At 48.2% G+C, this 69,602-nt stretch overlaps 2 protein-coding genes across 6 annotated transcripts; both read left to right on the forward strand.

Moving 5' to 3' along the window:
- Positions 1-378: 378 nt before the first annotated feature.
- Positions 379-36,276, forward strand: MFHAS1 (multifunctional ROCO family signaling regulator 1). 5 transcript variants are annotated; one of them, XR_010388786.1, is made up of 4 exons: positions 379-3,732; positions 30,586-30,875; positions 32,213-32,633; positions 33,890-36,276. XR_010388786.1 is itself a non-coding variant. In XM_064510208.1 (3 exons), exons 1-3 carry the CDS (start codon positions 528-530, stop codon positions 32,214-32,216), a joined length of 3,336 nt encoding a protein of 1,111 aa, XP_064366278.1. In that variant the 5' UTR covers positions 379-527; the 3' UTR covers positions 32,217-32,634. The 5 variants fall into 5 exon arrangements, 1 of the variants encoding a protein (XP_064366278.1); XR_010388785.1 differs by having other exon boundaries at positions 30,586-30,712; XR_010388787.1 differs by having other exon boundaries at positions 379-3,512.
- A 2,989-nt stretch (positions 36,277-39,265) lies between these two features.
- Positions 39,266-51,617, forward strand: ERI1 (exoribonuclease 1). Its single transcript, XM_064510209.1, has 7 exons — positions 39,266-39,425; positions 40,157-40,332; positions 42,701-42,911; positions 44,422-44,505; positions 45,285-45,394; positions 48,099-48,213; positions 50,129-51,617. Exons 1-7 carry the CDS (start codon positions 39,342-39,344, stop codon positions 50,369-50,371), a joined length of 1,023 nt encoding a protein of 340 aa, XP_064366279.1. The 5' UTR covers positions 39,266-39,341; the 3' UTR covers positions 50,372-51,617.
- Positions 51,618-69,602: the final 17,985 nt, after the last annotated feature.

Consider the following 69,602-nt stretch of genomic DNA (forward strand, 5'->3'; position numbering starts at 1 on the left):
AAGGGACACGGGAAAAGGGGGAAGAAGAGGAAAAAAGGAGAAAAGAAAAAAGGAAAAAATGGAAAAAGAGGAAAAGAGAAAAAAGAAAAAATGAAAGAAGAGAGAATGAAAGAAGGGAAAATGAAAAAAGGAAAGAAGGAAAAGGACAGAAAGGAAAAGGGAAAAGGGGAAAAATGGGAAAATAAGGAAAATAAAGGGGAAAAAGGGCCTTTTCCTGGCGCAGGAATCGCACGGGGAGCCGCACTGGAGGCGCTGCCGAGGGGAGCCGCGGGGCGCGGGGGCGCTGCGGGACCCCCCGAGAGGGGCCGGGGCGTCGCGGGGCGGCAGCGAGGGGCGGTGCGAGGCGGAGCGGAGCGGAGCGGAGCGGGCGGCGCCGCGGCGGGTCCCGCCCCCGGCGGCGGCTACGTGCGCGGCGGGCAGCGGCGCGGCGCGGCGGGAGCCCTCAGCCCGCCGCGGCGGCGGCGGCGGCGGCGCGCCCATGGCGAGCGGCGGCGGCGGCGGCAGGTAGGGGAGGGCGCGGCGCGGCCATGGCGCAGACGGAGCCGGCGCGGCCGTTGCGCCCCGCCGGCGCGGCCGCCCTGCGCGCGCGGAAGCTGCGCGGCGTCCCCGGCGAGCCGGAGCCCGAGCCGGAGCCCGAGCCGGAGCCGGACGCGGGGCCGCCGGGGGGGCCGCCGCCGCCTGCCGCCGTCCCCGTCCCCGTCCCCGCCCCCGCCCCCGCGGCGGCGGCGCTGGGCGAGCTGGAGGCGCTGAACCTGAGCGGGCGCGGGCTGGAGGAGCTGCCCGAGGAGGTGGGCGCCGCCCTGGGCGGGCTGCGGGCGCTGAGCCTGCGGCGCAACCGGCTGCGCCGCCTGCCCGCCGCCGCCCTGCGCCACCTGGGCCGCCTGGCCGAGCTCGACCTCAGCCACAACCGGCTGCGGGGCCTGGGCGACGGCGCGGCGCTGGCGGGGCTGCGCGGCCTGCGCAAGCTCAGCCTCAGCCACAACGAGCTGGGCGCCGAGGGGCCCGGCCTGCCGCCGCGCCTGGCCGAGCTGGGCCGCCTCGAGGAGCTGGACCTCAGCTTCAACCGCCTGCGCCGCCTGCCCGAGGGCCTGGGCCGCCTGCGGCAGCTCCGCACCCTCGACGTGGACCACAACCTGCTGCCCGCCTTCCCCGCCCCGCTCCTGGAGCTGGCCGCCCTCGAGGAGCTCGACTGCTCCGGCAACCGCCACCTCGGGGCCCTGCCCGAGGGCATCGCCGCCCTCCGCCGCCTCAAGATCCTCTGGCTGAGCGGCACCGGGCTGGCGGCCCTGCCCGAGGGCCTCTGCCAGCTGGGCGCCCTCGAGAGCCTCATGCTGGACGGCAACCGGCTGCGGGCCCTGCCCGCCGGCTTCGGCGGCCTGCAGCGCCTCAAGATGCTGAACCTCTCCTCCAACCTGCTCGGGGAGTTCCCCGCCGCCATCCTGGCCCTGCCCGGCCTGGAGGAGCTCTACCTGAGCCGCAACCAGCTCACCCTGCTGCCCCCGCGCCTCTGCCAGCTCCGCCAGCTCCGCACCCTCTGGCTGGACAACAACCGCATCCGCTACCTGCCCGACTCCGTCGTGCTCCTCCGCAGCCTGGAGGAGCTGGTGCTGCAAGGCAACCAGATCGCCATCCTGCCCGAGGGCTTCGGACAGCTGTCCCGCATCACCCTGTGGAAGATCAAGGACAACCCCCTCATCCAGCCCCCGTACGAGGTGTGCATGAAGGGCATCCCCTACATCGCGGCCTACCAGCAGGAGCTGGCCCACTCCCAGCCTGCCCTCAAGCCCCGCCTCAAGCTGGTCCTCCTGGGCCTAAAGGATGCGGGCAAGACCTTGCTGAGACGGTGCCTCATGGAGGAGGACGGGCAGAGGGAGGATGCGGGAGGTCTGGAGGCAGGGAGTGCCCAGCCCAGAGGGCGCCCTGGCCGGCAGCAAGGCGCTGGGAGAGCGCAGGCTGGGTGCTGCCCCTTCCTGGAGCCTCAGGACGCTTCCTTGACGTGGGTACCTGCCGCACGGCCGCTGGAACGTCTCCCTGCTGAGCGGCAGGACGTCCCCCACGTGGCTTCTCACAGAGCGAAGGGGGAAGCACCGTGCCCTGCGCCGTCACTGCCGCCAGACGCCTTCCAAGCGCCGTCAGGCGTGGGACCGCCCGGAGCCAGCAAGGGCATCGAGGTGATGGACTGGACAGCAGATGCGGAGAGGGGCCTGACATTCATTGTGTTCGAGCTAGCGGGCGACCCGAGCTACGATGTGATCCAGTCTTTCTTCCTCTCCCCCGGAGCCTTGTACGTGCTGGTAGTGAATTTGAGTGCCTACGTCCCTCAGCACTTCTACCGCTCTGTGGGCTATTTCTTGCACTGGCTTGGTTCCAAGGTGCCCCATGCTGTGGTGTGCATGGTGGGAACCCACGCCGACCTCTGCGCGGAGCGGGAGCTGGAGGAGAAGTGCCTGGACATCCATCACCAGATCGCTCTGCAGGAGAAGCGGGATGCTGAGGGGCTCCAGAGCTTGGTCCAGCAGGTGGATGAGGCTCTGGGACAGGACTTTGACCTGCGCTGCTCCAGCCCGCACGCCGCCTTTTACGGGGTCTCGGACAAGAACTTGCGGCGGAAGAAAGCCCAGTTCCAGTATCTTTTAAACAACCGCCCACAGATCCTCTCCCCGGTGCTGCCCTTCAGCTGCCGGGACCGTTGCCAGGTGCGTCGCCTGCGGGACAAACTCCTCTCGGTGGCGGAGCACCGAGACATCTTCCCAAACCTGCACCGAGTGTTGCCCAAATCCTGGCAAGTGCTGGAGGAGCTGCACTTCCAGCCGCAGGCTCAGCAGCTGTGGCTCAGCTGGTGGGACTCTGCCCGCTTGGGCTTGCAGGCGGGCCTGACGGAGGATCGGCTCCAGAGCGCCCTGTCCTACCTGCACGAGAGCGGGAAGCTGCTCTACTTTGAGGAGCACCTCACGCTGCGGGAGTACGTGTTCCACAACCTGCCGCGGCTCATCGACATCCTCAATGTCTTCTGCCAGCGGGATGCCACTGTGCTGCTCCAGAAACTGCTCAGCGACACCCGCATTGATGAGCTGAGGGCCACCCAGCTCCATCACTACGTGGAGGGCTTCTTGCTGCACGGCCTCCTCCCTGCCCACATTATCCGCCTGCTTCTCAAGCCCCACATCCAGAGCCGGGAGGACCTGCAGCTCATCCTGGAGCTGCTGGAGAAGATGGGGCTCTGCTACTGCGTCAACAAACCCAAATGCAAGCCCCTCAACGGGGCGGCTGCGTGGTACAAGTTCCCCTGCTACGTGAAGAACGAGGTGCCCCACGCCGAGGCGTGGATTAACGGCGCCAATCTGAGCGGACAGTCCTTTGTGGCTGAGCAACTGCAGATCGAATATAGCTTCCCGTTCATTTTCCCACCCGGCTTGTTCGCGCGCTACAGCGTCCAGATCAACAGCCACGTGGTTCAGCGGTCGGATGGCAAATACCAGATCTACGCCTACCGGGGGAAGGTGCCTGTGGTGGTGAGTTACCGGCCTGCCAGGGGAGCTCTGCAGCCAGACACTCTGTCTATTGCTAGTCACGCATCCCTACCAAATATCTGGACAGCCTGGCAAGCCATAACCCCTTTAGTGGAAGAACTGAATGTCCTGCTCCAAGAGTGGCCGGGCCTGTACTACACTGTGCACGTCCTCTGTTCTAAGTGCCTTAAAAGAGGGTCACCCAACCCGCACACTTTCCCAGGTAAGGCACGACCCGGCTGGCCTTTCGTCCCTTCCAGGGCTTCTCCCCTTCTTGGAGGGAGGTTTGCGGTGTTAATCTCGGATCCGTCTTGGTTTTCCCTCTGCTGTAGCTCTCTTCCCTCATGACTTGGGTCGTGAGAGAAAATATTAGGGTAGCTCCAAGGAGACAGGCTTAAAATAACCCTATTCTGGGATGGAGGCCGGGGGCAGGAGGGGGAGGAAGTAACATCCACTTCTGTGGGTGCCTTTTTTCCTCTGCTTTCTGGATTTTTGGCCCCAAGGATTGGCCATGCTGCTGTTGGAAAGGCCCAGCTCTGTCCTTGTTTTGATTCCTGTGCATAGTTCTGTGGGTTTTTTTTCCTTATTCCCTTTAGCTTGCAGCCTCCCTTTCTCTTGGGGCTGTTTGTAATCACAAATGGAGACTGCTAAAAGACTTCTGGGTCCCCCAAAAAACCTGACCTGTGATGTAGCTGCTGAGAACGCAGGAAAGCTCCCCGTAGCAGACGCTGGGTGTTTTGGCCTTCGTAGCCCTATATAAAAAGCTCTCTCTTGCGTACGAGGTCCTGTCTCTAACAGGAAGCATTCCTCCTTGAAGAGAGAAAGATGCTCCATCGTCTTTGTTTCAGTGGCTCACCTAGAAGCGATTCCCAGCCTGCAGGTTTGGGAGCTATTGTTCTTTTTTTTAAAAAAAAAAAAAGCCACCACAGTTCTTTTCCTTTCATCCCCTGCCGTCCCAGTTTTTCAAAAGAAAAAAAAGAAAAAAGCATCATCTCTCTGCTCTGGAATGTAGCTAGTTGCGGTGCTTTTTAAAGCTGTCACATAGTCGTGATCACACTGGTATTTTCCAGCGGTGTCTGTTTTACTTTGTATGTGTGCAGGTGCTGCCTTCTGACCCATCTCCTCCCTGCCCTGCTGTGCAGCTCTGGGGTTTGCTGGGGCTGTGGGAAAGGTGTTTTAGCACGCAAATCTGTGAGAAATCAAAATCCCCTCTGAACTGTAAGCAGCACTCTAGAAACACCGTTTCCTCCCCCACCGTGTTGGAAGTATCTTTAAACCTTGTTCTTTTATAGGTAGTCTGAAATAGTGAAGGAGCAGGAGTGTGACTTGAGTTGGAGCAAGCAGCGGTGCCAAATTGGTTCATAGGAGAACGTGGATAATAGTGTTTTGGTTTTGTTTTTCTTTCTCTGGGCCTGAAAATAAGGAGATGCTTTTTGCTCCTCAGCTTATGTCCTGGCTCCATTGATCACGTCTTCCTCTAAATGCATTAGCTTACGTAAGGACCGTTGTATGTGTGTGTGGGGAGGGACGGGCATGTGAACCCGTGCTGCGCAAATTGCAAAGTAGCAGCAGCCTGATCCGTTTCTCTTGCTGCTGACACGGTGCTCTGAGCAATGCATTCAAAAAAATAAAATAGGAATCTAAAAACAATGACCAGGTGTTAAGTGGCAAGTCCTGAAGGTTCAGCTTGTGATTAGACGAGACCTGCAGCCACGTGTATTTTTTATGAATGTTTCACGGCTGATCCTTTCTGTAAACAGATGATGTTTTAAAGGTGAAATGTGAAGGAGATCCAAATGGCATTCGCAAAGATGGTTGGCATCTTTGCTAACCAGTGAAAAATCTGAGCAGGCCCAGAAGAATAAGGAGAGAGTTGAAGCCAAATGGCTTTTCCCTTTGGGTTTGGCTGGATCATGTTTCCTGAGGAATAAGAAAAGATTACCTCCATCAGGCAGCCAAGCCTGGTGTGCTGGGAAGTTGGGGTGCCGGTAGGCAGCACATCATTTGGCGTGGGTACCAAAAGAGGTTATTTAAATCTAGCTCAGCCGTGAACTCCATGGATTATATGAGACAGGTGAACAAGCATTTGGCTTGGGGAGGGTGCAGCCTATGTGTTTCATCTAAAATACTCTTCCCTGTTCACAGAGCAGATACATAAAAGTCTGTTCAGAAGTTTTAAATGGGAATTGTGAAGCTGAGGAGTTTTTTTTTTCCCCCCTTGGTTTTGTTGATTGGGAGGTCTGCATGTTTAAGTCATGTTGCCAAGCTTGCTCTTGTGCAAACGAATTGTGGTTGGAGTCATTTGGGACAGGGTGTAGGGCAAGAGCGGGTCTCGTGTTATGAAAATGTGTGGTGAGGGAGATGTCTGTTCCTTTCCGAGCTATTCCGATGGAAATTCCAGGCAATTACAGCACCGCTAATTCTTAAATAGGGCTGTGGTCTTTTTAGGACTGTGTTGAAGAACCGCTTTGCAGCCTGTTGACCTTAATAAGGGAAATATTTCTGTGGAGACACTGCCAAATTTGTGCTCAAAAATGGAAGTGCAGCTTGGCTGTGTGTTTGGTTGTGCAATCTGTGTTGTCGTTAGTGAAACCGATGGTGTATTCTTTGGTCATCCAAAATTTTCATTGGAATCCCCTTCAAAGAGGGGACTTGGATGTTCGCGAGTTGAGGATTCGGCCACGAATATTCAATCCTAGCTTTTAACCCCCCTTCCTTCCCACTTGGCCCTTCATGTGCAGGCTGCAAAACTTCAGTTGTTTTAATACATGCAGAAATTTTCTTGGAACAAGCCAGTGGGCTCAGAAACAGTTAATAAGAATTGGGATTCTGGGTTCATTCTTTTGAGGGTTTATTGCAAACAACAAAGAAAAAAAAATGCCTTGGCAGGGTCCTTTTAAGGAAGTTTTTATGTCTGAAGCATAGTTTTGTAGCTGGGTGAAATAGTAACTGAATTGGAATCTGAGCTGGAATCTCAGTGCGCTTTGATGCTTCAGTCATCAGCTTGTCTGATAAGCGATGTGCTGAAAAAATTTTAGTTCTTTTACATTTACTCTGTATCTAAACAAAAAGACCCCTTCCAGACTAAGAAAGGCATATCCCTGCTTGGACTGACTGACACGAATCGGTTTCCACTGCAAGCCGATGAGATCTCAGTTGGATTGTCACAGGCACTGTGAAATGCTGTGATTTTGTATGTGACGGCTTTTTGGCTCCTGGATGGAAGGGCTTTTAGGTTGTTCACGTCCTATAAGCTATAAAGCGGCTAGAGGATGGGGGGGCCGCCGCTGCTGCCGTCTGCCTGGTAGACACGTGTGCTTTGTTTGGATGGACAAAGTAGCGTGACTGGATTTCCCAAGCTTTCCTTGTTTGCACCTGCTCACCACCCTGCCGCTGTCCCCTCTTCTGCAAAAACGCAGGGATTTCTAAAGGGGCTGCAAAGTTGTGGATTTCCAGCTTGTCTATAAAGTTAGACAAAACACACGTGTGCACGTACTCTTTTCTTACTGCAGGGCGGAAAGAGCCTGGAGAGCAACGTTATGCCTGGCTGTTTGGGAGTTAGTTTGTCTGTGGTGGCGAGGAGGGGTGAGGGGGGTTTCTACTAACCTTTGCCAGACCTCAGAATTACAAAAGCCCGTCTGTTTCCTGGAGAGGTCCCTCAGGAATTTGTGAGGAGGAGGTGGAACAACACTGGATGAAAAGTAAGAGGGTACATCGAAACAGTCAAACCTTGCTCTGAGCCAGCCTGGGTCCCGGCCAGCTCAGGCTCATCTGAGCTGCGTTCTGCACAAGGTATCTGATGTTATCCTTTCAGTATTGGGGGTTTTGTGTTTGACCAGTGGTTTTCTTTCTTGCTTGCTTGTGAAGTTGGCTGTGGGAACACAGACATGAGAAGGCCAAGGGCTTGAGCCAGCTGCAGAGATCTGACCAAACGCTGTCAGAACCAAGACAAGATGATCTGAATTTTTCATAGATTAAAAATGTGCCAATGCGCACACAGCTACGGGCAAAGATTCTGTGTGCAAACTCAGCAGCCCCTCTCCAAAAGGATGCTACAAAGCTATGGGGAGCGTGGAGAGAGGCTGCAGGACTGCCGAGAGCTGCATAGGCCTCCTGCGGAGAGAAAGCACGATTCTTCCGTCTGCCTTGCTCCCTCCTTGCTGCCCCCTTCCTAAGGTATCGAAACGGAGGGGAGATCATGAGCTTCCACTCTGCCTGTCTCCTATATCAAAGATAAGCAGAAGGCAGGAGTACACGTCAGTCACCTTTGGGGTGTGGAAGAAGGTATTTTCTTTCTATAATAGCGTAGTTCCCTTATGAAACCCTCTGCCGTGGCCAAAGCAGGCCTAATTCTCGGTCACCTTATTGTGCATGTGATTCAAGGTGAACCATGCTCACCTTCCCCACATCAGAGTCAGAAATGAGCGTGAACTCCCGCAGGAGCTGGGATGGAGTCACAAGGTGGGGAGGTAGAAGATCCCATGCTGCGTCATGCTAGCAAGCCCCACACCAGGTAAGGAGGGAGCAGGTGGGACCGGTTTGGTCAGAAGGTCTCAAAAATTGAAGTTGGCTCCAAAAATTTGAGCTGTCTTTGAAAGAAAGGCTGGCGTCAGGTGTCTGGTTGTTCTTTGTAATTAAATTACAGGTGGCTGGGGGTTTTTGCACAGACGATTGCTGTTGGAGCAACGCCTGCTTGTAGTAGAGCCTGATGCCAGCATTTGACAGCCTTAAAAGGCAAGTTTGAGAACTGGGTCTTTTTGGCCTTATTTTCAAGGTAGATGCTCTAGCTGTTGGGGGCTGTCACCATGCTCTCCTGAAAGATGTGGCTTTGGTGGAGTGCTGTGGCTGGAGGGGCAAGACTTCAGCGCAGCGTAAGCACCAGACATTGATGGTCTGGGTGGCAGGAGGGTAAAGCTGAACGAGGCCCAATGAACTGGGAGGAAAACAGATCAGTTGCTAAGCTTGAGGAAACTAGTGTGATTTGGGAAGAGAGTGCTAGAGCACTGTTTATTTAGCTTACCAACTGAGGACTGATTTGTGTGCTGCTGAAGCATTGATCTTGGGTGATGTGGCTTGCAGTATGTAATGGTGTAGAAACCCAGGCTTTGTGCTAAGCAGTATGTTGCTTGGTGAGCGCTTGAGGTCTTCTCGCTTGGTGGCTGTGGTGGGGCATCCTCTGATTTAACCAGTATATTGGGAGAAGAGAGAACCAAGCTCCAGCTTTGATCTCGGAGGAGGCAGGAAAGCTGCAGAGTGCAGCACGGCTGGTGGAGCGTAGGGTGTGGGGACCAGCCCTTGGGAAGAAACTGGAGCAGCCGGCTCAGGGCTGGAGCTCGTTCCCGTCAAAGCTACGGAGCGGGTCGGTCAGGACGCCTGCCCGCCGTGCTCACGGCGGCTGGTGTCGGGGTAGCTTGCCGTCAGACTGACTCAGGAAACGGAAACAGAAGGGACAAACTCACTGTGGATGCCGGAAGAGAGCCTTGGGCTTTGAACTGCCTTTTTGAAGTGCTGCCCTTGTTGGTTATCATGTACTGTGTGCATCCTTTTGTGCATGTGTGTGTGTATATGTATATATGTACATATCTATTTTAATGTTCTTAGTATGGAACTTGCCAAAATTACTTGAAGTTAGGATTGCAGCATGCATTATTTCAAACTGTTTGGAGGAATTCCCTTCCATATGTGAAAATTTGCTATACGCTCCTGCTAGAGGAAAGGTTTCCTGGTGTGTCGGCAGTGGTATGAGAAAAGTCTGCTGCTTCCTGGATGGTTGTTAGGCTCGCAACAGAGGCTGCCTCTCCTGCTGAGTATCTGCAAGATCTCTCTGGGCAAGGAGCTCTTGATTTTACTTCTAAATATAAACATTGTAAAGCCCTGCAAACATGCTGGCAATCTTCCAGTGAGATACCTGATAATGAAGAAAACCGGCTTGGAAGCTCCTGTTGGGGGGAAATGCTATCGTAATAACAATGCACGTGTATGGCACGATCTTCTAATTTATACCCGCTACCCAACAAAGCCTAGGAAAAAAGGTGATGGTTCAAATGGGCTTCTTGCTTAGCAAAATTTCCCTGAGCCGTCCCTTAATGGCTTGTCTAGCCCTGCCTCATTCCACGCAGAGAGTCGTCTCCAGGCCTTGGGCCCTCCAGACGTCGCACTGCCATCACTGAATTGGGGAAACGCTAGATTCAGTTGAGTAGATCTTTTTGGTTTGGTTAGTGAAGCAAGGCAGAGTTCTTGCCCTTTATTCCATAATTTTTTTAGAGTTGCTGAGATTTGTCTTTGCAGGAAACAACCTATAAAAGAGCCGCTCATCCCAAATGATTCTTTGTTTCATTGCACAAGAACGACTTAAAAACTACCCACTGTGGGGGTAAGCGGCTGTTCAGATAAAATCTTGATGTAGGTTTTCTCCTCTCCACATTCAGCTGATCGTGTGAGGACTGATTCGTGCTCTGCTTCATCATGCTGGGGATGCAGATGTCCTGTAACCTGCTTTGTTTCCTACTGTGCACACCAATTTTTTGTGCTGCCCTGCCTTGTTTGTTAAAAACACCTGAAAGCGTGCTAGGTTTTTCCCTTTAAGGTTGGTTGGGGCATATCATGCGTGTCATCCAAGTGTTTGCTATGGAAGGTTTAAAAAGAAAAAAACAAAAACAACCTACAGAGCATAATTGATTTACGAAGGACGCTATCTTCTGTCTCCTGTGACAGGAATCCTCGTGCTGATGCAAGCTTTCCATATTTAAGATGCTACGGGGTGCATATGTCTTTGAGAGGAAGGCTCCAAGGTGCAAATATATTGCTAGATCCTATTCCTCCTTTTGTGCCTCGGGAGAGGATGGTGGGAAATCATCTTCGCTGTCTTTTGGGAGTATTGTGACCATGTTACTTGACATTGGGACAGGGCTCTGAAAAAATGAGCATCTGTTTAAAAGCGCAATATGAATATGTCTATCAGATAATTCTCCTGTATGCTGTGATGTCTTGTTGCTATTGCAGCATTAAGCAGGTAACTGTAGTAGCCTAGCATGTTCTCTAATGATCCACTAATGATAGTGCAGGCTAATTGGTTGGCTCTTGAAAGCAATTTGCCAGTGGAGAGGGAAAAAAATTGCATTTAATGAAAAGTTTGTGTTGTGTTTAAAATCTTGAAAATCACCAAAGTAGATTTTTTTTCTCTTTCTCTTTTTTTTTTTTGGGGGGGGGGGGGAAGGTTGGGTGGGAGAGACTTACTTTTTCTCCAAAGTAGAGGAGGAATAACCTTTGCAAATGAGTGAGGAAAATAATGGTCTGGGGGTGAACAGAAGATGATCGGTTCCTCCTTGTACCCTTAAATCCACCTCTCTGTGGCTGTAGCGCGTGCCCTTTTCCTACAGATACAGGCAAATGTTGTGAGAATAAGCAGAGCTGGCTGGAGCCAAATAAGGTCACCTCTCTTCAGGTGAGCTTATGGGATGCCAGTTAAAGGCTGTGCTATTTTTGGATTGTTTTCATCCTTTTGGTAGTCAGATAGGAAAGGGAGCGCCTTGTAGGGACGGCAGGGGGGAAGACAGTCCTTAAAGTACAGTCTCGGTTGTAACAGTCGAGCTCCTCCCGCTGCAGACAAAATCTGTTGACGCTTTTGGCTAGTGGAGAACATACCGGGGTATGAAGAAAGCGATGTATCTGGGCTATATGAATCTCAGCCTGCCTGTTTGATCTGTTGTACACTGATCGCCTTATCTATAGTGGGCGTGCTCTTGGGCTCCTGGGACCGCAGTGTGGAAGAGCTGTGTCTGGTGCAGAGGATGAGGAGGCTGCCTTGGAGTTTTTAGAAGCTGTTGAGCGTACAGGACACAAGTAACCTACCTCCTGGAGTGGGAAGGTCACCTGTGTGGATGTGGCCTTCTTCCACATGAGTGGTTTGCAGAGATTTGTCGCAGGATGCAGCATCTGGGGATGTCTCTGCTGGGAGACGGCTATGAGAACTGGGATAATTTCTGTGGGGAAGGAAAGACCAGGGAAACACCTGTGGGCTGATTGGTGTTGGGAGAATCCAGGAGAAGATGGAGTTGGATTTCACTTGAGGTGTTGAGGTGGACCATCTCTGAGGGTTTATGTTTCTGCCTCACCAGGCTGCTGGAGGCTGGCAGGCCGAAATCGTATTGTACCCGTGGTGTTTTCCTGGCTAAATCTTGGTCCTGAATGTGCCGTTTGGGTTGCTGAAGTGGTCAGGGGCAATGTGCTTTAGGACTCATGCAGTCTCGCAGGCTTTGCGGTTAGGGATGACTTGCTTGTGGCCAGTGGATGGAGGCTGGTCTCCATCCATTTCTGCTTCTTGCTCTATGCTGCTTGGACCAGGCTTGGTGATCTCATTGAGCTGTGACTGCCGGAGCACTTGCGTGCTTGAGCTGGCTGTGGTTTAAAGCCTAACCTTAATTTCAGACTTGTGCTTTTTTTCCAGTGGTCGTTTTCCAGAGCTCTGTGCTTCTCTCAAAGATGTACTTAGTAGTCCAAGTTGGACTTGGTGGGGGGGATGGACCAAGCTAGGAGCTACAGACTGTGCAAGATAACGTTAATTTTGAATCGACAGTTTGGCTTGGCAAATTCAGTGTGAACCAGACAACGGCTTCGGGGTGAGGGAGACGCTTCTGTTAGGTGCAGTGATTTGTGAGGATCAGACAAGACTGAGCCGTGGAGGCAGGTAACCGAATCCTGTTTCAACTTGCTGGGTTTTGTCACCGCGTGGTGACTCAGAGGTGATGCGCGAATACTCCAGGGAGGAGCCGTATCATCCTAGGTTACGCTGAATCGTTCCACTGAGACAACGGGAGACTTCTGCTGGGCTTCTGTTAGCTTCGTTTCACAAGCGTGACTGAATACAGTTCCGTAAAACCCCTTATAAAAAACGATACCAGGATATCTTCTCCTTTACCCATTTGCAGGATGATGTTTGCCAAGTGTCCAGTTCAGATAAGCCTTTTAGTTTGTTTTGTAGGAGAGGACACCCGGATCTCTCCCTGTCCGTTCTGTTTCCTCCTCCTTCCCCTCGTACCCCCGCTTTCTGGAGGCTCTCCTTGTTGCAGCATAACAGGAAGGAAACAAGTCAGCAACAATGCTAGGAGAGGGATTTGTGGACCTCGGGCTGTGATGGTAAAGTTAATATTGTAGGTGTTTGTTCTAACAGAGCCCAGGATCCTGCTATGCTTCACTCGAGGATTGTGCCACTTGAATGATCTGATGCAGTGACCCTTCAGGTTCTGTGTCAGATTCCTCTGGAGGCACATTCCCTGCATTTTTAGCAGGTACTTTCATCTCCTGCCCTACAGAGTGAGTGCTGGCCTGTGATAAAGGACAGATCCTGCCCCTGCGGCAGGGCCAGGTTGTTGAGGAGCTTCCTGAAAAATGAATTAGCCATAATTTCCACGGTACCACAGTCTACAGAGGCTGGTTGTCCCAGATGCTTGGTCTAGTTTACATCCCATTTATCCAGTTGCTGTTTCTGCTGTGTGAAACCACACAGTGTGAAAATGTGGAAGGTGAACATGGCCACTGGGTCTTGCTTGGCCTTCAAGACATGCACAATGCATTTGTTGCCCACGTGTCAATGCAGGGCTGGAAGCAGAGGACTGCTGGAGAGGCTAATCCGTCCCAAACTTACCCTGAAACAAGTGTCCTCACGGCTAGCAAGCTCCCTTGCTGCACGAGCAGCAAACGGAGGGTGAGCCTCCTGCAATGGCAGAAACCTGCATGTCTTGTGGCCTCTAAAACATTACAGCGGGTGCAGCAGAATTGTCCTGCCACGTGGACTGCAAGCGTTGCATGGCGCAGTGGCACCCTGCTGCATCTCTAGCTGTTGTTGTGGAGCTCTGTTGCTGACCGTATAATAACCCACTGCACTCACCTTTGCCTGTTTTGTAGATAATGCAGTCAAATATGGACAGCAGAGCGATTTTTTCCCTGAGCAGTGAATGTTACAAAGCGGGGATGTGTGTAAGGACTTAGAAACGTGCAGAGCCGAAATGCAAAGGCACAGAACGTACAGTGTGGAGGATTGGAAGGCAGGGACCTCTATCTGAGACCGTTGCCTGACATCAGTCTTTTATTGCCTCTTCCTGAACAGCTGCATTTTCATCGCCATCATTAATGTTCTCAGATGAATCAAGGTCGATCAAGAGTGAAGGTGGAAATATGGGGCAATGGCCGGGAATGATGATCCATTCTGAAAAGCTTGTATCTCCTTCTGTTGACTCTCCTGATGCTCCCATCCCTATCTCCCTGTCCTCCACACTGTCTCTGTGTATTTTCGCTGTATATATTTCACTAGTCCCTGCACGCATCCTCCCTCTACTCTGTTAATTATAGGGAAAAATAGCTTCTCTGCCTGTCAAATTGCTAACCATTGCATTTTTCAGGATTACATCCTCAACAGATAGCACGATGCAGCTGTGTTTGTGACAGTGCATGATGGGGAATGTTTCAAGGTGTTGGTCTGCAATGCATTTGTTTTTTACTTAAAAAGGGCTGGACAGTTGGGGCTTCACGTATGTGGGAGCAAAGGGGACCTGGAGCAGCTGCAAAAGTTAGCAGTCCCCTTCCTTGGGTAATTCCTTATTTCTATCTGTGAAGTGGAGAGCTGCTCACAGGAACAGTGCCCTTCCTTGCAAGGGGGCTTTAGTCATGATGGGGCTGATAGGAGTGGAAGAGACGGTGAGGAGACATTTGAGCTGCTCGGCACGTATCAGGAGATCTGCAGGGTTGAAGGGGTCTTGCAAATTGCCGACTCTTCCCCATGCCCTTGGGGAACCCATGGATACTGTAAATCCAGACAAACTGGCGTCCGACTGAGCAAAAGCTGTGTGACGCCAAACTGCCCCATAATGGGGAGCTGTGCCTGGACCTGGTTTTAAAGAGTGCTGTAGGTTGGTGGTAGAGCTGCTGGCTTGGCCCCCGCTGCCTTAATTGCATGCTCTGCTGATGAGCCGGCCTCTGTCACGCCGTTGCCTCCTGTGAGCAAGTCCATCCTGGGCCACCACGTCACTGAGCAGACTGGCCGGGAGAATCAGGGTGCTCAGTGCTGGCTCAAAGAAAGTTGGCTTTCCCGGGGACGTCTTGCCTAGGCTGTGTCTTCACTGAGCCAGTGCTCTGTACTCGGAGAGGAGCAACCAGGACAGCCTGCCCATGCACCAGCCAGGACATCCGCGCCGCGATAGTTTCCTGTTGATAAGTTTGTGCCACAGCAAGGAGCGGAAGGGACAGAGGGTTTTGTGTGTGTTCCCTCTCCCTGGCAGCGTGGTGCTCCTCACCCGCTCGCTACACGTGCTTTTATTTTAGAGGCAGAGCTGTTGGTCGGGGTTGAGTGTGCTGAAGCAGAGGGTGTTCGGTGGCAGGTTTCCAAACCAGGGAGTCTGCAGCGAGCACCAGGCCTAGTTAGACACGTTATGTAACAGGATAAGTTTTCAGATCCCTGTGCGTTTCTGTAATTCTTCCTTTTGAACAAACTCCTTTGTCTGAGCGAGACTTTGACGCTCTTATTTCAGATAACAGCACTCACCGGACATGGAAAATTGTCCTGTCCGAATGGCTCAGTTTTATCCAAGTGGCTAAATTTCGGAAATTTATCAAAAAAGAGCTTCCTCTTCCTGTGATCTGACATAACGCGTCTTGTCTGCTTGCACCGTGCTTGTCCTGGCTTTGCGTGGGGCCCCATGGCAATCCCGCTCTGCGCTCCAGAGTCCTGTCCCCTTGGCAGAGGTCCTCTCCACCGCGCTCCTTGCTCTGGGGCTCAGAGCTCTGTTAAAATGTTAGGAACAAGCCCTTCCCTCTAGTAGCAGGGTTTTTTGTTTCTCCCTAGCAGCCTGGCTGTGTAGTGAGTGCCGGTGGCTCTGGATTTTACCTCCTCGTTCAAATCCTAGGAGGGCAGCACGGGGAGGCTGTGGTGTTTTGTCCCCACCAAGGTATGGAGACAGCTGCGTATGTAATGGGAGTACATGCAGAAATCGGTGTTGGCTCTGGTTTCACAGATCTCTGATCCACAGACTTCCTTTCGTTGTACCCGCTGTTACAGACCATGGCTGAGCCATCCCAGGCTTGAAAATGTTCTGCTCGAGTCATGCCCAGCTGGAGCTACTTGGCTTCTTAGTGTCATGACAATTGTAATAATCCAAGCTTTCAAACTTTCTCTTTACCCCCTTTTTTTTTTTTTTTATCCTTGAAACTTCACGCTTGTAGTTAGTGTAGTTGACAGCTCTGCTTCAGCTGGTTTCTGGCTTCTTTCTGAACATCCCGTGCCTGATCTCACGCTGAGAAGGAAGCAAAGACGGACAAGTGGGATGCTGGGAAGAGCTGCCAGTCCTTGCTGGCTGTGGTGTCCCCAGAGATCTGCTGAGCAGGAACTTAGCACTGCTTTTTTAAGCTTCTAGTGGACTGTCGTGCAGAATCATTCAGCGGGTGATAACAGGCCAGTGAAGATGGAGCTGATATGAGCCTCACTCTGGACCTTCAGTTGCTTCCAGATACTTTTGCCCAACTGCCTGACAGTGCCAGAGGATTGCATGGGGAAGAAGGCTTGTGTGTGCTCTGTCCTCTCTAAAAGCTCTGGCTGTATCTCTCCGGTGAACCTCTGCTGTCAGGGGTTTTGGGTACTCACGGCGTTGGAGGAGAAGCCTGTGGTCTTGCTTTGGTGATGTTTTCGTGCCAGCCTTAGTAGCAAGAAGTTTATAGTATCTCAGAGGCATGTGCATGTGCCTGGAGGGAGTCCCTATGGCTCTTAGGTGATCGTCGTTGGATCTTGTCAAGATCTTAGTTGTTGCTTGTGTGGGTAAATAATTCAGCCCAGCAAGCGACTGCTGTGGTCAGCTTAGAGTTTTGCTAGGATAAGACGCTGAAACAAATGATGAAGAGTTGGGCCTTATATGGCTCTTTTCCCAAGCAGTATGTTTGTATCTCAATGGCTGAAAGTAAAGACTGTTTTTTTGTTTTTGTTTTTTTCGATGAAGGAAAATTTTGGGAATTTTTGGGAGGGATCAGAAAGAATAGCTATATCTGTCATCTTTTGTAGCAGAAAGCTACCAAGAAGCTTTTAAAGCTGCCTGTTATTTTAAATTTGTTCCTTGTCCTTCTTTAAAATAAACCACTGGTTTCTCCTACAGCAAAAGGGAGCCTAGCACACTTTGTTTAGCTTCACTGCAGACACTCCAAAGTGCATATGTGTATATGCATAATGTTAAGAAAATGTTGCCAAACAAGGCAAGACCTGCGTGTGTTAGTGATTCACACAGGGATCTGATGAAAAAATCCTTTGGGCTGAAGAGGCTGCAATGAGAGCAGACGTTTGCTGCGTTGGTTTGGTTAGCAGAGCAGGCTGGCTCTGGGTGGATAACTTGGGTTTTTGGCACAGTGCCTCGCAGATGCCAAAATGTGCACCCATCTAAAAGGTGGCACTGGCAAGCACGGCTGGGTGTCTTTGGTCAGAGAAAGCTGAGCAGGGTTGCTGCTCACTTATTCTGTGGCTGCTCCCTCCCCCAGGGAGCAGGTTGGACACGGGCAAGGTGGCTCTTGCCGGCAGCTTGGGCAGCCTGAGCTCAGCCATTGCCTGGCCTCGGATCCATTGCCGATATGGCAGGACATGTTGTGCTCCTGTGGAAAACCCACAGGCAGGCTCTGGCTCGGAGGCTCGTCTCTCTTCCCTGTGTTTGCTGCAGTGTTTAACTATCGTCCCTCCGGGGCAGCACCTCCGTTTGAGAGCTGTGTCATTAAACAGCCTCTTCTCGGCAGCTGCCCTGCAATGCAGGAGTCTCGCGTGTAATCCTGCTTCTTTGGGACGTGCTAAGTGTGCCCAGCCCCATCCAAGCTTTGCCGGTGAACGTTGGGACAGGCAGTGCTTGCAAAGTGGTGGCTGTGCTGGAGAGAGCATTTCTGCTTCTTGCTCTGTGCTGCTTTATCCCCAGTTGCGTAATGCAGCGTGATGTGGTTAATCTGATCGTTGTTACAAAAGGATTTAAAACTCTTCTTAATCAGAAGTCATTTTTAATAAAGCTTTGCCTTGCTTGGAAGGCTGCTCTCTTGGCTTGCATGTTCAAGAGAAATGCAGGATGCCAAGAGGGATGGGAGGGAAACAAGAGCGTGGGGAAGGGGCACGGGTGCCTCTGGTAGTTGGGCAGGTGCTAGTGAAATCCAAAAAAATGCAGGACACGTTTCAGCTGGCACCAAGCACACACAATCCTTACATGTGCAGATAAGAGCAGCTGATGTGTCTGTGCCGTCTCTGCATTTTTTCCTCAGGGGGCAAACTTTTGCAGGTGGTGGAGGGAGAGAAAGGCTCTTTCTAATCCAGTCTGGCTCACGCTCCCCCTTTAAACTCTCTCTTTCCAAATTACTGGTGGTCTTCCTGAACCTCATGCATCTTTCGGAGCAAACCGTGGTTCTGGGTGAAGTGCAGGAGAAGAGGGGATGCTCTTTGCTTGTCTCTAATGACGTTTTGTGTGAGTTTGTGTGGGGTTGCCTGTGGCTTCTTTGGCTGTTGCTGTGCTTTTGTATTGCGGAAAGTGCCCTGGCTCTCGTTAATAACACATGGTCTCTGAAACACATGGTCTCTCTCTCTTCCTCCTGTGTGCCAGTCTTTTGTCCACTTTTCCTATGGAAACCATCTCAAGCTGCCCTATCTACTTCAGCTACCCTTTGGAGAAAGTCTGGTTCCAGGAGCCTGAACTCCAGCTCCGAGTGGTGCTTCATCCTGCCAATTCCTGCTCTTCCAGTCCTGATAGTCCTCATGCTCGGGGTCTCTTGACAGATGCTTAAGGTTCCCCTGGGTCTCATCTCTTTGATCAGTACAAATAAAGACATGGGGATTGTTAAGGTTATTTTTTCTGAGGGACTCCCTGGGAGGAGTGGTGCGGGCCGTGTCCAGAGGAGAGCCAGCTGGCTTGCGGTTCAGGCGGGATGATGAAACACGTGGAGGAGAGGGGCCAGGACTGTGTTACAGTGACATTGGGGAAGGAGCATGTCAGAATCATCCTCCTGATGGAAAGCTACCTGGAGGAAAAGCTGGAAGTAACACAAGTTTACAGAACAAATGGTCCAAGAAGGAGCTCGGCTCTGTTGCTGAGCCCTGTGGCAGAGCACGCAGCTGCTGAGCGTGAGGGTTGATGCAGGCTGGTGGAGAAGATGGTGGAAGAATGAAGAATGAAGCATTTCCTTGGCAAGGTTGTTGCCTCCCTGGGAGGCTGATGAGTTCTTTACAGCCTTGCTCCTTGCTGTTTCAGTGGCGAACACGACTGCTGTGGGAGAAGGAGTTTGTAACATCAAAGAAAGATGCTGCAATTTATTGTTGTTTTGGGCACCAAGAATCTCAAACCAGATGGCATTTATCAGGCAATGAACTCTGCAGGCGTTAAGTAGCAAAGCTGCTGTTTCTAAACTTGCATACTGTACCATTTTGGAAGGCATTCCAATGACAGAATAAAAAACCAGTCAGAGCTGCTTTCATCTGAGGTAGTAAAACAATTTACAAAATTAAGTCCATAAATTCCCCGTTTTCCATGGGGAATATGTGTGTATAAGCAAAGGCTGGTTATTTCCCTGATAAAGGCTGTTAGTTGTAGTCACCCATCTAGGGAACGAGAGGGTTCGGAAGAGAACGATTAAATGATTGGAAATGTTGGGGATTCACTGTAAAAAAAAGATTTAAAAGATTAGTCCTCATCCCCTCTGGAAAAGGGGACAAGCAGAAAGAGATTTTGCAGAGCTCTTAATAGTAAGAGGACAAACAGGGCTTTGTTCTTGACCATTCAGCGGGGCAAAGCCAGCAACTCACTCAGACTTCAAGGACAACAATTTTGGTACTTACAGAAATATTTTAAACCAAAGGGCTGGAGAGGATTTAAAACAGTCTGTTCTCCACCTCTGCTGGCATAACCCGGGTTCTGATCTCTTTGGAGGGTGCTGTTTGGGCACTGCCATGTGCCCCAGCAATGCTTTTGCTGAAGATACGAGTCTTACAGGTGAGACCGGGAGGAGGGTTGGCCGCTGGCTTTAGTGCTCTGCTCCTCTGATTTCTGCTGTATCGCTTGGGCTGTACGTCCAAGTCAATACCACGCTCTGTCTGACAAGAAAAACACTTGACCTAAGACCAAGCTCGTGAAGCTTTGGTGTAAGGGGAAAAAAACAGATGCAGAGAAGCAAATTAGATCTGATCTCCTTGTAATTAAGTAAACTTCTGACTGTGCAGGTTCCTGCTCTGCTGTAGTTGTACCTCTTGTCAGTGTGTAGTTATTAACTAGCAGAAAGTGGGTAACTTTGTAGGAGAAGCAGCAAGGAGGCATTTTATTTTGTTCAAATTAAGCATGACTCTAGAATAAATTCTGTGATGAACAAGCACTGATGAAATCCCACAGTGAAGTGGCTTCAAGAGAACATTGCATTAATACATTAAAATGGGGCTTTTGTCTCTTACCTTTAACTTGAGGGTGAGTTTAAACTGCTGCAATTAGCAGATAAAACACTTATTTTGCCAAATATTTGAGCACAAATGGAACTCGGAGCAATCAGACTTTGTTTCTTAGAGTAGTGTGATTATGGAGGAAAAGAACATGAATTTCTGCCTTTGCTTAAGTGGGCTCCCTGGTTGCCTTGCTGAACACTACAGGGAGAGCTGCGAGTACAGCTTTAGAGGGACTGAAATTGCTTTAAGGTGAGATGCGTGCACAGTGTACCTCTGTAAATAATCTGGAAGAGAATACTTACCATGCCAGTTAGAAAAACAGCTTCCTCCATTCAATTCAGAGTTTGCTGAACATGTTTATTTAAGCCTTGGAATGGCCCTAAGGCAAGAGCAATTCGTGGAGCCCGAGTTACGTTTACCCAGGGAGAAGCTTAGTTAATCGCAGGAAAAACTGTTGGACAGTGCGGGTGTGTATGTGTCTTTCACGTGTGTTTTGATTTGTTTGTCTTTTTCTTGGCTGGCAAAAGGCAGGTAATTAAAAAATGAAGGCTGTTGCAGCAGAAGGAGAAAGGCTGCTGCAAGGGAAATTGCAGGTCCGTCGCTTCTCAGCTGGACTTTGCCGAACCCTTGTTGCAGACAGAGGGACTGGGTAGCCTGGATCCTGCCTCCAGCCGTCGTGACCATGTGTGCCCTACCCACGGGGAGGGGTGAGAAGAAGCCTAGTGCATGAGACGCTCGTTCATAATGTTCTCCCAGCCTTTTTGGTGTTTTCAGCTCAGGGGATTTGTCTCTTTAGTAATGCTTAGACTCCCTCTTCCAGTTACCAGTCTGGTCTCCTCTTGAACCCCTGGGAACTTACTGAATCTGTTGTATAACACAGCAAGGAGTTCCACAGATCGTACCCATCAAACGTTGACTCTGCTGATTTGCTTTGAGGGAGCTGGCTTTAGCGTTTGATGCTTCCTAGTCCCTGTGTTGGAGCAGACAGAAAGCGATCGGCCAGTTCTGGTGGCAGCAGCCAAGCTACTGCGAGAAAAACCTCTTGCAGGCTTGCCTAACCACCTTCTAAATTTACCAGAAGCTCAGACTGGGCCGGTTGCGGTTCCAGACTTACGCTTGCGTAAGGCTGGAAGTCCCCAGGACTGAATCTTTTGGGCTCCCTGCCACCCCGGTCTCCTCTTGCGGTTGGCCCTTCGCCCTGCTAGCTACTAACGTGTTGAGACCCGAGCGCGGAGAGCCAGAGCTAGCAGGACGCAGACCAGTCCTGCTGGCTCCCTGCAGAACTGGGGGAACCCACCCTGCCTTTTAGCTTTTTGGGATATGCACCACAGTAATGGCTTTAAGAGAGCTCTTTCAGGCCCCTTTGCCCCCTCTAAGGGGTGGCCTGCAGCATGAGAACCGTCTGTTTGGAAGAGAAGGCTCAGCATCTCCTCTGAGAGGAGGGTGTAAGAGCATTGGGATTGCCGTTTGCAAAGCGGGGCCCAGGGCTGTCGCTTGGACCCACTGCAGCTGGCTGTCTGGCATTTGGGTGGGCTCTGCATGTGCAGTTGTGTCTCGCTGTTAGCCGGTCGGAGCAGACAGGTTGGGGCTCTCTGCAGCTTTCTCTCCAGCTGGTCCCTTGTGCTGGCAGAATGAGAAAGCGCTCGTGGCTCTGTGCCAATGGGGGTGGCATTAAAAATAACCAAAAGGTAGATTTGGGGCTTGGTTACTGAGTGCCAGGCCTGTTTCTATTCTGGGATGAAGATGACTTGCTGTGAGCTCATTACGCTGTGACTCTTCCTTAAAATGCCTTGACAGTTGATTTCGTTCCAGCTAATAAGGTCCTAAAATGTTAATGAAGCAAATCAATTTTTCATGGTTTGTGTTGCCGTTGTCTGAAAGTGCTGTGTTGCAATCTGCTGATTCCAGGAAGCTTTTTAGGGCATAAAGTAGAAGGGCAGCAAAATATTCAGCAGTTTGGAGGATTCCTTGGTTCCTTTTTCAGCTTTCTGCCGTCCCCCCGTGTGGCCCTACCCCTGCCTCTGTTCAGGATCAAAAATCGCAGCACCCTCTCCTTAGGGCAGTTCTCTTACCAAGACGATAGTGTCACTTGGTGTAAATGCTCTCTGTGCTCAATATTTCATGAGATGTGGAAAGGGGAGAGGTGTTACATGCTTTGTGTGCACACAAAGCTCAGCTACTTACACTGGCTTGGGAATTAGGTAGGTGCCGTCCTTTATTTCTCCGAGTGCTTGTTTCATACTATCAGAAGGTGTCAGAGGCTTCAAACCTTCCCGGCTGCTCCTGGAGTTATTTTGATGGAGTTATTTTGATTTGTTATTGCTCTCTTTACTCTTGCTTTGTGAGTATGATGGGAGGAAGTATTGAAATGTGTGGCTTGGGAAATGTGTTTTTAAAAAAAAAAAAATTTGGATTCCATTTTAAACTGTAATTAATTCACATGCACTTGAGAAACAGATAATTAATGTTTAGGGACAAGCAAAGAGTTTTCCGAGTTTCATAAAGTTGCCTTTTATACTGCAGCACTGCTGAGAGGTGATCTCAAATGACTCATTTCATGGGAATTAGTGGGTGAGATGTAAATCAGCTTTTTAAATGGTTGCCGTCCTGTAGCTGCTGAGTTGAGCATAAGAAGCGCCATCTGCCCAACTTCTGCACCTGAAAGCATGCTCAGTCTGGTGCCAAAGGTCTCCCCGGAGCTTTTGCAACCTGCAGGTGTGTCGGTGTCCTCTTTTGCTGTTACATCCCCCCCGTCTGGGGAAAAACTGCTTGGGCTCTAGCTAAGCGGAGCGCCCAGCTTCAGCAGCAAGCCTGGTGCTCCCTGCCCTGGAGCCCTCTGTCTCCAGGTCCTGACATGTCACAGGGCTCCGGGCTGGTGGTAGCAGAGGAATGGCTCTTAAGCGCGTGAAGTGCCTTGCAATTATTTGGGATGGAAAGCCTTGTGCACGTAAAGACGGTCTGCAATGGGAGCGGTGGCCAGAAGAAATATGGGCCAAGGCAGCTGTGCTAAGAAACTAGCTGTACATCTGCAGACCCTCATAGGGATGTGGGGACTTGCTCCCATCAATGCTGTCATGTTTGGGGCTTGTTATTTTTCCCCAACCGGGGTGGAGCACAGCTGGGAAGTGTGGTGTGCTCTGAGGATGCAGAGTGGCGTGTCTGTGAAACATAATCCCTTTTAGGCCCAGGCAGACGACATCGTGGCCAGTGCAGGTTGTGTGGCCCCTCTGGGCAGGGCAGGCCCTACGCTGCTGGGGATGGTACTTCTCCACATCACTGCACCGGATCCGCGCAGCGATTTGCAGAGAGAGAAGCAGTAAATCTTTCGGAGGTGAAAGATCTGAGAGGCTCTGTCAAAACTTGGGGGCTTTGCAGGTTTCAGCCTGGAGTAGGCTTGGGTGCAATTGGTCAAGAGCAACAAAAGCAAACCAGGACGAGGAGGACAGACTGGGAGTGCAGAGAGGCTGCACCTCAAACAACACAGTTATTTTGTTCGTGCTTGACCTAGACCTGTCGGCTCCAAGTTGAAAAGCCTCTCAGCTTGTTTCCAAAGATGCACCAAAGAAGTTGTTTCGTGTTTCTGTGGTCTGGCATGAATTAAGAGCCTTGATGGAACAGCTTCCCATACAGCCAGCTGGGAGAAATCATTCAAGGTCAGCTATATATATGTCCACGGCCAGAGTTGTGAGGCCTAGAGATGTGATGCTGGCTTGAGAGGCACCTGGTGCTAGGAGTGCAATAGCTGCAAAACTCACCTGTGCTTTGGGGCTAGGTCAGCTGGGGCTCAGCCTGCCCCTCCAGCGAGGTTGTGATGCTCTGGAGCATCTGGAGCAAAGTGCTTGCAAGAGGCTGCCCTCTGTCTGAGGCAGATATCCTTGCTGACGTCTTTGGCCCCGACAGCCTTAAATCTTTCAAAGGAGAAATGGGAAATTGGCATCAGTTCCTTTTCCACGTTTTGGAAAGCTCTACCCCTCTTCCTTATTTGCTTTCAAACCTTCTCCTTTTTTAACTCTGTTTAATCCCAGGCTGATTTGTTCCTGAGCGTGTGCTTTACGTGATGGCTAGCTCTGCTCACCAGGCTCCTGTGGCAATTGCTGCCCATCAGCAGAACTTTCTTCTCTCTTGCTTTTTCCGTGGTGGTCTCTCCCACTGGAGCACTTAAACAGGCTTGTTTATTTTAAGCTCCTTTAACCAGGACTGCTGTGTGAGATTTATGAAGTTGTCTGTCTGTAATCTGGATTTCCGCTCTGCGCTGCTCCCTTTTGTGGTCTCTCTGCTTCGAGCTGCTTTGTTCCCGCTGGTTGCAGCCAGGGGTGTGTAGCCTCAAGTGAGAAAAGAGAATGAAGTCCCAACTTGGAGGTCTCTATCCAACCCCCAGCCCCAAGCAGGGCCAACACCACAGCTAGGTAAGGCTGCTCAGGGCCTTGTAAATGCATCAAGGACAGTGCAGAGCTTTAACTTTCTGGGGAATATTTTTGTGCATGACGTATAGGCAGTGCTGTGGGGAGTATATTAAAAATTCATACCAGCACAGAGCAGTGTTTTCTAGGCAGCAGTTGAAGAAAAAAAAAGCTTACACATCACGCGCAGCAACATTTGCAGGAAGCAGCTCATTAGATAGGTTTCATCTGAGCTGAGAGCGGCAAAGACAAGATCTAAGTGGTGCAGTGTGGAGGTGGGCTTGGTGTGAGACGCCATCTCCCCCCCCCCCCCCCCCCCCCCCGCCAAGCCTAAAGGCACGACCATGAAGGGCTGCATACAGAGATGTCACGAGCAAGGATTATTCAAAGCAGACTTGACAGAAAAGCAATCGGAGCTGAGATGTAAAGCCTGTTTCCTGCTGCCTCCACTTGCCGCTGCTGCTGTCTGAAGGCCTTTAGCATGGAGGAAGAGCAACAAGGGGGAGATGGGAATTTAGGGTAGGAGGGCAAGCGAGTAGTGGGCTGTGAAAGACATGCAGAGGGATAGGGTTGGGGCAGCTCTGGGGCACAGCATGGAACAAGGGGGACAGCAGTGTGTAGGGACAGCTTGTTTTTGACCACCCCGCGCCCATGTCGTGAAGTGGAGCTGTAACATCTTCGAGGCCCCGAGTGAGCTGAAGGGAGAGGGGGATGCGAGCAACGCCAGGACTGGGGTCCTGCTCATCTGCCGTTTGCTGGCTGTCCTAGCAGAGCCCACAACCTGGCAGTGGGAATGACAGAACGAAGACGAGAAATACCATCGGGCTGATACTGTGCAGATGTGTTCTCCCAGCAGCTTGGAGAGAAACGAGTCAGTGTGGGAGGTCTGGGCGAAGCCTTTTACCCCGAGCCCTTCCTGTAGATCATCAACAATGTGAGCGGGAAACTTTCTGCTCCTTAGCTTGTCCCTGGCAGTGGGAACCATGTAGGAAAGGCACAGAAGGTGAATGGCCTGGGTGGGTTTTTCCCCCAACGTGCAAAACCCTTCTCTCTGTTAGACAGCCAAGTACACTTACAGCTGGGTCGGTCTGGCTGCCAGCATGGAGTAACCCAACTCTCCTGCAAGTACTTGCTTTTCTTACTGTCAGTTTCCCTTCCAACCCTCTGATTCGTCATGGGTATCTGGCATTTCATGGGTATTTCCTAAAGGCCAGAGGCACACGCTTTGCAGTGTGCATGAGTCTCGTTGCTGGCATGGGCTCTGAGGGGGGCATCCCACCCCAAATCACAATAAATTGAGGACAGAAAGAATAATGGGCCTAACTCTGTGTGGCCACAAATTGTATACCTGTGTTTGTCTGTGCTCCTGGGCCCACATGGCAATAGAAATCGAAATGCCTGCATCTGGCGAGCTGCTGACACTGAAGGGAAAGAGGCCCCTTCTAGTAGCTCTTTCGTCATGGCCAAAGGTTTGCTCCTGCCTTTGCGTAAGGGTAGACTTGCCCACACAGAGCAGGCATCTGGAAGGGGTGAGGGCAGCACGACCCGCTCAGCCCTCGCCTGAGCGATGCTCGTTGTTCCTGTGTCATGATGTGTCCCGAGGAGCTGCCAAGCAATATAGTGGTTGTGAAGAGGAGAGGGAGGAGGAGAAGGCCTCGTGTGTCAGATGTATAAGATGGGATCTTTCTCAGCTGCCTGGTGGAGTTTCCGTGCTGACTTACGCCGCAGCCAAAAGCAACTGTGGCAGCCTCATGAGAGGGTCTCCATATCTGTATCGGGGTTAGCATGCTATGCAGCACAGTTCGCCTGATGCTGGAGAGAAGTTTCTGTGCTGAAATGCTGGGAGAGTGGCCATGGGGCAGGCTCAACTCCTGTGTGCTGTTTGCCCCCTTTCAAACAGAGATGTGCCAAAGAAGCATCTTCTGCAAAGAGATGTCAGATGTTTTAGGTGCTTTTAGCCAGGCCTGGTGGGATATGTTCTCCTCTCAACTGGGACCTGAATGCATCTAAAAACCCGGCCTTGATCAGCAAGCCTCTGGCATAAAAGTGCCTTTGCAAACAGGGCACTCACTCCTAAATCAGCTAAGCAATTGCAGCGATGCAAACTCATCTCCTGGAAGATGGAATTGTTCTTCAGAAACTCCCCTGTGTTGCTCTCCAGCCTTAAGACAAAGTAAATTGGGGTTTTGATTAAGACCTTAGTGGCTTCTATGTAAACTAATGTTAAAACAAAGCTGCTCCGAGAGCAGGAAAAGCTTCGTGTTTTGTCTGTGTGCTATTGCAGGGCAATCTTTTAGAGGCAGCAGCCAGAACTGAAGTTTCCAGTAAAATTTGTGACACGCTCATGAAGGAATGTGCTATGAAAATACAGACTGGCTGGCTGAAATACAGAGAGGCAGGACAAGTGCTGCAAACATGGGCCACTCCAGCTGTGTTTAGACTTACGGTTAAACCAAGCAAGCACTACCGCATGCCAGGGACTTAGGTTTTTCTTTTGTATCGGTGAAATGATTCATTTGATCTTTTCTCTCCAATCCTGCCTCAGCCCTGAAGACTTTTATTTTTCATCTCCTGCTGTTTAAATAATTTCCGAACAGAAACGTGAGTTTTCTGAAACCTCCAAGAGATTGTGAACCTGGAGAGTTACCTCCAAGTGTTGTCACAGTGCTAGTTCGGTGTTACAGCTCTGAAGACTGCCTATTGCAATGGAGTTTGTGCTATGCTTTTATTTAGCAGTGATATAGTGTCTGGTTTAGGTAGATATGACTGGTTTAGCACTGCGATGAACTTGTGCAGCAAAGACTACCATCTGCTAAGACAAGAGAACCAGAAGACTGTGATGAGAAGGCAGTGGGACTCAGTGAAAACCCCCTAAACGGGAGGGCTAGGAATTGAAAGGATGCACAGCTGAGCTTTTGCCCACGTCAGCATGAATCTGATAAGGCACTGTGTGAGCTGAGTTCACGGTATCCATTGATTTAACAAGCTTCTGGCAGGATCAGACAGTGCTCCTGTCTCCTGTGAAACAACCTGTTTGTGTTGGGATGTGACTGTGATTGATGCCCTGACTCGAGGGGGATGATGAGGAAAGTCTCTTGGGAAGCAGCAAGTGTGTCCACAGGAAAATGGAGCAGGGCTGGAGAGGGTGTGGATGGGGCTGGAGGCAGAGTGAGTCAAGCTTCATCCCTGAGGCCAGGCTTGCCCTCCTGGGGGAGAACACACAGAGTTTGCTCTGCCTTTCTTCAGCCTGTTAATATCCCTAGGACCTGCACGTCCAGTGCCTCATGTTAGCTGCTCATTGCAGGTGTCCTTGTGCATTTAATACAAAACTTGCTCTTTAGAGTGGAACCTGTAGTTTCCTCACTGGTGGATTTCTTTTGAAGGTCCTAGTGCTCAGGCCCTCTCCTGCAGCTGCTGCAATTTGCAATAGCACAAAGTTCAGGACTCTGAGGTTTGCAGAGGCATTGATAGCAACCTAGAGGGAAAGGCAAAGCTGTTTTAAAAAAAAAAAAAAAAAAAAAAGTGCAGTTGATTGAAGGGCTCTGGGAAGGGGCTTGCCTGCAAATCAGGTGCCTATTTTACCCTGCAGCAATCTTCTCTGCATGGGATTCTTGAAGTGGGGAGACGAAATGGGAATGAAGGCTCAAGCAGACAGACCAGTCTTTCTGCACTTCTGCGCTTTAAGATCTGATGGATATTAGCCCTGACTTTAAAGTGCATAATGTTGCACTGATTTCATTTTCATCCTGGACTTTGGAACTTGGGAATCGCTGGGATGTGGACCTGGGACTCTGTGGTGGACGTGTTAGCTGGGATGTGGCGCCGCTCTTGATGTGTGATGGCTCACGTAATTGAGGGTGCCGCCTCGCAGAGTTAATTTTGAATTGCAAATACCGTCACGATTCTTCTGTTTTGGGGAGATGTGTCTGGGTGGCTTAAAAGCTGTTCTGCCACTTCAGGTTTGAGTGTGGGTGCGAGAGGAGGGTATATATTCAAATCAAATGTGAATTCAGAGTGAGAGCTGTGGGGGCGAACTGGAATTGCTGGCTCCAGAGATGGGGTGTCTCTCAAGAGCAAGTGTGTGTGTGTATGTGTGTGTGTGTGTGTGTGTGTGTGTGTGTGTGTGTGTGTGTGTGTCCTACCAAACCCTCCCCTCTGCTGTGATGATACCAGATTGTCTTCTGCACACTTTAAAAAGAGCAAGGGCTTTCAGATCTGCTTTTTCTTACGAAAATGGGAAGAGAAATGGTGGGGGAGAGAAGAGGGAGCATCGACGTTTGGGATCTCAAAGGTCAGGGCTGCCTGTCAGCTGCACCACCACCAGCCAAGCTGGGCAGTAGTTCTTGGAAGTGTGATTTCTTTTTGGATTTTCCTGAGGTGCCTGGCAATCCCAGCAGAAAGCTGAGAGCCTGTTTTCCGATGCTAAACAGCAGAATGATTTATCGTGAGAGCGTTTTACAACAGGGGAGTCCAAGGACTGACTGTCGTGGGGGTTTTAGTGGAAGCGGAGACAGCTCATGTTGGCCGCTTGATCGATGGGTACAGAGAGTCCTCCTGGGCTGAACCTGTGACTGCAGCCTGTTTACAGCTGGCTGGCTGCCTCCGTAAAGCAAGTCACTGATCCAGCCAGCACAAACCACTCATGGCATGACACCTCTGCCTGGGGCTGTTCAGCACTTCTGTGGCAGCCTCGGCAGAGGAGACAAGCCTTTGCTGGGCATGGATGCTGCCGTCCCGTGTTGCTGTTGAGAGCAGACCCTGCCTTCCAGGTTGGTATCAAGAGAGACCTCTGGTGCTGCTGGGTGGCTAAGCCATGGCTGGACCCACGCTGGGGAGGTGGCATGTCGATGGCTGGGGAAACTGCCCTGCTGGGGACTGTCAGGTTTGGAAGCGGAGCGGGGAGGAAATTCGAGTTGCTGTGGGTCGGCTGGCTGGGAGCTGGCTGTTCCTCAGAGCTGGGCACGTCCCAGCACCCAGCTTTCCCATCTCGCTGTGCCTCTTGCCCTGGACTGCATGTCGTGAAGGTGCCTGTGGTGGAGCTGCCAACTTGGTTCTCGAACAACGGAGCTGACACAGCTCATGTAGCAGAGGGAGAACATGTGCCACAAGAGCCCCTCCGCTGCTCCTAACCCGTAGGGTGATACTGCTTCAGGAAGGGAAGAGCTGATGGCTGGGAGCCGGGATCTGCAGGCTCAGCAGAGTATCGTGTGGCCTGTGGCCCTGATGGGAAGCAGTAGCAGTCCCACAGCAGCTGTGGCAAGCTCACCCAGGGAAAGGGGAGTTAGGGAATCCTCTTGCATATTTTTAGCTGCTCTTAAATACTGTTCTGGCAGCTGAAAACCATGGAGAAGGAGGTGCCCTGTGGCTGGCCAGCCATTGCAGAACAGCAGGATCTCCCCAGCTCCTGAGTAGCTCCCGGGGGGCAGATCAGGAATCGCTGTCCTGGAGCCAATGGCCAGCCAGCTGCATCAAGCAGGTTGCTTGGGGATGGGACAGGAGACAGTAGGAGGGTTTAGAGGACTTGTACGTTTGTCTGTGGCTGGATTGAGATCCTTGTTAGACTTTCTTAGAAGAAATGCTCTTAAAGTGATGCAAAAAAGCATGTCTGTGGCGGTGCTTTCAGGGCATCCGCTCGTTGGCTCATGCCAAGGAAGGTGGTTTTGTCGGGATCCTTTTAGCATCCATCTGCTTGAACTGAAGGACAGCTGCTTTTTGGGTAGCCTTGTGGGTATGGATGGCCGTAGTACACAAATGTGAATAACAAAGCTTGTGTATGTAGCTTTTTCTATCTGTTTATCAGTTATTTTGCTGATACTGTGGATCAACTTCTTCCCTTTCATGGAGCTTGAAGGTAAATTTCTGGATCCCATCTGCCCCCATACCCTAATTAAAACACCTACTCCTAAAGCCTCCATCTCATTAGGCTCAATCCCAGACGCTATGAATTGCAGCGAGTCCCTGAGGAGCTCTCAAGTCTGTCTGCAGTGATACAAAGCAGAGACGGAACGGATGGCAGATGTTGCTTTTGTTCGGAGCAGCGTGTCTCCAAGCTGTAATCACCAGGATGTTCACCATGGTTACGCAGATGAGACCTGCTTGGGTTGCAGGACCAGTGAGCCCTCTTAAGCTGCTCGCTTGAATTGGCCCCGGGCATTTACTTGGTGGGGGGAAAAGGCATGCTGGAAGGCTGAGTCCTGCAAAAACTGCCTTCCTGGTGCTTAAGCATTTTCATTCTGTTTTCTGTTATTCACAGGAGAACTGCTGAGTCAGCCAAGACCAGAGGGATTGACGGAGATCATCTGTCCCAAGAATGGCAGCGAACGAGTTAATGTGGCCTTGGTTTACCCCCCCACTCCTACTGTCGTCAGCCCTTGTTCCAAGTGAGCTCTGAAAGCAGATCCCCACCCCCCTGTCAGTATGCACCAGAAAGCCTGCGTAAAACAAGCCCTCGCTAAGCATTGTTTTTTGAAAAGTAGCAGCCACACAGCCTGGGGACAGTTCTAATTATTTGCGGATGTAGACAGCCCGCTCGAAGGATAAGAGGTACAGTAAAGTGGGACGAGCCATTCCCTGAGCTGCGCTGTGGCAGATGCAAGGCACGCATAGCAGGCAGGGGAGATCAGGAGATAATACAGGCGTGGACAGGTTTAGGTGGGAAGGGGCCTCTGGAAGTCTCGGTCTACCCCCTGCTCCAAGCAGGGCCACCCACACAGCCGGGTCAGGTTGCTTAGGACGTCATGCAGGTGAGGGTTGGTGATCCCCAAGGATACCACCACCTCTCTGGGCCCTGTCTTAGACTTGCATTATTCTCCTGGGGCAGAATTTTCTTCTTTCTGTTCCATGGGAGTTTCCTGTATTACAACTTGGCCTTCATTGCCATGAAGATGCGCTGCTGACTTGTATTCAATGTGTTGTCCATCAGACCACGAGCCAGCTGGCCCCCAGCCTGTGGGGCATGGGGTTGTCATGTTCCAGGTACAGGGCTGTGCACTTGTCCTTGCTGAACTTTACAGTGTTGCTGTTGGCCCCATCCTCCAGCCTGGTGAGGTCCCCCCAGATGGCAGCTCTGCCCTCCCATGTATCGGTAGCCACTGTGTCCTTTCCTCCACAGAGCGAGTCTGTGCTCAGAGAACAGATCCATGTTATGATGGGAACAAACGTGGAACAGGGCTCTCAAAGCCCTGAGCAGTGCCTCAGTTCACTGATGCACAGAGTTCCCTGCGGAATGGGAGCAGTGTCCCAGACATGGCCTGCCCTCCTTGGAGGGGTGCAACAGGGGTGGAAAGGGAGCTTGGAGGAGCAAGCCTGGTGTCTTGCTGGTGCCTGGCACTGTGCAGCATCTGGATGCCTGTTACTTCACTTTGGTGTCCGAGAGTAGCTTTGGATACTGTCCTGTGTTCAGTCCCCTTCTGCCCCAAAACAAGCTCATCCTGCTTGGGTGATGGGCCACCATTGAGCTGTGTGTGAAGGTGACCTTGAAGTGCCTGTCTCGGGCAGGAAAGAAGATAGCTGCTCTGATGCTGAGCCACAGGCCACAGCTGTCTGTGCATTTCGTCTTCCAGTGTGTGCGCTTGGCACAGCACATTTCTAATCCCAGGTTGTAATGTCAGTCGTACAGTGCTGTCGGGCCCATCCCCATGCACTTGTCTTCCTGTCCTCCAGCCTGCCCTCCACAGTATCTAAAACAGCATCCCAGTTTTATGGTTGCTCTGCTGGCAGGAAACTTGCATTCTTGAAAAGGACTACTTTGTTTTAAGGACCTCACCCTCCCTACTTAGCATTCAAGAGAAAATAGTGTGTCTCAGGCTATTCATCGCAAGCCCTATAAAAACCCTGCTGCTCATGCTATATTACTGTTTCTCTATCCTTTCCTCTTCCAGATAAATTGGCAGTGCTGGGGTCGAAGGTTTTCCACCGGCAGAATGTGGCTGATGCTCTACAGTGCTCCTATCTTCTCTGGTTGCAGAGTTGCATGCTGACAGGGATCAATGGGACTTTGGACTCTGAATCGCTGCAGGGGATGGCTCCCAGGCGGGGCCTTGGGGCTGGAGTGAACGCAGTCACTTGGAGGTTGGGGACGACGAGGCACAAAGCGAAACGACTGCTCCAGATGGCAGGGCCACTGGCCAGAGGGGAAGCACTGGGGATAGGATTCTGTGGACCCACTGATTGCGTGTTAAAAACCCATTTGGATCTCACGATGAATGTAAAAGTGTTCTTGGTACCATTTCATTCGGACCTGCTTGGAGGATAGTCTTGAAATGAGCTGTAGCGGCATTCCCTGGATTTGTTCCTGGACAAGTGAGTGGACGAGGCTTTGGCGGGGGGGAAGGGGGGTGGTTTGGTGCCGTGAAGCCTTTAAAATAGCTCCACTGCAAAACAGCCGGCTGCATCCCAAACAGCACCCTTGGGCGGTGGCCTGGGAAGCGGGATGAGGAGGAGGCTGGGAAGTATATCCTGCCACGTGCGTTCACGGGAGTTTCACGCACCAGAAGGTGCTATAATCAGGCAGGGACAGAGGAAGGGCAGACAGTACTCCATGGGTACCTACCACTTCTTGCTGAGGACTAGCCCCCAGCAGCTCATGCTCTGCAGCAGCCGGATGCTCTGGGATTGCTGATGCGGTCCTCTCCATGCATTGTGGTCACTGGGGCTGCAGGAATCTAGTTCTACATCCTCCTCTTAGGAAAGCCGCTCAAGCAGCTTTGTGCAGAGACCTAGTGATAATAGTGCGTGGCTAGCACTGTGCAAACTGGCCTTGGTGCCCTTGAGCTGGCCCTGACACCTGGGCTTTGTGGGTGGCTGTTCTCCCTGGGCCAGATGGGGAGGGGGCAGTCTGAGTGCTGGTACCACAGTGCTGGCTTCTGCCCTGCTTGAGGTCTTCTAAGATGCTGCTGCCAGTTTGTGCCCTACAGCTGAGCCCCGGTGGTTGGACTGCATGAGCAAACGTTGGATTTAGTGTAAATCGACCCTGTGCTGCTGGGATGCCATGTGGTGCTGGCTGAAATGGGAGCAAGGAACACTTTGCTGGAGGTGTCTCTGTGTATCCAGCACCCTCTGCAGGCTAGTGCCAAGGGAGTGGGGCCCTGGGCTGGAGGAGCAGGCATACTGCTTTAGGGAGGGCAGCGCGAGCCTGTGTTTGCTGGGGGAAAAGCCCTGGATGAGGCTGGGGAGTCAGGACACTTCCCAGACAGGGCAAAGTTCACCTGATCTTTGTGAGCAGAGCTGCTTCTGCTGTATGCAGGTGTTTCCAGAGCCAGGTTCCCTTCGTCAGACCCTGGAGGTCTGAGGGATAAGGGACTTAAAATGCTTGCTTAATGTGCAGCTCTTAGTCCCTGGGGCTGCAACGGAGCCACCCTGGAGGGAGGTGAGATACCTCTGAACAGGGAAGTAGTGCTAGGAAGCTCCTTTTGTCTGGAGTCTTGCTACCCAGGGGTAATGGAGAGCCCTGATACAGTTAGAGCTTATGTTGGAGCATTCCCTGCTGTCGCCTCTCAAGTCTGGAGGCCGCCTTCTCCTCTCTTCGCTGCTACTCACCTCTCTTTCCATCCCCGTAGGAAGAAACTAGTGATTTGTTGCTGTGATGTTGCGTGGAGTAAAGAAACCACAAACTGGAATCCTTTTCCAGCCAGAGGCCTGTTTGCTGGTGTGCCCACCTGGTCCAAGATATGTGAGCACTGAAGGAGTGAGAGGACAGAGCAGACATCTCACTGCCCCCTCCTTGGGACCGCAGCCCTCTTCTTGGAGCATACCACCTCAGCAGGAGCACGGCATTACCTGGGCTTTGCAGGCATTCAGTCCTCTGTGTGCGCTGAAGCCGTTACGCCGGGAGTGTGGCAGTATGGAGATCAGCTGTGTCTTTGCATCTATTTAATATGAAATGGGGATCGCTTATCCGCCCACTGTTCAGTAACTAGTGTAACTGTGTTTTCATCTGTTTTTTTTTTTTTTTAATATGCAAAAGCCATTTAATTTTCTATGCAGTCCAAAAATATCTCCCATTTGCAACTGCCAGGTAGGAGATCTGCAGGAGAACCGTGCCGAGTGGCTACTGGGTCTTTTGGTTTTGCTGTCGCTCTCTTTTAAGGATGCATCTCGGAGTCCTCCACAGAGCATCCCCTTGCTGAGCTCCTGTCTGTCAGACCTCACTTAGCGGCTCCCAATGTGTTCTTATCTCTCCATGGTGTTAGTCGCTGGCTATTTATCCTTCCCAACCCCCAAAAGACAAAACCTGAGCACAACAAAACTGGTATAGGGAATTTGAGGCAGTGCACGGTAGGGCTTTGGAGTCTGGTGCCAAAGCACTTGAGCTTCAGGGATAGGGGCCCTATGTGGGGTTTTCGGTTAGTATGTTTTGGTTTTTGTTTGTTTGTTTCAAGGATCTGTCATTATTCATGAGTCAAGCCACGAGGAAAGAGGACTTGAAGGCAATGGCCTAAGAGCAGAGATGCCTGAATTCAGAGCATTGCATTCACACTCCTTCTGTACTTGTCCCTCTTTGGAAATATACTGAACTATTAGACACTACTAGGGCCTCTGTGGAGCACCCTGCAGCCTTTACTACAAGTATGTTATGAAGAGGGCAGAAAGGACTGGGACTCGCTTGTCTCCCTCTGGAGTTGGCAGTGAATTTAACTCCCTTTAAATAGGAGGAGAATCTCCTGGCAGTAGATGCTTCCTCTGCTTAAGAGAACTGCACTGGATTTTGCTTATCGGTTTGCAGACCCTCTCGCTTGCTGGCCAGTTTGTTTCCTACCGAAACTGGTGGAGGCAAGTTTGAAAGCAGAGCAGCAAGTTGCTTTGCACTGCAGGGCTTTTCAGCACCTGGAGCGTCCTGGAGCACCTGGTGTTGTGTTCTGAAGCAGAACCTGGGATTGAAACCTGCATCCGTCCAAGTGAAACTCCCGGGATGGCAGCTTTGCTTACCGCTGGGTCTGTGCAACGCGTGAGGAATCGAGTGTCCTGGAGTAACGCACATCTGTTGAAGTAGAAGAAGAGGGTGCCTGAAGGGTGATCCTGCATATCCAGCTGGTCTCAAGACTCAGAGATCTTGGAGACCTCTGGCAATTGCAGAGGGCCCTCTCTGATGGGACACCTCTGCTTCAACTGTGCTAAAGGCAAAAGAGTCAGAAATAAGCTTGGCTCCAACATAACGCCAGGACTGGTCTTACTTTCCACGTTCTGCCTCTGCTCTGAGCTTGGGGCATTCAGCTTTAAAGTTAAACAGAAACTGGAATGGGATTAAACCTGCCTGGCAGTCTCTAAACTAAGCAAGAGGAGACCGTGGGCCTCAGAAGCAGAGGTCATCTCCCTTCCAGAATCCCTCATGGTATGCTTTCATGGTGGCTGTGGGAAAACTCGGTAGCGTGTTTGGGTGCTGCCTTCCCAATAATCCAAGGTGTGCTCAGCTGTGCTGTAGCACCAGAAAGCTTATACTGGGCCCCTGTTCCCTTCCCTTTTCTTTCTTTGAGCTGGTTAAAGTTTGCCAGAGCAGTAGGGGCCTCTCACTGCAAGGCAACAGATACAGTTATGTTAAAGGGAACTGCAAGAAATGGTATTTAGGAGCTCACTAAGTGAAGTGGAAACTCTCCAGGTCTCTCCTGCAGAGCCAGACGCCAGAGCTCAGCTGCCCTGCACCCTCTGGAATGGGATTTTGGGCTAGCATCCGTGGAGTGGTTGGGTGGCCAGAGGGAGATCCTGCGCTCCAGCAAGCAGAAGAGGAGCTGCCCCCAGCACAGCAGGGAGGCAAGCAAGTGGGCCTCAGTGTAGCACTCATCACATGCTTCATGGCTCAGTTCATGGACTATAATTGCAGGTATTTGTATAATCTGCATAACTGGGCAGGACTCTGCACGCACACACATGCATGCCCAGACATACATGCGCCACGTACACCCACACATCCTTGCCAAAACAACTGAAAATAAAAGTGATCTCAAGGAGAGGCCTGGCTGTTTGATTCATTTTGCCTGTTCTGGTGCCTCCTTGGGCCCTGCCCCTGCCTTTGGAAGGGCCTAGGACTAATTGTAGCTTTGATATTATTATTATTATTATTTTGGATGTGGAAGGGAGTTACTCAGGAGCCTGCTGGGATGGGCTTTTACAGGGGAGCAAGGTGCTATTACCAAGCTCCCGTTTTCATTTATTAGCTTAGGATGGCAGCCTGGTGAGAGGGAAGCATAAAACTATCACTTGTAAATGCTTGGTCTCTCTCCAGAGTCTCCCTTGGTCCCCTTGCTGAAAAAGGGGGCACGTGACCCTTCCCTCCTTGGGGCAAAGCTGGCAGCACCAGCTATAACAGCAGGGAGGCTTGGGGGCTACAGAGAGCGAGGGGGTTTCTTGGCTGGGACGAGCCTGGTGCAGCACTAGGAGCCCCAGTGCACGGTGAGCCAGCAGCTCTGCTTGATTAGAGGCAGCCTGAGAGGATCAAGCACAGCTGCTTCCAGCAACAGGCAGGGCTATCCTGGGACTCCTATGGTTGTCCCTGAGCTGGGGGTTTGCTGGCTCTTTCTCTGATGAGAGCACCTGGAGCAGGCCCTGTGGACCCTGGGTGCCTGGTCTGTGTGATGGTGCCTCTGCCCTGAGCAGTGACATGGGTGCAGATGGGCGGTGGCACTGAAGGGGCTTGCAGTCCGCAGTCCTCCCCTGCAAGCAGGCACCAGGCCCCGCAGGGCTGTGGCACGGACAGGTAAGCTGGCAGCACTGGTGGGGAAGTGTGTGATCCCGATGCTGCGGTTTGCACCCATGCACCTAGGTGGCCTGATATGCCCAACTGGTTATCTGTGTGGTGCTGGGCGCAGGACTGTGTTGATCCAAGATCCTGCCTGTGCAGCCAGCTGAACCTCGGGGTCAGGTTGAAGCTCTCCAATTGCTGCTGTAAGGGGAGTTGCTGCTCCTCTCATTCTGGGGCTGGGGCCTGGTGGATTCCTGCTCCTGTTGCTCTGACGCCAAACCTGGCCGTCAACCTCACTTCATGGAGTGTGCCTGAACAATAGGGGTGTTTTCTTTCTTGTGCAGAAAGCATGTGTGGGCTGGACAAGAGAAGCGGCACCCTAAAAAAAAAATCAGGAAGAAAAACACTTCAGAGTAGTGTCACTGCCAAGCCCCTAGGAGCCATTGCTCTCCCTCCTGCAGGCTCCTGGCAGTAGGCTGGACTCTGTAAATGGCATTCAGAAACAATTTTTGGCTTTCTCAGTGAATGTGCCCTGTCCTGCCTGGAGATGGGGCCTGGCCGATGCTCCTGGAAAATGATGCTGTTTTCTGCACTGGTGGCTAATGCAGAGAAACCTCTTGTGTGGGCTTTCTGTCTGGGTGGTTTTCCTTGGTTCTGTAGCTGGATAAGTGGATTTTACTCCCCTTTCCTCCCTCTCTCCCAGGTTTCACTTGCTCTTATAGGCGCCAAGATGTGTGTTCACAGGAGGTCTGTCTGGCCAGGATCACAGAGGACAACAGACACTGGTGAACAAGCCCTCCTTATGTCTCTGGGGTTCCCCTTTGTTGGTGACAACTGGTGTTTGGACAGGCTCGCGTACCTGTCCAGGAGTCGGTGGCTTTTACAGGGTGTCCCTTTGCATTGGGGTCTGGTTGACTTCAGTTTCCATCTGCGTGAGGCCTGGCTGCTGCCCTGGTTGGGTTTCCTTGTGCATTTGAATCCCAGGCGTGTTTTCTGGCAGGGCTGACAAGGAAGGGCTAGTGGATGGACATGTGGCCGCCTTGCTGCCATCCGCCTTCTGCAAGGAGGACCTAAAGATCCTACCCGCTCTTCAGATGTTGGAGTGGCAGTTGATCACAAAGGTCTACGTAGTCTTCTTTCCCAGTCTGTCCCTATCTCCTAAAACAGCAACTGCATAAAATCTACTGTTCACCCTCCTCTTCTCATGTTCTCCAATGTTAAATGTAGGAAATTTGTGTACCAAGAGAGGAGCATTTCTGTCTTTGGTGAGGTACAAATGGAAAGAGTGATAATCAGTACCAGTATGCTAGTAATCTGGTTAGTGGGGCCTCTTCTCCCATATCTGACAACTCAGTTGCTGGGGAAACCCAAAAGAGCAGTGACGGTGGTAACTGGCATTTATCTGATGGCCGTGATACCCCTGGGACCCAGCCACAGAATCTTACGGCGTTTGATTTGGGTCCTGATAGGTGTTGGCCTTTGGAGCACTGGGTATCCCGTGGGATCGAGCCCTGATCTCACGTGAAAGCCTAGCTAGCACTTTCCTTTCAGAGGGCTGGTTTGCCCTCGCCGTGCGCTAGGCATTGCATCAGGGCTGCTGGGTTTCCCCACCCACGTCTCCTTTCCCGAACCCAGGAGCCAGGACTTTCAGGAGCATCCTTAGCGAATGACTGGGGCTGTCATCACGAGACTGGGCATAATGCTGCCAGTCTGGCCTGTTTGAGAGTGGAGTCTCTTTTTTTTCACTGTCTGTCAATCGTTGCCCACTCCAGCAAGGCAAGTGGTTTCTGGGAAACAGCTCTTTTCCCTGCTGCACTTCGGGCATTTTGTGGGTTTGGTGAGGAACGTGTCAGGTCGGCACCCCAGGGCTGTGGGAAGCACCAGCAGAAACTTAGCTGCCCCGTGACGGCTGGAGAGGGCTCCTGCCTTCGCCTTCATCTCCGGGCTGAGAAGCCCTGTAGGGGCCACCATCTGCCCGGTCACCCACACGACCCTGCGTGGGGATCGGGGACCACGGTCAGCTGCTGTGACCTCCGAAACCAGGAAGGCAGTAGGCGAAGGTGAAGGAGGGCTGGCGAGCGCCCACGGCTGCCCCACGAGGCACTCCGTCTAAACTCCCCGTCGGGTGCCAGGCCTACATCAGCTGCGCCGGTTTGGGGCGGGGGGGGGGGGGAAAGGCCGCTTCTGCCAAAAAAAAAAAAAAATTGAAAAAAGAAAAAAGACGTTTTTGCCCTTTCTCGGCGCTTCCGGGCGCCCCGCCCCGCCGCTGAAGGGGCGGGGCGCGCGGGCGCGCGCTCCCCGCCTCCCGCCGGGGCGCCGTTCCCGCCGCCGCCGCCATGGAGGAGCATAAGGAGAACTGCCCGCAGGCCGCCCTCAACGAGGCGCTGCTGCCGCCGCCCGCCGCCCCCGCCTGCCTCCCGGTGAGGGCCGCTAGGGCTGCGGGGGGCGCGCAAAGCGGGGGGGGGGGCGGCGGCGGCAGCGGGGGGGGAGCGCGCCCCAACCGCCACAACCGCCCCGTGAAGGGGGGGGGAGGGCGGCGCCCGCGTCGTCGCGCATGCGCAGCGTGCCCTCTTCCGCGCCCCCGCCGCCGTGAGGCGCTGCCCTGCGCGTGCGCACAGCCGCCCGCCTAACGGCTGCCTCTGGCCGCCCGGGTTCAAACTGGCGTCGCGTGCGCCTTTGCGTTTTGCCCTGAACGGCGTGGTTTTACTTATTTTTACACCCTAAAGCACGTCTGTCCGTGTGTCTTCATCAGTTAGTACAGGCTCTGGTTATTTCAGGTGCTGGGAGAAATCACCTGTGTCCGTTACGGTTTTTGTAACTCGTACAGACAGGCCTGACTCTTTCTGTTGAAATTAGGACGCTTATTCTGGCTTTCTCGCTTACGTTTTCTATTAGTCATGACCTCAGACTCTTACATTTGCATCCCTTTCTTCTGTGTTTTTTGTGAAAGTATAAAGGAGAGTGTTTTTTTTCAAAGTGGGTTCCAGTATTGGTTTTCCTGTCCATCCCTAAGGTAGTTCCCTTGTTTTATTCATCGGTGAAATGGTGTGATGCTTTACTGCATTTTGGTGGTGAAACCACCTGTAAATTTTTTTGATCTGGCTTCTGTTTTGACCTTCTCGAGTGACCTATGGGTTTTTCTTTCTTCTAGGGAAAGCAGCAGTGTAGAAACAAGGATCAGGAAACTAATGGGAAGAACTTAACTTGCAGCTTGAGTGACTTCAGTGATCCAGTTTACAAAGAAATTGCCATCACCAATGGTTGTATCAATAGAATGACCAGAGACGAGCTCAGAAGTAAGCTTGCAGAGTTCAAGCTTGAAACGAGGTAAGGTTGAGTTGTAAACCTTTCAGTTTATCTTTGAGAGCAGTATAGCAGTAAGGGATGGTTATTTTAAGGTTAAAAAAAAGCCACTAAGTGGAAAGAAAACAAGCCACCAAACTGCTGCTGTTTTATGTGCAGTCTTGATGCAGCTTTTGTTGTAGCAGTAGTGCATATATTACTGCTTAATGTGTTTCTAGAAGTCTGTGTTGTCTCAAGTGGTAATACAAACAAAAGACTATGTAACTGGGTAACTTCTCGATGCATTTTTTGGACAAGGGGGAGGATAGGTTAGGAAGAGCTACAAGGGTTCTCGGATGGTATTGCGGACCTTCAAGGCATAGAAACTCAATTCAAAGCATACTTATTTTTATTTACTGTACCCAGTATGGCCCTGATGTTGGTAACCCCTGTTGTGATAGGGCCGGGAGTTCATGAAGGCAGAGGACAGGTAGCTTTAGATGGAGAGTTTGCTAATCTGAGTAGATGAGTTGGAGACTGTATCATAAACTGGATTTGTGTTCATTGAGGAGAAGGAAGAAAGGGCTAAGTGAGTAGAGAGTGGTTCCTGCTCCATAGGAGATTACCTGCAAGACCCTTTGATGCTGCTGTGGCCAGAGAAATTTGAAGTGTTGAGAAGAAAGTCAGCTGGGAAAAACGCAGTGTGTAATTTCTATTAGCAACAGTAATAAAGACGTTGTTGGGGGGTCGACAAGGTTAGAAGCTACTGCTCTGGAGGAAGAGGAGGTCGACAAGGTTAGAAGCTACTGCTCTGGAGGAAGAGGAAGTGTGAAAATGAGATGGAGTGAGGCTGAAAGGAGAAGTCTAGCTTTCTAGAGAAGAAGAAAACTAAGAGAGAACCTTGAACTAAGAGAGAACCCTTCCATCTACAGATGTTGTAGCTGTATGGCTTTTATATGCCTTCTTCGGTTAAATGAATTTGAGTGGTCCCTCAAGGAAAAAAAAATGTCATTACATGATAAAATTTATAGAGAGACAGGTTAGATTTGTATGGCTATTCAGTACTTACTGTGATTTAAAATTAACAAGCAGAAATCAAATAGCAAATGATGCATTTGTGATTTCCTAGATTATAAGTTTTCTGTTTGTGGTTTTTATTCAATTGTAAATGTAGAAAGCTTAAAACTCTTCTTTTTAGCGTAGTTACTTTTCTTGTTTTATCAATGCATTCCATTAAATTGGTCAGAATGTCTCTTGCCTGTAAACAAGTGCAGCATCAGCTCTAATGTAGTGAATTGAGTAGATTCCTGCATGCTGTCTTCTCTGAGTTTTTTTTAGGTAGCCAATCATCTACTCTTTTACTTTTTTTTTTTTTTTAATAGGTTGGATGAGGAAAAAAGTAATTTTCCCCTCTGTCAGCTCCTATTCTGTCTCAGCTTAGAATGAGCTAATCATTGAATTGAACTAGATCAATAAACCAGGAAAAAAAAAAAGAAAAAAGTTACCTGCATTTGCAGAAGAGGCTGATGTTCTCAAAAGCAGGTTTAGTAGTCTGCAGTTCCAATTTTTCCTGGTGGATCAGTGGACTACTTTTCTGTAAAATTCTGATAATATAGCTTTCTACAAAGAGCTCTTTACTACTTATATGATTTCATTTCCAATGCATAACTTCAACAATTATTTTGTTCCAAGAGTAAATTGTCCTCGTTTATTGAGCTCTGGTTTGGTGTGCAGCAGTTCTGGTATCTGTGCTTGTGTCTTATAATGACTGTATTAAAATGATGCAGTAGATAATTTTAGTCTGTTGCCACAGTGAATTCACATCTTGGTCACAGACCCCCTGGAAAGCAGGATCTTGACTGGGAAGTTTTTCTGACAGCCAAAATCTAGAGTACTTCATTTTCATTGAGGTAGTCAAGCTCGATTTATCTGTGGGTATTTTAGCTGGATTCTGAATTAGCTGTGCCACTGATGCGGAAATACCTCAGGTGTCAGTTCAGACAGGGGGCACAGGGAAATGTGGATGAAACTGTACTGCTTCCAGGACCAAGGGTCATCTAGAAACCATTTACTGCTGCTTTGCAGCAAAAGGCTTGGGTTGGGGAGGCCTGCTGGGCTGGAGGTGACTCTCTGCAGAACCATCATTGAAGAACTGTACTCTGCTTCTCAGCCTGTCCTGAAATACCATGTTATCCAGGTGTTTTAGTTGCCTGGGATGTCCCAACCTCTGTATTATAATGGAGTGTGAACTGTATGGCAAAGCTGAATTCAAACTTCATAAGCGCTGGTGTTCAAAATCAGGTTATAAATGATGAGCTTTTGAATGTTAGAGAGAGCTTCAGTTCTACAGTGGTGAAATAATTGATGTGATTAAATGAGAGTGTAATCTTTGATACTTTCCTCATCTGTTTAGAGGAGTGAAGGATGTACTGAAAAAGCGACTGAAGAACTATTATAAGAAACAGAAGCTGATGCAGAAGGAGCCTACTAATGGAGACAGTTACTATGACTACATCTGTGTTGTTGACTTTGAAGCAACGTGTGAAGAAGGAAACCCACCTGAGTTTATTCATGAAATAATTGAGTTTCCTGTTGTCTTATTAAACACACATACCATGGAAATAGTGAGTAATCTAATTATTGTGTCGGTATGCTATTTTTTGATGCAGCTTCTTTGCTTCAGAAAGTCTAGGTTAGTTTTTCAGTAGATGTTGAACTTCATTAAAAACAGCCATTTTTTCTTAAAGGCCTATACTCTGTGCCTGTTAAATACAAATAAAACTTTCTTTCTGTTTTTAAAAATACTAAGCAGCTAGAGTAGATCATGCCCCTTTAAAATGTGTTTTTACTTCTGCACCTGAATACTATCGAGGCTATCAATATGACAGAACTTTCAGTTTCTCAGTCTCCCCCCAACCTTTCTTTTTTTTTTTTTTTTTCCTCCTCCTCCTCCTCCTCTTCTGGTTGAAGATCCACGATGCAAATTAAGCTCCCTTTCTAGGACTTGGGGAATTCATCATAACCAAAAATTAGCAAATTCTGTGGTCATCTGTTTGATGCAATCTGGAACAGACTAATGCAGAGTTCTGCAAACTGTGGCTGAGTAAGCTCTGCTTGTGTGTGGGCTACACTGCTCCCAGAATCTGCCTGCAGTGGATTGACAGCTGTTTGTCTTGCCTGGTTTTAAAAGTAGCCTGTAGAGATTTTGCAGCCTCATAAGCACTCTATTCCAGTACTTCACTGGCCTTTCTTTTAGGAAAAGACATTTTGTGGTCTGACTGAAACTGAGTGACTCAATGAAATGGTGGAGCTGCACATTCTTCTGACTAGTGCTGCATTTATCAGGAAGTTTTAGGAGGAGGAGGATTTCCGGTAATTGTTGTGACGTAACAGCAAAATATAGCTGCATCTGTGCCTCTGACAGTAGATACAGGAATGTGTAGGTCACCAAGGCTGTTCTATTACCCATAGAGTAGAAAGCTGCTTGTTTTTTCTCTGTCAGAAAGGTTTTATATAGCAGCAGCAGCAGTTTGAGGCTTTTCTTTGTCCATGGAACTTGCATTTAGTCTTTCTTTTTTTTTTTTTTTTTTTTTTTTTTTTTTTTTTTTTTTTTTTTTTTTTTTTTTTTTTTTTTTTTTTTTTAACTGCTAAGTTTCCCAAAGTGAGATCATTGTGTTTATCTCCAGCTGGCTTGCACACAGAGGTGTTTGAGCCTCTGAGCAGTGTGGCTAGTTACATGCCTTGAATTACAGGTGTGTCTTCAGAGATGCTGCCTAACAAACATCAGGCTTTGCTCGTGGCTTTTTTCTTTTTTTAAATCACGCTCTCCTCTTCCTAGATCCTCCCCTTTGTTGCAGTCTGTCCTTTTCCCCTCTTACATCTGCATCCCTGCTCTTTAGTGCCTGCTGGCTGAGAGGAAGGGCATGTGCAGGCTGGAAAGCCAGCCAGCCATCCCCTTGAGAATCTCATGGTGGCCAACCAGGGTACTTACATTGACTGGGGAAGTACACCGACCTTTCTTGCCTCCAGCAGGGCAAGTATCACGTATTGCACCTCTGCTGTGGGCAAGCCAAAGAAGTTGCCTTGCGGCCTGCACAGTGTGCTGCTGCAAAGCGTTTGATTCTCTTGTTACAGGAGGATACCTTTCAGCAATACGTGAAGCCAGAGATTAATCCCAAGCTTTCAGCATTCTGCATCAGTCTGACAGGAATCACTCAGGTAATTTATGCTTTTGTGTCTTCAGAAACAAACTGAAAAAAAAAAACCCATAACAGAGAGATGTGGTGTTGATATTTTCAGACTTATGTGCCATTTTTTTCTGTAGGACTTATTCTCTTAATCATTTTTTTCCCCTCTTCCAACTGTTGTCCCAGAATTGATTTCACTAGGTCAGTCTTTCAAAGTGTTTTCAGGAGTTCTGAGGGAAAGCATTCACTTTGTAGTCCATGTATTTTAGAAAACGTAATGGCTAGCACAGGAGTACAGCCTTTGAATTGCATCTGCTCCTCTGCTTTTATTTTTTTATATATGTGTATATATACATGTATACATATAAAAATAAATATATATATTTGTGTGTGTGTGTGTGTGTGTATATATATATATATATATATATAAAAATAAATAAATAACTTTTTTTAAGAGTTGAGATAGTGTTATGGTTTGTGATCAAGTGACTTGAGCAGGGACCTGGGAAACAGGCTCAAAGATTTTTAAGCCAAGTTCAACAGCTGACTAATTTGTTAGCTTTCTAGAAGTCATGTGTGGTTAGGCTGTTTTGATGGTGTTTTTGTGGTGCTTTTGTTTAGAAGAATCTGACCCCTCATCTGCTTATTTTAATGAGTAGTATGTTTCAAAAGAGCTTTGCAAAGCCTTCTTAGTTGAGTAATTTAGTGAGTATCTACATAGCAGCATAATTTTTACACTGCATGTTCTTTTTTCTTTTCTTTTTTTTCCTGAAAAATGTTTCTCACGTTTCTTTTTTTCCTCCCTCTTAGGACATTGTCGATAAAGCTGATACGTTTCCTCAAGTTCTGCAGAACGTCATAGAGTGGATGAGACAGCGAGAACTGGGAACAAAGTATAGCTATTGCATGTTGACAGATGGGTATGTCCTTATGAAACCTTCAGCATACTCTGAAACTGCAAAACAGTGTTTAACTTTGGTAACAATATTGCTAAAATTGGATCATGACATGGCCCATTTTTAAGGTATGATTTTTAGCTTTCAGATAAATTAGGAAAACTAAACTGGATGAGTGTGAAATGAAGCTTGAATCCATTAGATGGCACTGTTTCTTTTCCAGGTTTCCATGCTCGTCTCTGTGCAAGTGAATGATGTTGAGTAGGCTGGTTTTATTCTGTTGTGTTAGTTTTCAGATGGCACGTACATGTAAAAATAGCGCTGTGCAATTTCAGTTCTAAGCAACTCCCATACTTTCTGGAATCTGAGGTTTCAGTGGTGGTGCGGTGGGTATGTGGTGTGCATTAGTCTTGCTGTTAATATGTCCTGCATGTTTTATCAGAAAGCAGTGATGGATTATGCCTCACTGAAGGAGGAGAAATGACTAGTAGAAAGAGTAGCGCTCTGTTTTGGCCCAGAGGCCTACAGTCCTGACAGGTATCAGTTTAGGCTAGCTTTTTGGATAAGGGGCTGATTAATGACCCTTGAACTCCCACCTGTACTGGCTTTCTCACAGGGGTCAAGGGGAAAATCGAGTCCCCTAATGAGTGCGGAGTGCACAGACCTTGAGATCTAGATAGATCTGTGATGTGACACCGTTCTTAAAATCTTAGCATTGTTAGATTGTAGTTGTATATTTTGAAGCCAAAAAATACCATCTGAGCCCGATCTTCTATCTTGTGTAGCACTGGCCAGGGAATTTTCTCTACCTGGTGCTTGCTTCTTAGCTGTGAAACATTACTATTCTGTTAACATGTGCTTTTATCCTACTCTTGGAATGAGAGAATTTAAGTAGCACAGGGAGTTTTCAACATTAGATTTACCTGATCCCAGTTATGCTTCAAGGTGCATGCCTTGTTGAGGTGAATGATGCCTGCGAATGCATTTTCACGTTCATACATGCGTGTGTTTAGAGTACGTCTTCTGGTGTGCTGGATTAACAAGGCAGCCCTGTGTAACTCTGTTATGACTGTGCTGGACCAGAGGGACATGGGACTCTGGAATAAAACCAGGGTTTATGAAATGAGCAAGATAGATCTTGCAGGATCTCAAGAAGAGTGAGATTTTTCCCCTCAGTTCTCTGTATAAAGAGAACTTATCTTTGAACATGTTACACTTTCTAAGGCACAAACTCTCTTTTTAGTGTTGATTGCATTAGTAGTAGTCCCTTACCCAGGCTACCTATAGGCTGTTCATGGAGACTGCACTGTTAGAAAACAATATCTGTTGTGTCTTGTACTCCACAATGCAGGTAGTAATTGCCTACTTAAGGGTGCTAAAGAAGTCATAGCTAAAGATCTTTTTCTATGTATTTGAAAAAGAGCATGGACTTTCTTCTATGAGAACGGTCCTTTCCAAACCTAAGAGTTACAGAAGAGATGTTAACTTTCCAAGGAGATTGGTCTATAATACTTCATGCCTGATTAAACAACATTTGTAGTTACAGGCAACTCAAACTATGACTTCCTAACACTTCTCTCAAGTAAAGCACAGATAAATATTGTAGTCTCTGACGTGAGTGGCTTGAAAAATCCTGTGTTGTAGGACATGAATTGATGCATAACAAAAGCCTTTTTGTCTTTTTTTTTTAACTTACCTGACTTAGTAGGTGGGAAAATACTTTTTGTGTGAAGACCTTTTTCTCAAAATTCCTAAAGGCTGGGACAACTGCAAATCGTAGACCTTCTCTGGTGAAGAAGTGGTTTCATTGAAATGTAGTTGTGCCCAATGTGAACAGCGAAGCTGTATAAGAGCTGTAACACTAGATTTGAGGTTTACAGCTTAGAGCAGGTACCCTTTGAAACTGGGGAGTTAGTTAAAGGTGGTATTACTTGATTTTAATTTGGGGAATTCTAATAAAGACTCTTACTTAGCTCACTTGTTACCTATGGTTAGGTTTCTGTCTTTGGAAGCAATAGTGCTAAAGCAAAGCTTCTGAAAGACTGGTTATAGTACTTCGCTTAGGAGAATGTGTCTTGAATATCACTCCAGGGTAAGCCCTCAGTGATACTACTCAAGCAAAATACATGTAATGAGATTTCCCTATCATATAAGAGAGATTGTGCAGACAGCTGCAAGAGAGAAAAAGACTTTATTTTAGCTTAAAGCTTTCAAACTTGTTTGGGTGACTCCCTTCAGGAAGGAAGGCTAGAAGTACATCGCATTATGGCTTCATCTTCTTTCCATAATGGTCTGGTTCTCCCAAAAGTAAGTGCAGTCTTGTTTCAGTGCTTGAAGTTAGGGAGAGAGATACATGTGTACAAGAGTGATCAGGGAAATTAAAGTGTCTCCTGCTTCCCTGAGGGCTATGTAAACCTCTGGCTTATTGGCTGTCCTGGAGCAGATGTGGTAGGTGGGGAAGCTGGCGTGGTATTTTTCGTTTCAGCCATTCTGGACCTGAAACCATCCTAGAGAAAATTTTGCTGACATGGGTATTTATTTTCCCTGTGATTAACAACTTCATGTTGAAGAATTCCTTACCATCCCTACTGAGAGAATGCTTTTCTAGCCTAAGCTGTTTTCCTTCAGTTCTTTGTGCTACAGCTGTGCAATATGTAGACTGGAGGGCATCTGAATTAATCATTATTAATATTTTTCTCTTTTCTCTCTTCTCTTTGATTTTTTTAAGATCTTGGGATATGAGTAAATTTTTGAATATCCAGTGCCGTATTAGCCGTATCAAATATCCTTCTTTTGCGAAAAGGTGGATCAATATTCGCAAATCGTATGGGAACTTCTATAAGGTGTGTATAGATTGTTGTTTCTCTTGTGGGAAAATTCTTTCAAGTCTTACATGTCCTGTTGTGCCTATGATCTTTGCTTGTGTGGTATAAAATTATAGTACATAAATTAGATGCCTGTGGCCTAATTTCCAAATGTGCTTCCTTCTAGGATCTCATTTTAGTACTTGAAAATGGCATCATCTACTGGAGTAATTGAACTACTGCATTTTAATTTTAATCTTGTCTTTGAGAATCAGGAGATATGTTCATTGTTGTTTGAAGAATTGTTTAAAAATGTCATACCGGTATGCTTAGATCAAGTGTGTCTTAAGCTAGTTCAGCTGAAAAGTCTCTGTATTGATCTTGCAGTTATTGCTTCCTGTTTTCATGTAGTACTCTACAAAGAACTAATCCTCAGCACTGACCTCAGGTATTTCCTTTTTTGACAAAGAATAATGGAGAAGGGAAAAGATTAGGACATATCTATGGTTGCATCAAATTGTCAAGACAAAAGTAGCACCAAATTCAGTGCTGGACTGCTGGACCTTATTGCTGCTTTTGATCACTGTCACATTGCCATAAAACTGGTTATTGGAGATCCTAGTGAATTCCAAGTCGGTGTAACATTTGTTTGAATATGATTTGGGCTTGGCTCACAATCAGCTCTTGAAGGGCATTGTACTACATGCTACTAGGAAAAGGAGACTGACATTTAATAAGAGCTTTACTTTCTCCTTGGAAATATTACAGGGTTATCCCATTTCCCCTCTATTATTCCTTCTCTGCATGACCTTTCCCATTGCAAGCACATATTAGAACACAAAACAATCTTGCTAGTACTATCAGCTTTAAACCAGCTGTCTACTTTTTCTTCCTCTGTTTAGCAGTGAGACTACTCTTCTGTCAAAGCCATTGAAAATTATAACTTAGGATGAATAGAATGCATCTCTCTCTCTTTTTTTTTTTTTTTTTACTTTGTGTAATTTTTTTTTAATGCAAAAATTTGTAGCATTTACAGTTGTTCAGGGCTTCTGTTTAGCTGTTCTGTGTTCCTATTCAATCTGCTGTTAAGTAACAATAGGTAAAAACTTGTGGCAAAGAATGCATTGTAACTCTCTGGTGGACAAGAAATCCCACAGCTTATGGGTATGTCTCCCCTGACAGCTCTGTGGGTGTTGCTATTAAAGTTGCGTGTTGCCAAATTTTGGCAGCTATGTTGTTGCTGTTCTGCCTAGCTATTAAATCTAGTAGTATGGTACAGCATCCTGGAACTTGTAGTGTCCCCTCCACCCCCAAGAAAACAAGCTTGGTATCCTTTTGCTTTTCTTCAGCCTTTCCTGAGAACAGATGCATGTTTAGTAGTTAATCCGGTGAGGAGTTGGGGCTTTTGCTGGTGTAGCACTTTCTGTGGGTAACACAGTTAAACTTCTGTGTCTCTCTATGCTGTTGGTCATCCAAGTAAACAGGGGTTACTGTAAGTGCTGCTAGTCTCCTGTAGTGGTTGGATCTATTCAGAGACTTGATGTCGGTGAGAATCAGGAGGCTTGTGCTTTTTAATTGCTTGGTGTTTTTAAAAATTGTTTTCCCTTTGCAATGCTACTTTGGTAGCAATTCCTTCTTTATAAGGCTTGTGAAACTTATCTAGGCCACAGTTTCCACTGTTGCCAGTGTTGGAATGTCTTGAACTGGTGCTGGTAATGGTGAGAGTCGCTTGAGATCATCCTGAGTGTAGACAAGATCTTGTTGACTATGCCTTCTCTGAGAAAATGAGTGTCTGTCTCACCAAGGTGTTTTGAAGTGTAGTTGTTAGTGATCTAACAAAAGGCAAAGTTTTATGTCGTACTTAAAATCTGCATACATTTCTATTGCATTGTGTTAGATGGAAAAAGCTTAGTAACAAAGCTAATTCTGGAATGTGGTTCACTTTCTCCATCAGGTTCCTAGGAACCAGACCAAGCTGACAATCATGCTTGAAAAGCTGGGAATGAACTATGATGGGAGACCTCACAGTGGACTTGATGACTCTAAAAACATTGCAAGGATAGCTATAAGGATGCTGCAGGATGGCTGTGAACTGCGTGTGAATGAGAGAATGCATGCTGGGCAGCTCATGACTGTCTCCTCCTCAGTCCCCTTAGAGGGAGCCCCTGTTCCACAGATGCCCCGCTATAGGAACTAATAGTTCAGGGATTCTGCGTTTTGACCTGCTGTCGAATACCTGCTACAGACTGTTAACAGCTTATGAACAAGCCACCTCTGTGAACCTGTCTGCAGTGCAGAATCTGAAAGCACCTTAAGTAAAGGTCTCTGTTGAAATAAAGAGAAGTGTGGAAGCTCTTTGAAGCTCGTGTTACAGCATTTTTTTATTCTCCTTTTTTTTAGTCATTTTCATCTTTTTTTAACAATAAGGTTGATATTTGGAATCCAGAGCAAGTGTTAAGCTTTAGAACATGTTGTCAAAACAAATGTAAAGATTCTCCGGGCTAGTGTACTACTGGTCCACCCCAACCCATGGGTAATACTAGTTCATTATGCTTTACTCTGCTGACATCTAGCATCTGATTATTCATTGCACAGAAACAAGTCATTGCTAGAAGAACTGAAGTGGAGATTGTTCAGGCTGACATTTCCTGATAAGGCTCCTGCTGATCTGCTGATAATTTCTTTTTTATGAAGTCTGGAAGAAGTGGGAGTGGTTCCTTTTTTTTTTTTTTTTTTTTTTTTGAATGTGCTTGTTTGCTTCCACATCAAATATAAGAGCTGTGTGTTGAATAAAAAAATATCATTCATGCAGTATGGTAGTAATTTCTTTTACTTATATTTAAAAAAAGGAAGTTTTGGGGGACTTCATGTCCGTTATCATGCCTCATATTCCTGCTACACTCAAGCTAAATCAAATGAAGAGCAGTGATTTACACACCGTCATCCATCTGGACTTAAAAGTGAGGGAAGTAAAAATACATTCAAAATATACCAGATGATCAAAATTATGTGCTATGTGGGTATTACTTAAAACAAGACGCTTCCAGTTCATGGCTAGACATGTTCGACTATTTTTGGTGCCTTCCCCTACCTCTGTTATCATGAAACTATGCCTTTATCTCAAAATCTAGTATTAGAAGATGAATATAGTTCTATTAGTGAAGGTCGCATCTAGTTATTACCATATGTCTGCATTCCTACTAGCCAACAGATAGCATAATATTTCATGAAGCCAAAGCGTTAATTTAGTTTGTCTGAGTGGGTTGTGTTATGAAACACAGTGTTAATGTGATCAGCTTTGCACTAGCATGGCTTGTTCTGAAATGCAGAACAATGCGTTTTGCCTGCTTTTAGTGGAAAAAGAGTTAGTTTGGTATCCCTGTGTTAAAATTGATTCCTTCTTTCTGCCACCTCTATTCAGGAAATAAACTGTTGATACCCAATTCATTATAAAGCCTTGTTTGTTTGTTCAGAACATTCGCTGCCTGGCTAATCAGACTCCTTCCAGCTCCTCTTGCTCTTCTGACTTAAATAGGATCAATGGAATTTTTTTTTTAATATATGTTAGAAAGAAGTATTGATCAATTCGCAGTTGTTTCCTAGGTAGGGAGAAAGCAGAGTCCTTTCCACAGTCATGAGTACAGATACCATTGTGGATACTCTTGAACAACTACTTTAGAAGGCTTCCCCCCCCCTTCCTGAAAGGAAATATTTACTTTACCTGTAGCCTTTTTTTAAACTTTTTGTCATTTTCCTTTCTGTCTGTAGCAATATTTGATGTGTATTCAAAAGAGTAAAATCAAAATCTCTGATATGCTTAATCCCAAAATATCACTTATTTGTCCACCCAGGTTTTGTACAAATTGTTAATTAAATATTTGCTTTTCCCTGTAGCAACCACAGTATCCTCTCTTCTGGAATCATCTGCAGAAGCATGGTAACTTCCTTTTTTTGGCTCTGAATCACTGCATTGAAGGTTTTTATGATAAAATTAAGTCTAGCTCAGCAGATCTCTTGGGATGCTGGCATTACCATAGACTGTCATAATTCTTTTATTTACAGGTCTGCAGCCAGGCTCACAGCCCAATGAAAAACTAGTTGGTTACAGATTATCCTGTAAGCTTCACAAGTGAAGGACAGTTGTAACTTTGCATCATTATTTTAAGTACAGAATTGTTTGTTTTTGTTAAATAACTTCAAAAAGTTATTTTTAAATAAGGATTAAATATTAATTGTTTCCTGTTTACTGCTTGAGTAGCTTTTTATCAGTGAGTTGTGGAAATCAGTAGAATCATTGCAGATATTTCCTCTAGTTTGAAATCAGTGTCAGACCGTAAACTAATTTTTATGAGATGAAGTGAATTTTGTCAGTATTTGTTTTCACTTGGAATATAAACAGACTTTTATTAAGATAAGTTGATAACTTAAAACATAAGATGTCTTTAGCAGTCTTGGGGGTCTTGGTCTCAGCATGGCCCAAGATCAGTCTTCTCTGGTGGACTAGCAATGTAACCATGGTGAGGTGGCTTAAATCTCGTGAATGATAGTCGTGACTAGTTCACAACACTTAGTAAAGGATAAATTTTCCTGAATTCTTGCATGCCAAAGGCAAAGGAGGCATTTGAGGAAAACGTGGAGTGGTAATCCTAGCAGTGACACTTGTGTTGCAGCCAAACATTTTTTAGGGTTGGTCTTTCTTGTTCATCCAGAGGAGAAGCTTGCTGGGTGTGTCTCTGCTGTAATTAATGTTTTTATCTATTAGAGGAATCAGCCATTGCTGGAGAAATTCATTGACAGCTATGTAAGAAACAGTCTCCTTTTTATACAGAAAATAATGTGCAGAAATTATCCTACTGATACTAGTGAAAGCGGCCTTAAATAGGTGGTTTTTTTTTTTTTTTTTTTTTTTTCCTTCACATTTCTGGAGCTATACTGGAAATACATATATAATTCTACCACTGCTGTAGGCAGCCTTGGTAAAACACTAGTAAACTTTAAACAAAGAAGTCACAGGCACATTTCAACACAAGCACACTTTCAAGTAGATTTCTTAATACGTATTTGCGTGACTCTGAGAGGGCTTTATAGCATCTTGGGGATGTGTTAGAGGGGGGGAAAAAAGGTTCCTGGGGAAAGTTATGGAGCAGTAACCTCTCTTCTGCCCTGGTGAGTGTTGGCTGCCGTAGCAAATGTCGCTTGCTGCATGGGGGAGAAGAAATCACAGCAGTTCATAGCCTCCTGTCAGCCTCCTGGCGAAGTATGGCTGCAGGGACAAGTCTCCGCAGGTCAGTTGTCCACAATAATTGCCCCCTGTCTGTGCTCCTCTGATAAATGAGAGGTAGCCATAGTTGTTTGCATACTTTGTTGGAAATCAGCATAGCAGTGATGAGGTGCTCTGTTCCCACCAGAGGAAATGGGTAAAAACCTCAGCTCATCTTGAGTTGAGATCTTTGTGTGCTTGGGCTCTTCAGTGTTCTTGCAAAAGCAGTATCTTCTCACCATAGCTTCATTAAAGGATAACTCATTTCTCACACCCTTTAGCTCCCAAGGCTGTGGGTGGGAGGTGTTTCTTTCTCTCTCTCTCTCTCTTTTCTCCTCCCTCCCCTACCTTACAGCCTGCCGTTCCACTTGTCTTTCATTAGGGAACTTTTGCCTCCTCTGGGAAGAAGTTCGTCTTAAGTAAGGTCTTTTTATGTTCTTTTTAATCTGGGGAAAAAACAAGCACTTTAAAAAGAAATTGGTGGTCTTAACCTGTGGAGGATAGGTGTCAGCTGACCCAGTTCCTGGCAGGAGGCTTTTGAAGTGGCCTAAATATATACGGCATCGTTCTGTTGCAAACAAGACCATTGCAGCCCTTTCTCAAGGACTTGTTTCACAGTCCATAGGTATCAGTGACAGCTCACCAGAAGGACTCCCCTAATGGAGTTACCTGAAGTAGCAAGCTGGTGATCGGTGCATGCTTCTGCTGTACATTGGATTTAGCTCTGGCCTGTGAAGTGGGAAGTGGCCTAGCTGCAGTGGGAAGCAGGGTAGCACTTCGCTTTAGACGACCTTCCTGCTGATGTGGTGGAGCGCTGAGTGCTAATCTGCAGCTAGGAATGCGGAGAGGGCTTTGGAAGGTGAGAAGTTGCTTCTCCGTAGTGTTTCTTCTAGCTTGGTCTTTGTGCATGCACAGCCTCCACCACTGTGTGACTTCTTTTTGCCCTGAATTCTTTGAATTGAACAACTGTGGTTTGGGAGAAAAGCCTGAAGTAGCTTTGGGATCTGTTCCTTAAATTAAGAGAGTGGTTGCTTTGCACAAAGTGGCCTTGTAGAGGAAAGGACTTTTCGGGGCAGTTGTATCCATTGGTGCTAGAGCACTATATCTGATGAGAATGAATGACAGGAGCCTTAGACAGGAGCCTCTTTGTGATAAAGGTGGCCTCTGGGTGTGTCCTGATTTGGGATGTGGTTGCAAGACTCAGGTGGCTCTCTCCTCTGCAGCCAGTCACTTCAGGGATGCCCTGTGAGTAGTACCATGCCCTGCACTTGCTGTCTTAACTCTTGCGCATGGATGATCGCTCTCTGTCTGCTGTATTCCCTTAAAATGGCTCCTTTCCTTCTCTGCGTAGTCTTGTCCTTTCCTTGTGCCCCTCTGTGTTGGGTTGCCCTGTGCAAGTACCAGCATGGATTGCTGGGTGGCAATGAAGGTATCCCTGTATTCACACATGCTGGGAGAGAAAAGCACTTGGTGGATTTTTCAGACCATGACAGCGCTACTCGGCATCCCTTTGGCAGAGTGAATTTTCTGATACGGGACATGATCCTGGGTGGTGCACTCATTACTGCAAGTGAGTTCTTCCCCCTCCCCTCCAAGTGATATTTTCATTGTATGAGATGAAGGAAGCCAGCTTTCTAATGAGAGCCTTCTACAATCTGCAGCTGTATTTGGGGAAGGGGAGGGTGGGAGTCTTTAGTTGCCTGCAAGAGAGATTTTGCTTCACCAGGCTCTGCTGCTTTGTGTGAGGCTTTCATAAATGCGCTGACTAGACTTAACCTGAAATGTGAAGGCAAGGGTGGTCATGATTGCACTTAGTAGTTACAGATCTTCTGATGCTATTCACAGATGTATGGTATTTTATGCCTACTATCCTAGTTGAGTTCTTGCTAATCTTTTTTTGCCATTTGAAATGAATGATAGTAATGATCTTGTATTTGTAAAGTACTTGTGAGAGATCCTGGTCTACTTCGCTTATTTCCCTGTTTTGGCTCTGTTGATTTTAAAAGAGCACACGTAGCCAAATGGATCCTTGTGAGCCAGCGATGTCCCAATAAGCAGGAATTGCTTCATCCGTGCTCATGATCAGCGTTGGAGCGTGCAGCTCCTGGGCTGCTCTCTGGCTGTGAAGCATGACACACCTTCGTGGGGAGCTGTTTAGCAGAATACTGTGCCTGGGCGTTGCTAGTTTTTACTTGTGACTGCAATCAGCGTGGCTTGGAGGGCTTTCTGCTGTGGAATGTACCTTTCTTTTTTTTCGTAATAATTCATATTTTGAATTGATAAGTAGTTGAACTCTGCAATATTTAGACACTGACGAGAATGAAAGAACTTTATATGTAATTTGGAGATGGGTGTAGGCCTTCTGACCAGCATTATGAGACCTGAAATGCCTTACTTTCTCACTTAAACATTTGTAAATAATTTATGTTCATGCTGATATGGAGTAAGATGGTAGAGAGCTAAAAAGAAGTGACATGTGATCAGCTGATCCAGGCAAGATCAGTCAGGTGTGTGCTTATACCTGTCCCTGTGGCCTTGGTGTTTAATACAGTTGGTGGACTTGGAGAACAGGCTTTTGGGGATGCCTACACCCCGTGTGGGACTGGCTGCCTCTGCGCAGTGTGGAGCCTGTGCTGAGCTTGGCTTTGCTTGAGCACAGTCTGTGGGTAGCATCATCATACAACGCTTTACTCAACAAGGAAAGGAGAGACAAAGCCACAGGCTCCTGACACAGTGTTAGCGATAGTCCTGCTCCAAGTGGGATGCTGGACTAGAGACCATCTCCCTTCCAAACAACACTCCTGCAGTTTTGTGAAAAAGAGTCAAGGGAAAGGTTGTTCAGCACACAGATTATTGGCACTGCAGATTGTTTGGCAGGTCTTACTCTGTTGCTGGGATCACTTAGTAAACAGGCAGCTTTCCACACGTTTTTAGGCCGCAGGTAAGGCTTTCAGGCCAGCTTTACTCTTCAAAGAAGATTGCCTCTCATTACTGGTACTGAAAGCTGTTCTTTCAACTAACACAGTGTCTCACCATATATTAGTTTGGAAAGTTAGGCCATGCCATGCTGAGAATAAGGTCTATAGGGCAGGTCACCACACCTGTCAGTCTTCGGTAAACAGGCAGCCCTATAGATAAGGAGCATTTGTTGGTGCTGAGAATACTGGGTGGAGCATGGCTGCAAAAGAAATCAGTCTTTCTTATCCTGTGTCTCTGGGAATTCCTTTTGCAAACCCCCTGTTAACGTGCTTCAAAACTTTGGGAACGTGTCTTTGAACAGTGCTTTTGCTTTGTTTCCCTCCTTTGATCTGCACAGCCACACTGGCATGTTTCTTCTTCAGACTGTTCTCAAACACTTCAAATCTGCTGTTTTTTGGGGCCAGTCTCTCTGGAATTTACTGACTCCTCATTTTTCCTTGGGTTGCTCACAGGAAAAAGACCTCCCCTGACCCTGACTGAACCAATTTTCTAACAAGCCATGTCTGGAAGCAGCTGTACTCTATACTGAAATCTTGTCTGTGCTGTTGATCTAACTCTGTCATGAACAGTTCTTACAAAAACCTTATCAGATCAGGGACTGCTGCCTTGTTAGGAGTTTTTATAGTGTGCTGTTGTGGTTCCTGCGTGCTGCAGCCATGTAACGGGTGCTAACTGTGGGGAGGACAGTATAAATAAATAGAGAGAGAATCTCTTGGTTTCTTTCACAGTCATGGGGAAAAGCTTGTGGCAAATTCTTGTGGTTTAATGGTGCTTTCATTCATGCTTGCTACCATGTCCATGTCTACTTTGGGGCTACTGCCACTGCTAGAAATGAAAAATTTACTGAATGCCTGTTGGGTTAGATGTGTGACAGGTATTTGCTTTCTACACTAGAGCTGTGTTGGTAGGTGTAGAGTCACATGGAAGAAGTGGAGTGATCCTTTACTAGATTGAGTAAGTCCATTCAAATGCAACACATGGAAAGCTTTTCTTTTCCTGGTTTGGCCTTGAAAGAGGAAAGTAACCCTTTAAAACTTCTTCAAAATATGATATTGGAGGAATTTGGGAGATTCAAAAGATGAGATCTACATCTAGTTTCAGGAGGACTGGGAGACTGGAAATGCTCTAGAAGCAGCACAGTGACATTGATGGGTTTTGTGCTGTCAAGTACAGGAGGCTGTTAAAGACAGAAAGGATCAAGTTAGGAGCAAGACATTGTTGGTTTGAGAGTTGTGGACAAAAAAAAAAAAAAAGAAAAGCTGTTTAGCATCTCAGAGTGTGCCACAGAGGAACTCTAGAGCACACAGACCAGCCTTGCTGGCTACTTGAATGGATTGATTCCAGCAGTGGTAACAGCTTTCAGCACAGAACAAAATATTGCCAGGCTCAGAGGGTGGCAGCCCCATACAGGAAGTGAATTGTATTATAAACAGTATGTCTTAATACATTGGTAGGCAGTTTTCTCCCATAGTTTAGTTTGGGAGAGGGTGATGTTCTTGTGAGTGTTGGACCATGGGATCAAAGCTTCCAAAAGGCATAATCCTCCCCAAATGTTCTTTCAATATGAAAATAGAATCACTGGTAAAAGCTTATGGTTTAGTTCCCTTTCAGACAGAAAATAGAAGTACCTTCTCCCTGTCCTTCTGCCGAGGGACCTGTCTGCCTTGGTGGATACTGATTGACATTGACATGGAAAATTTTTTGTTGTTTTTCAATGATGTTATTTGGCAGAGAGTGAATGAACTCCTCTGTGTTTGGCTGACTGTGTGTGTGAGTGCTGGAGCACTGAGGAATTTCCATAGAAAATATTTATGCAGGGATGTGGCAGCAACCAGACGAAGGTCAAGACTTTGTGGTAACGAGGAGGCGGCAGAAGGCTGAAATGGGAGGAGACTGGAAACAGAAGCAGCATCACAGACAGACTTTATACAGGCCAAAGAAGTGTGAACTATATCAGGTGAGTAGTGAGTGATGCTTCTGCCTTTGCAGCTTATCCAGAGCAGATTTCACTATGCATCACCTGTCTATGAGGATCATGAGTGGAGTTTGGGATATGCAGATATGTATGTTTGTGCAAGATATGAACTTTTTGATCACCGGTATCCACCGGGGTTGCAGCTGTCCCCTGTTTCGCTCCTACCCTTTTGACTCAAGCAGGGTATCCCTTCCACTTCTAAGTTCCCTGTTTAAGTCTTTGCTGAGAGTGATGATTTAGTGGTATCTGCCTATTCAGACGGGAGAATTTCCCCGCTTGCTGGAACATCTTTGGTTTTCCTTTTTCACCTCAGTTTAAGATAGGTCTAACTCACTTCAGTGCCAGGGAGCTTCCTCTCTACTGACAAACTCTAGTTTTCAGGGCTGAGACTCCACTTCTTCTCATGAATTGACATAATCTCCCTGCTGCAAATGGAAAGGTCAGTCAAAAGAGCCCAGTGTCCTTAAGGCAGGGAATGGAGAGAGTGATCCAGACCACCTATGTTAGATGGTGCTGTGAGCTGGAGAAGCTTCTTTCTGTTGATTTACAGAGGCAGAGTAGGAAGTGCCATTTCCTTAATTTACAGCTCACCTTTGCAAAAGCCTAACTTAGCGTTTGTTCAGAGAAAGTCACACTCTTGAGGGAAGTTAAATAATTTTATGCAGTCAGTTACCAGTGAAGAGTTCCTTGAGGAGCATACAGAAGAATATAGATCTCAGGTAAAGTTTGTGGGTATTGCAGCGAGATCTGGTGGGCAGGTGTTCTGTACAACTGACCTGGAAAGCATCCAGCAAGACGTTGTGCCACCATCACTTTATTTGGCTGCCATTTTTTTTTTTCCTTAAGGTGTCTGAATCCTCTTGAGATCCTCGCTGGCAATGGTTGGTGCAGGGAGGCTGGACTGGGGGAGGAATATTGCTCTTCTGCCACAAGCTGGTCTGAGGGCCATTCTGACCTGTGAAACAGAACTGGCATTTGTGAAGTTGATGCATTGATGGGATCACTGAGAGGGGAGCTGCTCTGACTGTCTCAGTTGATACTCCAATAAATGCCAGGAGTAATTTTTCACATTCCCCAAATGTCTGTTCCTTCTTCAATCTCCAGAATCAGCAGATTGCAGCAAGTGTGTCATGCTGAATGAAGCTCTGGTCTTGAAGCAAGGTTGCCTTGCTCAAGGCAAGAGACTGTAGACCTAATTTAGGTCCCTCTTGTTAGCTGTAGTAATGACTGAAATCTTGTGTGGTGCGACCAGCAGCTTTTTGTGTGTGAGAGAGAGATAGGTGAAGGCAACCCAGAGGTTGCCTATGTGCTGCCAGGGATACAGTAAGGTTGTCAGTCTGTTTTCATACCATATTTGAAAGGGCTTCACGGTTCAGCTTCTGAGCTGGTGGCTGCAGCCACCCGGCCATTGCTGTAGAGAGCTTTCCGTCCGTTCCCCCTTTCCTCTTTGTCATCTGCATAGTCTTTTAAGAATTACACAAAAATCTTCTCTAGCATGTCCTGCAGCCCAGCCAATTCCTCACACCCTGGGGGCTTTCCTACATATTGTTGTCTCTTTCTTGGAATATAAATGTCCTGATAATACTCTTTCTTTTAACCTTTAAGGTCTGGAGTGTATGTGGAAGGGACTGAACTGTCTTCATGTACCCTAGATGATCCCTGTTCCTCCATCCATGCCAGTTACCCTTCAGCCTGGCAGACAACCACTGCTCTGTTTACTTGTGGGTTTTTTGGCAGGACTAAATGTCCGTAACACACATTGGAGCACCATTGACTGCCTTCTCTTCCCCATTCTGCTTTTCTGTTCAAGCTATCTACTTTGTCCTTTGCCAGCCGTGTTGTGTGTCTGGGCTGAAGTTTACCAGTTCAGCCCCCCCGCCTTGTTTTCTTTTCCCTATGCCAACAGTCCTCACCTTGGCATCTTGTCATAACTCAGCCGCCTCTCAGTGACAAGAGTATGAGCTCCCAGGAGTCCGTGCAGCTGTTCTGAGCTGTATGCCTACTTTAAAAGGGGGTGACAAGTGTAGTAAGTTTCATACACTATGTTTTACAGTAAAGTTACTAGCCCTTGACCCCTTTCTTGAGCAGTCCCCCCTGCCCTGGCTCTAGGACCAGCACTGAGATTTCCAAAAGCTCTGAGTGCTTGTGGTCTTTTTTGCTAACAGCATAAAACCCTGTAGACTATGTGGTGATGACCACAAAGGAGCTTGCTTGCTCCTTAATTCCTTCATCTACCAGGAATTGTTGAGATTTGTAATGGGCACATTAAGATCAGTAGGAATGGAGAAAGAATGGGAGTGTGGGGTGAAGGAACACAGGAGGTATGTAAGAAATAAGAGGTGTTGATGGCACCTGTGCTAGCAGGTCATCAAAACTAGAGCACACCTCTGTGGCTCCCGAGAACATCTAGATGGGGCAGATGAAGGCAGCCTAAAAAAAAAGGGTCAGCCTGAAGTCTCAAGGCATATAAAGATGATGGTGGGGAGATAAAGAATGGGATTGGAGCCCTTAAAGAAGGAGACAAAAGACAGTGAATGTATCCTTATGACTCAGAGATGGGACAAGATGGAGAGACAAAAGATCCTAATCAGCATCAGCTCCTAAAGGAGGCCCATCCAAAACCAGCAGTTCTTGCTAACTCAGGAGAATGGGAAAACAGCTTGATAGCTATCATCTCTTTTCTTCCATGTCACTGCCAGTAATCCTGGCAAGAGCATAGATGCCTGAATCCTGGAGTGAGCTCATGAAGACACGTCATGATATTTGTGATTATGTAGGTATGAGAGTGTGAGTGAAATCAGTTTGGTTTCATGCAACAGGCTTATTCTTGAAAGCTTGCTGGAAGCTGTTAGCTGCCCGTGATTCTGGCAGTAGCACTAGAACGCCTTGCCAGGGGTCTCCTGATCCGTGTTGTTGGACTTCTTTTGGCTTCCTGTGAATGTGAAAAGTGGTCTTGGGAGCATATGTGCAGCCAGATCTGTGCACGTGCCGTCCTTGGAGTGCTGAGCAGTGTCTTGACCACTTAGCAGAATGCTAAGGCATCAGCAAGCTGCTGGACTGGGGGGATCCCGCACAACGTAGAGGGCAGTCTGGTGGTACTTGGAGCCGTCCTCCCAGGCTCTGGCCAACACCAGCGCAGACTCTGCAGGTCTGCCACGTCCTGCTGCAAAACAGGTTTAGTGATCTGCTCTGCGGGCTGCGGTCTTACATGACAGGCCTTGAAATGGAGAATACATCTCTGAGTCGCTCCAGGCGCATCTCAAGGAAACTTGATGAAGTAGTGTACATTTCTGGGGAGAGTTTAATGTGCAAATGGGGACCAACCAGGTGGTTGTTTTCTCAAGGAAACAAAAGGGTTTATCTTGATTAGAAATGGTTCCTGCTTGCTTGGTTTGCCATAGATTTCCAGTTTTCACTCCAGTACTGCTTCCCGTTCCATTTTATTTTTCCTTGTCTCAAAGGAGCTTGGCACAGACAACATGTAATTCACCCTGTCTAACTTTAAGCTCCTTAAGAATTAACCTGTAAGGCCTCCTAGGGGTGAGGTTTTCCTGCCTAAACATAGCTGTCTGCTGCCCTGTGGTATCGGAGCTCTCTGCACAGAGCTTGCAGATGTGGGACCTACAGCAGTCCTGCTCTCTTCAGAAGCAGCAACTGGAGGCCAGGCAGGAGACTTGGGATATCTTTGGTAGCGCTATTGCTCGTACGTGTGTGTGGACTCTGGAATGGTGCCCCTCACCAGCATGGCCTGCTACCTTCCAAAGACCTTTTGCTACAGAGATGGGGATTTCGAGCAGCCGGAACAGGAAATGAGGTGGTGTGGCCAAGACGTCATCTCCCCGACACAATAGGCTTTGCGAAATGAGGATGTCTTTCTCTTCAGCTCACTCACTAGCCTTTCCGAAACAGCGTGGAAGGAGGGTGGCTAAAACTGCTTTTAGTTGTTTTTTCTGTGCCCGAGTTGTAATGAATAGTGACAGCTGCCATAGCATCGTTAAGGTGGAGATCACCTTCTGCTGTGCTCCCTCTTTGCTCAGGAGCCAGTCCTTGTGGAATTCAGTGGCTTGCCAAGGTCCCCAACTGCAGATCGGGGGACTTCGCCTGTGACCTTTACGAACTCTTGAACTGACTTGCAGCTGGGGAGCATCTCTGAAGCACTTGCTGAAATGAGGAAAGAGTGATGCTGCCTTTGTAGTGGTTTGGTGCAAGTATTTAAACTGGGATGAAGGGATTTCAGCTCCTCTCTTTCTCAAAGCAAAACGCTTCCTTTGGGATGCTTTGCCTTGGTGCTTTCAGGGTTAGGAGGCCTTCCCACTCAGGGCAACTTCTTCATGCCAAAGGAGGGCTTGTCTGTACAAGCCACAGAGCAGGAGACTGTAGTCTCCTTCCTGCTGGTGGCACGTGAAAGGGCACTTTTTGCATGAGCAGGACAGAGCTGCTTTCTGTGCAGCTGTGTGGGAACGAGTGGTATGGACTAAGGTGCTAGGCATTGAACCCAGCCTTCCAAGACTGTGCCATAGCTGACTGCAGGTGAATGGGTTTGGCAACAGAACTTGCCCTCTGCTGCAAAAAGGGAAAAAAGCAAGAAATAAACAATAATAAAAATGTGCAAGAGGATGAACTTCCAGAGGAAAACAAGAAAGAGTTGAAAACGGATACAAGCAAAAAAATGTGTAAGCTTTTGCAAGAGAGGGCAGTGAAATCTACCTGCATAATTCAAAGGCAGAATCCTTCTGCTCCCTGCGCTCTATCACTCTTTTCCCCCACGTAGATCTTACTGGTACTGCAGGAAGTAGGGCTGCCGCCCTGTCACCTGAGATGCAGTGCAACTAATGGGCAGGGAGCTGCAGAAGTAGAGAACTGGCAGACAGCTCCTGGACTGAAGTGCGTTTTGCATGAACAGTTCATATGCTTCTGCATAACAAACAGATCTGTAAACACAAAGGCAGTTTGCCCACAGTCTGTTAACAGGTAGCAGGGCTAAGGTTTGCTGGAGAGTTTGAATGCAATGAATAATTCAACTGGTCCTGCTGTCCTTAAATTTAGGTAATAACACTGCAGTCAGAGGCTTTCTGAGGTTGGCAGCTAACCCCGTTGTTGTCTGCTCTCCTTGTTTGGCCTGGGGCCTGCACTGTTTCTCAGGTGGCTTTGACCTTATGTGAGAGCATCACACCAAACTGATCTCCTTTTGCCTGGTAAATAGGGCACAAATTCTTTCACCAGCTTGCCAATACCAATCTTGTAAAGTGGCCAGTGTCATTCTAGAGGAGACTCAAATCAGAGCTATGGGAGATGCTGGCTTCAAACTGCCGGCTGAAACACTTTCCCAAAGTTCAGCCTGATGACATTTTTTTTTGTTTTCCCACATCACGATCCTACTGCTGCTGATGGCATTTGTTGAGGGTCCACTGAGAGTTTAGTTGACCCTCACTTTCTGGGCTCTGAATCCTTTGAAGGTTTCTCTGGGTAATGTCTTCCCTCAGGCTGCTCATACTATTTCTCTCCCTCTTCTGATAACTATAGGACACCTTCTCTCCACAAAGCTATAGATTTCATTCCAGTTCATCTTGACCCCAACACTGGCAGGATCAGTAAGAAAGGAACTCTGCAGTGAGTGCCAGGGGACTCACTTTTGGGGACACGGTTGGGAAGAAGAAAACTCATGAAGAGATCACATACAAATGCAATTCTAGCATAAGCTTAACACCTAGCTGGGTTTTGCCTAGTGCCTAAGCCTTTCCTGTGGACTGCACTGCCAAGGATTTGGTGGCTACAAGAACACCCTCTGTCACGGCTGCCACCCTGACTTCCGTAGGGTTCACCAGCTTTGAGAGCTAACAGTCTGTCTTTCAGAATAACCACATTACTAAGTGCAGTTCTAGATGGCGTTCATCTAGCCTTACCCCATTTTTTGAATGAGGCAAAGGTGTTCTTGATGCTCTGGAGCTAGGTGTCTCTGGTCCTCAGAGGTGATTTCCCCTTTCTAGCTTGCACCCAGGTCACAGGAATAGAGAAGGTGAATAGTTCCCCTCTGCTTGGTATTGTGGGGTCGTATCTGGATCACTGTGTCCGGTTTGGGCCCCCCTAGAAGACAGATGTCAGCAAACTGGAGTGAGTCAGGTGGTGGTTAAGGTAAGCAGGCCTGAAAGGTGATGAGTTGGCAGGAAACCACACTATTCTCCAGTAAGGCAGGGAACAGTCCTTGGAGAGAGTGGTTTCTGTTAGAAATGGTATACGTGTTGTGGACAGAGACATGCCTTTCTCTTGAGCTGTGACTGTAGGGGAGTGGCAGAGTGTGAGGAAATGCTGCTGCTTCCATCTTTTACTCAGCATCCGTCTCAGCTCTTGATACCTGGGGAAATGTCACGTCAGGCAGGGAGGGTCTGAATGAGCTCAGAGGGAGGCAGGACTGGGGAAAGGGTTAGGACAAGGGATTGAACTTAACGGTTTTGCTTGGTGTCTGTATCCAACCCCTGATTTAGGGGTTCAGGGTGACCCCAACTGACATTTCCAGGGTCACCCAACAAGGAGTCAGAGGTGAAAAGGACCAGTGGCTCCCAAGTCTTGGCTAGCGTTGAAAGACAGTTCTTCAAATAAAGTAGGAGGGTATATGTAGTCACAGGTCTCACCTGAGATTCTCAAACTGATTTTAACATTTACTTTCCTGAGGCTCCTAAAAAAGCACCAGAGTTTTTCCCAAGTTGCTAATGGTTTTTCTGCAGCCCTGAGTTCCTTACTAAATTCACAAAGTTTGGTACAACAGGGTCTCAACGTGTCTGGGGACTACTGAAAGAGAGAATTTTTGATTCATTCAGGTACAGAAAGTCTGTTGAGCTCTAGCAAGGAAAATATAAGAAAGTACCAAATTATTTTTTTCTCAACATGTTATTCCTATTTTCAGATTTTTCAAATACCTGAGATGTACTAGTTTTGCAAAGACACTGTGCTGCAGCTTGTTTGCTTTATAAGAACCAGCTGTGGATGGATTTCCATGTCATGCATGCTCAAGTGAGTGCCCCCTGCTCTTCACTGTTTGTTTAGATTTTGCAATGACCTTTCTCAAGAAAAGACCCTCCACTGTCCTTAGACATGCAGGCCTACAGGGGACATTTTCAGATGTCCTTTTCCCAACTCTAATGGAACAAAATGTTGGCCAGGTGAGTTTAGACAATCTTTTGTGGAGAGGTGAGCACAGCTAGCTGTCAGGGGTGAAAAACTTCAGTGCCTCTGGGTCTAAGGGCAGTAACCTCCAGCAAGTGGTTAGGGTGCAGTGGAGTCTTAGACCACTATAGGCATTTTCGCAAGGGTTGTCTATCACTTAAGCCAGCTCCAATAGTTTCTACTTGCACTGCTCCTCATTCACACTCTCTGTTTAAGGCTTGTGCTTAAGAGAAAATAGCATCCAAAAGGGAAGCTTTGAGTTGCAGGGCTGTAGAGAAATTCAGGGCCAGTGCCTTGTCTGTGTTCAAAGAGAAGGCTTAGAACTGGGCAGAGTTTCTTTTCTTCGTGTTGCCAGCCAAGGCTTTGGGGCCCTATGTTGTTTGAACACTTCTGAGAGCCTTTTTGTGCTTGGGAAGGCCTTCCAGTCCCTGGCAAGCTGCTCTGGTTCTGGGTTCAGCATAACATGGCACATCAGCCTAGCTGTGTTCTGTGGTGCTGTGCTTGCATGTGGTGTTGCTGCCCAGTGTTCACCGTGGGGCTCTGGCACTAGGTCACATCATCTCAGACTTGGCACTGCGACTGTAAGAACATGCTTCCTCCCCTGTCCTCTTCCTGTGAATGGGCTGAAAACTGCTGGGATGGACTGCCAGGTTGCCAAGTGGCACAGAGCAGCACAACCATCTTGGATCTCGGTACCCCCAGCCTGGCTTAGGAGCCAGCAGTGATGGGGAGGCTGTCACCACCGGTGGCCCTGCACCACCTCAGCTAGAGTGTGAAGTCCTTAGGGGAGGAGTCCCACTGTTGGCATAGTTAGCTTTGACTTTTGGTTTGGAGGAGATGTTGCAATGGGTGGTTCCTCCTGCAGCAGACTGAAAGCCTGCTGCATCAGTGCCCTTCTCCATGGAGACTTCTGAAATCAAGACGTCATGGCCTTCCTAGGAGCTTTGTTTGACCAAGGCAGCTCTGACCGACAGATCAACTACAGGGAGCTATTCAGCTGCCCTGATCCAATCTCATAGTGTCTTGGGCTGAGAAACTGCCCAGGCCTGAAGTCCCCGTGCTATTTGGGGGAGACGAGAAGGACAGCTGAGCAGCAGGGAATGTGCTACATGCTTGTCTCTTCTATTGGGTGCTTGTACAAGTATAAATGCATAGAAACGAGTGCTTCTGCAGAAGCAGTGGCTGTAATTTTTCTCAAGAATTTTGCAAATGCTGGCTCCGTTCCCATGCTTGCATACTTCTCTCCCTCCCCTTCGTGCATGTAAGCCAAACATACAAGGACCCAATTAAACTTTCTGACTGCTGGATTTTGCTCTTGTGAACGCACAGTGAAGATGTATTTTTGGAAGCAAATGAAGTACGCGCATCCAAAAAAATAAAAAACCCCAAAGGTGTCAGAACTTCAGCTAGCTCGTTAGTAGTCTACTTAATGACTTTTGGGGACTGAATAATTAAAAAGCATTTGTTTCCATTGGCAGGCACTGGCTGGGAAAGCAAAAGCTTTGAATGGAGAGGGAGTCATCTTGCAGCCATTTTCAACTCTCCAGAGATCGCTAGGTTCCTGCACCAGTTTTTAGACCAGTTTTACGGCCTTTTGGTGTATAAAACTTGTGGAAACACTGGAATGTTTTGGATAGCAACTGTTCCTATGGTTTTCACGAGGGCAGGCTGAACTGAGAAACATCCTATTTTTAAACAGCATTTAGAAACAGAGGGAAATAATGACACAGGCTTTGACTCCCTATATGGAAGATAATGAGATCCTGGCTCCTGCGCAAGTCTGTCAGATGACTTCAGGGGAAAATTCATGTCTGGCAACGTTGCCAACTAGCTTAAAACCTGGTAATTGTCACCAAAATGTCCACCGTGGCCTTAATATCTTATGCATAGCTCTGCTTTGCAGCATTCCTCTGCAGTTATTTTCAGATCCATCAGACTGCTGAGTGCTGGTTTCTCTGCCTTGCGCACCTCTCACTGCAAGGAGAAATGCAAAGATAATGTGCTGGGTCCTAGAGCTTTGCAGGACTGATCCTTCCCTGCCAGACTGCTCCCTGGTAGTTTTGGGACAGTGTCCAGACCTCTCTCCTCTTTGTCTCCTCTTTTGACTTTGTTCAGTCTGAAGTCAGCTGGAGAAGCCATTTGTGCAGAAGGCTACCTAGAGCTGCATCAGTGCTTTCTGCCCATTTCCCTTTCCTGACCCCTTGATCTTCCTGATACTTCTTTCGTCCTGAAATCCTTTGAAATACTCCTGAGCTGACTCAAAGGATAGCCAGTCTGCCACCTCTTTTCATTGCGGGCTTTTGCTATCTTCAGGAACTTTGGCTTCTCTGTATCAAAGCCCAGTTCCAGATATCCCTCCATATCTTCAGGGACTGCCTCCTCAGCCCTATGATCTCCCTTCAGAGAGGTGCTGTTTTTTCCCCTTTTCTTGGGAAACTTCACCTCTCCTCTCTTTGCAGATTTCTCTGGCATCTTCACAACTTCTTGGCCTCACTTTCCCTCCCTGCTTGGCCTTTGTGCTCCATTGTAACACTGGGGTATGAAATTAAAAGATTTTCTTCTCAAATGCTAAAATAATTAAGCAAGTACAATTCCAGGCTCAGTGGAAGCTGGCAGCAGGACCAGAAGGGGTGGCGGTGGGACCAGATGTGCTTCTCCAGGAGCGCCAAGGGCACATCACAGCTTGGGCAACGAGCCTGCCTCACCTCTCCTTCCTGGCCAGGCGCTGCCCAGGAATGTGTGCCGAACTGGTTTACTCCGTAGTGAGGCACACCCAGGCTGGCTGCCTGCGAGTGTCACCGCCACGGCATAGGGAGCAGGGTGGAGCCCGGCGCCTAAGCGAGCTGTTTGCCGTCTCTGGGGAAGGGCCCCTCTTCTGAGCGTGTGGGGCCGTGGAGTGGCCAGAGGGCAGCCGCAGTCCCCAGCCTCTCCCTTAAGCCTGCAGAGGGGGGACGTCCAGCCCTGTCCGTTCCCCATCCAAATGCGGTCCCTCAGAATGCCAGAATTACATGTGAATTTGGCACCATACTTCTCTGTCTTATAGTCACAACCAGTCTGGAGGTTTATCATCTCTGGGTCTCGGCACTGCTCGCTGCCTCACCTCTTTGGTTCTGTCCTTGCATTGGAAGGTCAGTGAAACAATGTCACTTACCTCCATACAAGGCAATATTTTCAGTGCTTGAATAACATCACTAAGCTGGCATTGCCAGAGACAGAAGGACAGCCTGGCTGCTGCAGGCATCCGCTATCTGCAATGGGCTCTCTTCATTTTATCGCGTAGGAATAGCATGGACATGTTCCCATCGCCCTGTGAAACTGAGGGAGTGAGAAACAGGGCTGTCTTCTCTCTGGCTCTTCTTGGGAGAAACTGAAGAAATTTGGGATTCACATCAAGGGGAGAGAAAGATATCCTGAGAGTTCTTGACTGTCTTTAGTTTAAGGGTTAATAGCAGGAGAAAAGAGATTTACAACAGCTAGAGAAAATATGACTGCTCTAGCCAGAAAAAGATTTAGAGCCAAAAAGCAATAATAACCCTGCCCTGGGTTAGAAATGAGCAAGCTCAGAGCCCAGCAGAGAGCCTTTCTGAACCATGGGGCCCAAGTCCCCTGGGATTTTAAGGACTCTCAGGCCTGGGTCCAACTTTCTAGTGTGGACAAGTGGAAGGAACATTTTCATGTGCATCTGGATGTGGGAATTTCCTATTCTTACAGCCCAAAACAGAGCTTGATTCCAAGAATCAGCAGATCTTAAATGCCATCCACTGAGATGCTCTGCTAATGCTGGGAGTGAAGGAAGTCTTGGACTCCAGCATGGTACTGACAAAGTCATTTTTTTTCTGCCTTGAGCCCCCTTTTGATTAAAACATTCCCTGAGGAGGGAATGCAAGGCCTAAACTCAGTGTTCAGTGTTTCAATGGGGAGAAAATCGTAGCTGTGCCTTCTGCAGACAGCATTCCCTGCAAGTGTTGGGGCCTCTCCCACAGGAAAATTCAGTAAACTCAAACACCATGTAGGGAGGGATTTGCTTGTCCCAAGAAAACGGTGGAGTTTTCA

The sequence above is a fragment of the Dromaius novaehollandiae genome, chromosome 4, assembly GCF_036370855.1.
Source record: "Dromaius novaehollandiae isolate bDroNov1 chromosome 4, bDroNov1.hap1, whole genome shotgun sequence".
In the NCBI taxonomy this organism is placed as follows: Eukaryota; Metazoa; Chordata; class Aves; order Casuariiformes; family Dromaiidae; genus Dromaius; species Dromaius novaehollandiae.

Coding starts and splice junctions, on each gene's coding strand:
- ERI1 (XM_064510209.1), top strand. CDS start 39,342: ATGGAGGAGCATAAGGAGAACTGCCCGCAGGCCGCCCTCAACGAGGCG. Junction 42,912..44,421: donor ACACACATACCATGGAAATA/GTGAGTAATCTA, acceptor CTCTTGTTACAG/GAGGATACCTTTCAGCAATA. Junction 48,214..50,128: donor CGTATGGGAACTTCTATAAG/GTGTGTATAGAT, acceptor TTTCTCCATCAG/GTTCCTAGGAACCAGACCAA.
- MFHAS1 (XM_064510208.1), top strand. CDS start 528: ATGGCGCAGACGGAGCCGGCGCGGCCGTTGCGCCCCGCCGGCGCGGCC. Junction 3,733..30,585: donor CAACCCGCACACTTTCCCAG/GTAAGGCACGAC, acceptor TGTTATTCACAG/GAGAACTGCTGAGTCAGCCA.